Below are 70,524 nucleotides of genomic sequence, written 5' to 3'. Positions count from 1 at the left end.
TTCTTGGAAGGAAAGGAACCTTGGCCGCGGGGATGAAGGCTGCTTACCAGCCCTGGGTGGTTTCTGCTGACGAGCTAAGGAGGAATCCGGCTGAGACACATCACCTTTCTGCAGGTACTTGACGTCAAAGGACAACCGCGTCCGCCTCCTAACCCTGGGCTTTGCATCAAAGTCAGATTCACGCCAAGACTTCCTGGGCTTCAAAGTGTCATAAAGGCCCGGGGATTCTGTGGAGATACAGGGCAGGGGCACTCACCTGAGTCCATCTGCATCACTGGCAAAGGGAGGACATTGCTTAAGGCCTAGCTATTTGAAGGGACCCCATGACAACAGGCGGGCCTCACCCACAGCACAGACACAGCTCCAGGAGGCTGGGGGACGGGAGTCAAAACACCGGAGAACACTCCGGACAGCTTGCTGATTGGCAGATGGTGTTCTCCCATTGGGTCTTTGTGCGGGAGGGGAGGCCTTGGTTGGGGACTGGCAGGGAGGGAGTTTGAGACCTGAGCCAGGATATGGAGTAGGACTGGTGAGGAAACTAAATCAACAGGCTGGTGTGAAATCCAGGCAGCATGAGCTTTGAAAGGGGGTCACGGTCACTCTACAGGGGCACAGGCAGGCAACTGCTTTGAGCCTGAGCTGCTGAGGGTCACGCCTGCCCCGGTTTGCTCTGAGTTTGATGCCTAAGTGCCACCGTGAAGCTGAGTGACAGCCAATGAGCCTCACTTGGGTCTGCACTGAAACCTCGTGGAAAGGTGCATCGAGCCCGGTGCTGTGGCATAAAATTGGTGCCTGGATTGGGTGAATCTGGACCTAGGTTTGACACCCGCAGCCAGGACCAGTTGGCCTCGCAGGGACTTCGGCGCCGTGCGACGCCCCAGTCCCTCTCTGCGCCAGATCCACGGATGCCGAGAGTCGACGACAGTTCTGAGCTTGACAGCTCAGCTTGTAGCAGCTCAGGAGGTCCCAGGTTCAAGCCTCCAGATGGCAGCCACCCTATGCAGCGCTCCAGGGTTGGGCCAGCCTTGGCCTCTCACTCACCCACATCCTCGTAGTGATGCTCGAGGTCGCTCATGGCCATGAGAAAATCCAAGATGTTCAGCTGCCTGTCCTCTGCAAGGAAAAGAGCCAGCCAGGTTTGGAGCCTGGATCTCTGCATGAGGGCCCCATCCACCTCCCTCCTGGGAGGTGACACTACACGGCAGAGGGGTAGCTAGCTCTGAAAGTATGGGCTGGGTGGTATACGGGGGCACAAGCAACAGAGTATTTCAGCCAGAGAAACCTAGGGCAGGAGTGTAAGGCAAATGGCTAGACCGGACGTCGGGTGACCAGACAGCAAGTGTGAAAAATCAGGACGGGGGTGGGGGGTAATAGGCACCTGTATAAGACAAAGCCCCAAATATCGGGGCTGTCCCTATAAAATCAGGACATCTGGTCACCCTAACCGGACATGGCACGTTTACCAGATGCCTACCAGCCAGCGGCTCCTAAAAAAGATTGCAGATGAGGTCCAGGAGCCATACCTGGGTGGGGAGCTTTGCCAGTGCTCCAAGTGGTGTGTGGAGAGGGCGCAAGGGGTCACAGACCCTGCCAAAAATATATACTCACAAAAATGAAAACCCGAGCTGGGTGGCTGAGGGATGCCCGTCAGACACTGTTTTTCCACACCTGCTGCTCCCGGATTACAACAGGTCCCCACTCCCCCCATGCTCAATTTTATCAGATCATTTAAGCACTGGACTCTGGCTCCTCCCCAGCCACATCTGCTGGGAGCAGGGAGGGCCAAGATTCTGTCCTTTGGAGGTTACTTCCAGTCCCATCAGCCAAGGGGAAGGGGCATCTCCCTCCCATCCCAGAGCCTCCTACACACAGAGGACTTTACGTATCTGCTTCTTTTCTCGCTTACGCTGGTTTCAGACCAGGGCAGCGCCATGTTTTTCAGTGGAGTCATTTCCAGTTTGCACTGGTGTAAACCAGGTCAGGATTTAGCCCTGTAATGCTGTCTCCTTCCAGCAGCCTCCTAGCAACTCCACGTGCTTTGGGATTCTCTACCTCTGCAATGGGGCTATGAAAGCCACCCTGCCCACGCAGTGCGTGACTGCTCCCTGGAACAGGAACCATGCATGATTCCAGCTGCAGTGTGCATGTCTCACTCACCCCTCCAGCAGGTAGCACCAGGGATCATGAAAGCAGGACCTGTTGAGAGCACTAAGGGAAGATCTTGCTTTGCTACCTGCATGGGGTCAGGAGGCAAAAGGCTCTTCCAGCCCAAGGCAGGATTTGGCCTTAGGCGCTGGCATTTTACTTTAAAGGGATCACACGTTCTTCCACACAGGGACCGTGTCCACGCACCAGCAGGTGAGAGACTCACTGTTCACGTAAACGTGTTTCAATGCCTCCTGCAGCATCTCAAAGCTTAACCCAATGCCCATGCTGCTCAGAGCAGGCTGCAGGTCGTCGACGGCGATCAGGCCCTTCCTCATCTTCCTGAAGGCTTGGTAGGTGTTCTGGAAGGCTGCAGGCAATGCAGGGAACAACAGCAGCTTACTGAGCCCCAGAGAGGTCCAGGAAGATGGTGCAGCAGCAGGACACAACCGCCAGCTGCTCCTCTTCCCGAGGAGCTTGCTGAGCTGCGTCTAGGTTAGAGCGGGTCAGAAATTCTCTGAAGGAAAATGCCGAGCCGTCGAAAGCCAAATGGTTTGGGGATGTGTGTCAATTTTGACATGATTTGATTTAGAAAGAAAATCTGAACACTCTGCTTCCTTCAGGGATGAAGCGGTTTGATTTCCTGCTCTGAAAAGACTTTTTGTTTCCCTTTTTAAATGATATGTAATATGTCCAATTAAATCAAAATCAGAATCAGTACAAAACATTTCTATTTTAGCAAAACAAAACTTTTCGATTGGCCTGAAATGGATTTTTCTTTTCCAGAATTTCATTGCACAGGAAATGTTGAGAATGTTTGTTCTTGTTAAGAACATAAGAATGGCCCTACTGGGTCAGACCAAAGGTCCATCTACCCCAGTCTCCTGTCTTCCAACAGTGGCCAGTGCCAGGTGCCCCAGAGGGAATGCACAGACCAGGAAATCATCAAGTGATCCATCCCCTGTCGCTCATTCCCAGCTTCTGGCAAACAGAGGCTAGGGACACCATTCCTGCCCATCCTGGCTAATAGCCATTGATGGACCTATCCTCCATGAATTTATCTCATTCTTTTTTGAACCCTGTTATAGTCTTGGCCTTCACAACATCCTCTGGCTAGGAGTTCCACAGGTTGACTGTGCGTTCTGTGAAAAAATACTTCCTTTTATTTGTTTTCAGCCTGCTGCCTATTAATTTCATGTGGTGACCCCTAGTTCTTGTGTTATGAGAAGGAGTAAACAACACTTCCTTATCTACTTTCTCTACACAAGTCATGATTTTATAGACCTCAAGCATATCTCCCCTTAGCCGTCTCTTTTCCAAGCTGAAAAGTCCCAGTCTTATTAATCTCTCCTCATACGGAAGCTGTTCCATACCCCTCATCATTTTTCTTGCCCTTTTCTGATCCTTTTCCAATTCCAATATATCTTTTTTGAGATGGGGCAACCATATCAGCACACAGTATTCAAGATGTGGGCGTACCATGGATGTGTATAGAGGCAACATGATATTTTCTATCCTATTATCTATCCCTTTCTTAATGATTCCCAGCATTCTGTTCGCTTTTTTGACTGCTGCTGCTCATAGATTCATAGATATTAAGGTCAGAAGAGACCATTATGATTATCTAGTCTGACCTCCTGCACAATGCAGGCCACAGAATCTCACCCACCCATTCCTGCGATAAACCTCTCACCTATGTCTGAGCTATTAAAGTCCTCAAATCAGGGTTTAAAGACTTCAAGGAGCGGAGAATCCTTCAGCAAGTGACCCATGCCCCATGCTACAGAGGAAGGCAAAAAACTTCCAAGGCCTCTTCCAATCTGCCCTGGAGGAAAATTCCTTCCTGACCCCAAATATAGCGATCAGCTGAACCCAGAGCATATGGGCAAGATTCACCAGCCAGATACCCAGGAAAGAATTCTCTGTAGTAACTCAGATCCCACCCCATCCAACATCCCATCACAGGCCATTGGCCTATTTACCATGAATATTTAAATATCAATTAATTGCCAAAATCACGTTATCCCATCATACCATCTCCTCCATAAACTTATCGAATTTAATCTTAAAGCCAGATAGGTCTTTTGCCCCCACTGCTTCCCTTGGAAGGCTATTCCAAAACTTCACTCCTCTGATGGTTAGAAACCTTCGTCTAATTTCAAGTCTAAACTTCCCAATGGCCAGTTTATATCCATTTGTTCTTGTGTCCACATTGGTACTGAGCTTAAATAATTCCTCTGCCTCTCCGGTCTTTATCCCTTTGATAGATTTATAGAGAGCAATCATATCTCCCCTCAACCTTCTTTTGGCTAGGCTAAACAAGCCAAGCTCCTTGAATCTCCTTTCATAAAACAGATTTTCCATTCCTCGGATCATCCTAGTAGCCCTTTTCTGTACCTGTTCCAGTTTGAATTCATCCTTCTTAAACATGGGAGACCAGAACTGCACACAGTATTCCAGGTGAGGTCTCACCAGTGCCTTGTAAAACAGTACTAAAACCTCCTTATCTCTACTGGAAATACCTCGCCTGATGCATCCCAAGACCGCATTAACTTTTTTCACAGCCATATCCCATTGGCGGCTCATAGTCATCCTGTGATCAACCAATACTCCAAGGTCCTTCTTCTCCTCCGTTACTTCTAATTGATGCATCCCCAGCTTATAACTAAAATTCTTGTTATTAATCCCTAAATGCATGACCTTACACTTCTCACTGTTAAATTTCATCTTATTACTATTACTCCAGTTTACAAGGTCATCCAGATCTTCCTGTATGATTTCCCGGTCTCTCTCTAAATTGGCAATACCTCCCAGCTTTGTATCATCCACAGACTTTATTAGCACACTCCCACTTTTTGTGCCGAGGTCAGTAATAAAAAGATTAAATAAGATTGGTCCCAAAAACGATCCCTGAGGAACTCCACTGGTAACCTCCCTCGAGCCTGACAGTTCACCTTTCAGTAGGACCCATTGTAGTCTGCCCTTTAACCAATTCCTTATCCACCTTTCAATTTTCATATTGATCCCCATCTTTTCCAATTTAACTAATAATTCCCCATGTGGCACGGTATCAAACGCCTTACTGAAATCTAGGTAAATTAGATCCACTGCGTTTCCTTTTGTCTAAAAAATCTGTTACTTTCTCAAAGAAGGAGATCAGGTTGGTTTGGCACGATCTACCTTTTGTAAAACCACGTTGCATTTTGTCCCATTTACCACTGACCTCAATGTCCTTAACTACTTTCTCCTTCAAAATTTTTTCCATCCATTGAGTGGATGTTTTCAGAGAAACCATGTTTTCAGAGAACTGTCCAAGATGACTCCAAGATCTCTTTCTTGAGTGGTAACAGCTAATTTAGACCCCATCATTTTATATGTTTGTTCTGTTTCAGAATGGAAACAACATTTCAAAACTGCATTTTCCTGCAAAATAAAAAATCCGGTATCTGCCCAGCTCTGGTCGAGTTACGTACCAGAGTAGTTTATTTTCACATACTGTGCATTTAAATTTCAGTGCAGACTGTTGGAAGGGCCATGTACACACTCATGCGTGCATGAGCACACACATATAATCACAGTGTGTTCTTTCATGGGACCTTCAAGGTGAACTCGAGTTCTTCCTCATTTGGTTCTGTTGGTTTGCAAGTCTCTTTGCTCTTTGTATCTGGAGAAACATCACCCAGGACACTGGCACAGAGACCAGGGTAGAATCCAGCTGGTATCAACTGTATTTTCACCCTAATGAGGTCCGGGCCTTGTGCGGTGTTCAGATTACCCAAGGAAATATAACTAGGTATATTGGGGAAAAAAATCAATGACATTCAGCTAGGTTATTGTGGTGGATGGATGGATAATTACAGAGAAGCAATGCAATGCTCTGTCCCACTGCTTTCTCTCTATCTCTGGCCTCACTGTCTCCTCCTCCTTTCCCCTCACTCACCCTCAGTCTGGGCAAAGGGCGAGGTCTCATCCAAAGCTTCCAGGAAATCGGTGAAGCTTAGGTTCCCATTTGCTGCAACAGAGAAGAGCGGGTCAGAGGGGGAGGGGCTGGGAAAAGCCAGCAAGACACCAAGCGGGACCACTCACCGTCAATGTCAATGGTCTTCAGCACGTTCCGCATCTCAGTGCTGGTCACGAGGATCCCCAGCGTGTGAAGGGTCAGGAGCAGGTCGTTGACGTGAATTCTCCCGTTTCGGATGGTGTTGAAGACAAAGCGGGCCTTCGGCAATCCTAGAGCAGGCAAGCCGGGGGATAGCGGGTCAGGGCATGCGCCCAAGGCTGGGGGCACACGCCCAAGGCAGAGGGCATCTTCCTGCTCTTGGCCAGAATGCAGGCTCTGGAGCTAGCCACAGGGACTCAGAGTCTGCTCCCAGGAGCCTGGCAATGAGAAGGGCAGGCCACGGATCTGCACAAGGCTCGCTCTAGGAACCCTTACCAAGGAGGCTACAACCCAGGCTATCAGCAGAGATCATTAACACCACACTTCGAAATTCCAGACCAGATTCTGGGAACTGATTCCCTCTGGCCTCCCATTTACGCCCAGCAGGTGCACGAGGCCACCAAATCTGACTGGTCACATTTCTCACCCGCTATGTACAGGGTGTGAATGATGGCACGAAGCACGATCCTTCAGGGAGCTGCCTGGGCCCTTGGATACAAAAGTCGGAGCCTCTACTGACTCACTGAGCTAACTTACTGACTATCGTTAGCCACTGAAAGTAGCAGCCTCATAAGCCTCTAGCCACTAGATGGGGACAAAGAGCACACGGTGTTAGCACGGGTCCCACCAGATGCAATGCAGAATCAACTCCTGATCTCATCAGCCAGGGTAAACACAGACTCATGTTACTGATTTCTGTGGACTCAGACCCGAGATTCAAACCAGCCTGCAATGCCAAAAGATTCCCCAGCAGTATGCGAATAGGCTGTTCATACCAGAACCAAGGGGCTCCTTGGAAAAGCCAATGGGGAGGAGCGAGAGGGAAATCTTTACTTCTGAGCGATGATTCAGACTGCTGCAGAGACAAGCAAATACCCTGGGGCCCCATCCTGATGCAGAGTTCACTGCAGAGTCACCGTGAGTTCCCTCCACTCGAGTTCACTCCTCTGGCTTGAGTGACAGTGGCCACACTGACAAATAACATGCACAGAGCGGTTATGGTAGCTGCTGACAAGTTGTGCTAAATCCAGCTGTAGCCTGTCCCCACGATGGGCCAGCCCCAGCAGTCCGCACTCCAGTTAAGGGTCTGTATGTGTGGATCCAAACTAATTCTCAGTGAAGACAAGCCTGCGGCCCTGTGAACAGCCTGAACGAACCCAAGAAAACAGAAAAATGCCATCTCTTTGTTGTCCATAATTTACTTCAATTCAGCCCTTTTAGGAACACAGGAATGGCCAGATTGGGTCAGACCCAAGGCCCAGCTAACCCCGAATCCTGCCCCCCCCAATGGCTAGTGCCAGCTACTTCTGAGGAAGGTATAAGACCCCCTGCAACAGGAAGCTGTGGATACCTGCCCCCAGGTAAAGTCTCCTCCCGACCCCCCAACAGTTAATACCTGCCGCTTGCCTAGGGCCTTCTGGCTTTTCCTCTGACCAGCTCCAAGAGCTTTACAAAGCCTTACATTTGATAGATGGGAAAACTGAGGCACCGAGCAGGGAAGTGACTTGCTCAAGTCACCCAGCAGACCAGGGAATGGAACCCAGGCCTCCATCTCCTAGGCCACCCGGCCTCCGAAGCTAGAGTGAACCATCCCTTCCAAAAAGCGTGGGTTTTTCTTAAAGCATTTACTGTTCCCAATTACCCCACCCCTCAGAAACTCGGACATGATTCAGATCATCTTCCTGAGCACGTCTGAGTGCATGGACAGCCTGTGAACAGGGGACACAGATCTGTTACGATTTAAAATGGTGAACCCCCCCCACCCTCCTGCCCTCTCCACCCCCCACAAAAATTTAGTTTTTCAACAAATACCTGAAAAATTTCACCGCACATGAAAAACCCTGTTCATTTCTGTCGAGCATTTTTTTTGGTGGAAGGGACCAAAGAAATCATTTCCCAGCCAGCTGCAATCGGCCTCTCTGAACTGATTCAATTTCTGGGGTATGAGGGAGTACACATGCGACCCACAAGTCCGGGTTACCTTCAACTCTCTGCACTGCCCAGGGCTCGTCTTCCCCCACCTCCTCATACAGATTCATGTAGAGGTTATTTAAGACTTTACTCCTCCTGTCAAAGAAGCAGACGCACACGGAGTCTCGGTGTTGGCCGGGTCACTGACCGCAAATGGTTCCGGGGATGCAGATCTCAGACCCCCTTGTCACTGTGAAAGGCTCACAGCCTGGTGGGGACAAGCCCAGCATGGGCAGCAGCATCACGCTGAGCCGCCCTGCTCCGTGCTCTGCCGGTGGCGACCGCTGCCAAAGGGGTCTGGCGGGAAGGAGACCGCCAGGAATTCCCGCTCCATGGCGCCCCCCAGACGGCCCCGAACAGGGCCAGGAGCAGGGAGATATGTGGATATCTGTCTGGATGGAGACTCACCAGCTGAGCAGAGAGGCCAGCAAACGGCCGTGGGGTCTCCCTGTCTCTGTCCCCCAGTACCACGGCAGCTGAGCTGGCTGGTTGCTAGACTGCCTTTGAACCACTGGCCCTGGGCAAAAGGCCGCCTGTCATTTCCCCGAGCCACCCCCCCGATCTCGCATGGGACGCTCCGGCTCAGCCCACCCAGCCATTGAACGCTGAGGAACAGGCTGCGGGCCGGCCAGAGACGCTTCGTGCCAGGCACAGAGGGGGAGGGAGTGTCTCCTGCTCCTGGAGGGACGCCGGACGCCTGCCGTTCGGTACCTGGACGCCTGGGAGAAGTGCTGCTTGGGATAGCTGGGCGAGGGGCCCGTGCTCCTCTGTGGCCTAGTCCGGCCGTACCCCTTGTCCGCACTTTTCTTCTTCCTCCTGCTCGCTGCTCTCTGCTTCAGCATCGCCTCAAAGGAGGGGGTGATCTAGGGCCAACAGCAGAGGTTCTGCACCAGTCAGCGGCTCATGCAGAGGCCCCTGGTGTGGAGCAGCTTCCCTGGGGAGTGGCTGGACCTATGACGCCAGCATACAGGGGAAAAGTGCCCTAGACCAGCATAGCTAATGGGCGAATAAGCTAGACCAGCATGGCCCTTTAAGGGGAGTCAAGTCCAGCCTTGCGTTTGGTGGACCGGCTACCCTCCCAGCTGACCCCATCGGCTGGGGGGTTGGCTGGCCCGGTTCCATGATTAGGCCCAGCTGGGAAAGGGTCCTGGACTGCCCTCCCAAATGTGAGAGCGCTCCGTTAGCAGGAGCAGCGGCAGAGAGGCGGCTGGCTCCTCTGGCAGGCCCCGGAGAAGGGTAACGTCCAGGCCAGTGGCCTGGAGGAGGTTCAGGAGAAGGGTAGAATGAACTGAGAGGGGCAAAGGGGAAAAGCCCCAGAGAACCAAGCGTTAGGAGAATAAAACTGGAAATAGACTCTGGGTGTGGCAGGGAGCCCATCATGGGCCATAGGGACAGGCCAGCAGCTTGCACAGTACAACATTCACCAGTATAACTGCATCCACACGAGGGCTTGTGCTGGTATAAGGATATCAATAAAAAAACCAAAACAACCCCACCCGACCTGCCATAGCGATCCCGGTAGAAAACCAGCATGTAGCCTAGGACTGTGGTGACAGGGGAGGTGGGGAGAGTCTAGCAGGGAAGGGAATACAAAGGGGGGAGCAACATGAGCAGGGTGGGACCCCTGAGCACCGTAAGGGAAAATCATTTCTAGCCTTTTGGGGGCCACGTTCACCGTGTAAGCACGCCTGGGAGCACGAATGCCTATCTGTCTGTGCATGGGGCCACATGGGAGCAGAGGTGTCAAATGTGCTCACGGCAGTTTGTGCGTGCATGCCGATGTGAGCTGGGGGGCGTGTCTGTGTGAGCATGCGTGCATCACTGCGTGAACGCGTGTGTGCCCCTGCGTCTCCGTCTGTGTACATGCAGGTGTGTGTTTTTGTGCGTGTGTGCACACGGACCAGCCGTGCTGGTTCTCACCTCAGTTGCTTTTTCTGCCTTTGGTACACACTCCCTGCGTCTCACGTGCCTCGTCAGCGTCGCTGGTACAGAATCTCGCCTGAATTACCGAGAAACCCCAGGGATTAGGGCCAGGGCATTATTTTCTGCCTCTTTGTGTCTCCTTGTCTTTCAGGCCAGCTGCGTTTTACCCAAGAGGACCCCATGCAGGGACGCTAGATCTGGCCTTGTCAAATCTTGGGCAAGTTTGGGTCCCAGCCAAGCTACCAGATCCTGGCTTGGGACTGTCTGTACCATGGGCCGAACCACAACCCAACTCCAAAGAGCCTGAGCTGTGGGAAAACTTCATGAGGGATCCCGCTCTGGACCTGAACATTGCGGCCTGGGCTCAGCGAGCCATTCCCTGACCAGGCCAGGAGAACGTGCGTTCCTCCAGCTGCATCTTCACAGGGGAAGCTGTGGACTGTCATGCAGGCAGAAACCCAAGCCCTCTAACTCACACTGGGGAAAAGCCAACAGGATCACCCTGAGCTAAGTGATGGCCGACTCGGGAGGCCAGACTGATTGAGAGTTGCAGCCGGACAATGTGGGACTCTGGCCTGCTGTGTATGCTCCACGGCGTCGGGCCTGTGGCTGCAGCAGGAGGGACCCATGCATTCGGCTTCGGGGTGCCCTGGTTCCCTCCACGGGTGGCCGGGATAGCTGTGCGGATGCAGTCCCGGCTCGCTGCACATCTCCAGAGAGAACGGCCATCACAGCCCCACAGAGCCAGTGTCAGCCTGCCCGCACACGGGAGACCCGAAGGTGGGTGGGAAGCCCAGTTATCTCTGCTTGGGGCCTCCAGGCCTCAAGGACGGGAAAGCCCCCCTGGCTTCAATGGAAGGAGGGGTCTGGCCATTCCCCTCCCAGGCCTGGAGTTTAACATTAAGGTCCCCGTGCTGGGGGCTCGGCTGCTGACAGCCACACATCTCTGAGGCTGGGTGCAAGAGAAAGGACCCAGCACCAGGCACGACTCCAGGCCCTGGAAGGGATGGACCGAGGCCACAAGGCGCACCGCGCTGCTCCCGCTTACTTTGCTTTCGGGCGAGAGCCTCTGGGCTGCTGCCATGCCTTGGCAGCTGGGGAGAACGGCGGCTCGGCCTTCCCCTTGGCTGCTCCATGGCCGGAGTTCTGCTGCCAAGCCTGCACGACGGAGGAGCGGGGTGGCTGCGGCAGGGTCTGCTGGTCTGGCGGCTCCCAGAGCTCCATCTCCTCCTCGGCCCCTTTAAATCTGAGCAAAGGGGCAAGAACCAAACATCCCCTAACCATGGCCAGCCGCACTCCCACGGCAGCCCGACACACGGCAGCCTCAGTGAGGCCCAGGGTGAAGTGCCTCGATGGGGGATTCCCCAGGCAGCCTCCTCACCCACACACCCAGGGGAGGTCAGCCTGCCCGGAGCTGATTAGGAGCCACCCGAGGGAGACAGGCTGATACAGGAGCCTCTGTATTCATGGACGGACACCTACAAATCTGCATTAGCTGACGGCAGGGCGCGGTCCATTGCTCACAGCTGAGCTGTTCCGACTCCATCCTGTAGGGGCCAGTGGTGGCTCGTGTGCACACATATACATGCGTGTGCCCATCCTGCGCACGCACACGCACACCCCAGTGCATGGGGGGGACCAGATTTCCCGTCCCGTCTGTATTTGCGAGAGTGGGACACACTTTTCCCCCCCATCTCAAATCAGGACAAAATGTCCAAGTCTGATTGCGAAGCAGAAAACCAAGTTGTTGTTTTGTGGTGGGCCGATCAAAGCATTTGGTTTTGATACGTTTGAAATGTTTTGTTCCAATTTTGACCCTTTCTTTTTTTAAAACCTTTCTCTCAGGCTAATCGGCTTCGGTTTCTAAACAAAAAGGGATTGCGAGCCCATTCGCCTCTGGGTTGCAATGTCTCGGGGGCTCTTTGTTCTGCGAGTCAGGCTAACGGGTGCTTGGAGCTCAGTGCAGTCCTGACGCAGGGAGGAGGCTGTTCCCAAAGGGCTCCTCCACCAGCTAGTGCGACAAAGCAGAAGTCAGGCCACTGACAGCCAACCTCTTTGTGAAACGCCATCCCTCAACAATGTTGCAAAGGCCGCCATCCACCTGCCAGAATTCGGTCCCTGAACTGCTGCTAAGTAAAGGCTCCTGCTGGCTGGGTGCTTGAGGTGTAATGGCTCCATCTAGTGGCCAGCTGGAAAAGCCACAGCTCGTACCATAATGCTCTGCACGGGTGGACCCTTAAATCAGCAAGGTGCCGCCTGCATAGATTATGTGGCCTAGGGGATAAAGCTCTGGACTGGCACTCAGGAGACCTGGTTTCCATGCCCAGCTTATAGCTTCTGGGTGATGTTGGGCAATTCACATCCCCACTTTGTGCCTCAGTTTCCCCGTCTGTAAAATGGGGACAATGATACTGCCCCCGTCCTGTGTAAAGCACGTTGAGATTGGCAAATGAAAGGCGCTAGATCGGAGCTAGGGGTTACTGCAATTAGTTTGCATTGCGGTAGCTTCTTGGGGCTTCAACCAAGCCTATAAAGCGATCTTTAAAGTTGAGGAAACTTTTGTTTGGTTTAATTCCTGTGTGGCTTTAGGAGGGGCGTTCTGAAAAGGGTCCTGCAGCTTCAGGAATGACTGTGTGTGGTAATAAACACCCCCGGGGGTGTGACAAGCTGTCCTGACCCAGCTGTTAGTTCGCGGTAAGTCTATGTTCCGTAGCACTTACCCCGGCACGTACAGAGCTGGGACAGGGGTAAGCACACAGCGGTCAGAGTTCTTCATAATGAGCCTGAACCAATTGTAAGGATAACGGGCAACGTTTTCCAAAGAACCTCCCAGCGCCCAGAAGTTCAGCCCCACAGTCTCCCCACTGCATCCCCTGGGGCTCTTCACAGCCCTCTCCCAGCTCCAGGGGGCTGTACCGGGATGTCCCTTCTGGGCTGGGGGAGGCAACTCCAGGGGCTGTTACCCCCAGTTCCCAGGCTGGGTGTTGCAGGGAGGGCAAGGAGCAGAGCTACCATCCTGACCCCATTGCTCACAGGAGGGAGGGGGCCAGGATGCCCTGAGCTGCTGGGCTCCTTAGCTCCTCCCTTCTGCTCCTGTGAAAGCGGCTTCCGGCTGCTGAGGGGAGGGAGATGGGGTGAGAGCTCTGCTGGCAGCAGGCTGTTCAACCCAAGGAAGCAGGCAGGTGGGGCAGGTGGCCAATCAGGGGGCTCATATGTGCTAGAGGGATGGAGCCCCCTGCTATCCCAGCCCTGGGCTCCCCACACCCAGCTCTGCCGGTGCCCCTCAATCTCGACCCGCAGCCCCGTGCTATCCTAGCCCTGGGCTCCCCACACCCAGCTCTGCCGGTGCCCCTCAATCCCGACCCGCAGCCCCCCATTACCCCAGCCTTGGGCTCTCCACACCCAGCTCTGCTGGTGCCCCTCAATCCCGACCTGCAGCCCCCTGCTATTCCAGTCCTGGGCTCCTCACACGCAACTCTGCCGGTGCCCCTCAATCCTGACCCGCAGCCCCCCGTTACTCCAGCCTTGGGCTCCCCCCACCCAGCTCTGCCGGTGCCCCTCACTCCTGACCCGCTGCTCCCAAACTGTTCCAATGCGGAGTCATCACGCACAGCACACCAGGTCCCTCATTCCTGATTGAACTGAGATCCTCAGCTCTCCGTGGGAGAATGGACAAGGCCCTGCTACCCAAATCCACAGGTCCACGTTAAACCTTTAGCGCTAAACTCACCCTGGGTTTACGAGCGAGAACCCAACTTACCTTCCAGGAGCTTCTTTGCCTGGCACTCACACTCCTGAGCAACAGCCTGCCTTAGGTTGGGTGGCTGAAAGCAGAATATTGGAGGGTGGCACTGGCCAGGCGGGGTGAGGGGGCACGGCTGGCACCATGCGGCAGGGCTGGGCGGATGCCCCAAGGCCTACTCACCTGCCACAAGATCATGAAAAGGACATCAGCTTTGGCTCCGTGCAGGGGCCCTGGGGGCTCTGGACCAGGGCAGGGTACAGAGGAGCCTTGTAACATTCCCAGTCCATGCCCCTCGTGAGCGTGAAGGAGATGAACGTGCAGCCCCGAGCTCGCTCCTGGCTCCCTGATGTCACTGTTCCGGCCTGATGTCACAGTGTGCCGGGTGACAGAGAGAAGCTGGAGGGGCCAGGGCCAGGTTGTATTCAGCAGGGCTCTAGGGCTCTGCCTTCTTCTCGCTGGCCGGAGCCTGGGAGCAATGGAGCGCAGCTTCAGGGCTGTCCTAGCTACACCATGGCCCCCAGGGGCCTTTCCAACAGACAAGATCTGTTGGAAGTTGTGGCCACTCCCCCTCGTCCCCATGCTCACCCCAAAACACCCCATACGCCAGGGGCCGGGCTGGGCGCTAGAGCAGAGCCTTGTGTGTCATTCCTGGGGAGACGTCTGGAAGCTGGCCAGCTTTGCATGGCCAGGGTGCCCCAAAGCAGCCGGAGTGGGGCTCGGATCCGGCCTGGAGCTGCCAGGGCAATCATGGCGAATGCTTCCTGGCTCAGCAGCTCCCCACTCAGTCTCCCCCAGCAGGCAATGAGGTATGTGGCAGATCCATCCCCGCACGAGGAGCGAGGCGGGAGGCCCCCGGTAACACGCCAACGAAAGGACCTGGGTGGTGCCCAGAAAGCGTTGAAAGGGGCAGCTCTCCTTTGTGGGACAAGGACAAGGGCTCATCATCAGTGGATGGGTGGGTGTCTGGCCTCCTGGCTATTCCCTCGGCCCCCTTCTGTGAACACACAGGACTCCCAGCTGGCCCAGAATCCTGATTACCCGCCCCCGCCAGTCAAAACATCAGCTGTGACACCAGCAAGCCACATGCCCACTGATCACAGCGGCTGAAGGCTCTGTAGCTACTTCTATGGGCACTGGCAGATTATTGAACTCTGCTGGTGGCATTTCACAAGGTCCCACTCTCTTCCCCTGCAGACGGTATGCAGGGCCGCCCCCGCGCCAGCCAAAATGCTCTCTGCTTTCTTCCCTGGCCTCTGCTCCTTTGGGCTCTCCCCTCCTGGCCGTGAGATGCTGTTTCATAGTCACTGCTGCCTTTTCTGGCTAAGTCTTGGGGGCGTTTATGACACTGGGCCGCTGGAAATGTACAAACGGCTGCAGAAGAAAGTCCTCCACAGCGGAAACACCCCTGGGGAGCACCACCAGTCCCCTGCAGCTGGTTGCTCAAGTCAGTGTTATTATCCCTGCAAATCGTGGCAGGGTCTCACTGCTGCTTCCATGTTGCTAATTCTACATTGCCTGGAGCCGGGTTCAATTTCCTTTCGCCAGCACTGGGGCCTGACTTCTCTCATTGTGCAGAGCCCCAGCTAATCTCCCTGGCAGCACACCCTGGAGGGCATTTCACAGCTCCACCCTGATCTGAGACAGGCCACACAGGAATGCTTGGCTGTGGCATGCAAGACGCTTTGCACCTCTTCTAACCTGTTATCTTCTGGTTTGTGAGGGGATGACACATGCCTCAGGTTTTACTGCCATGGCCCCTAAGGACAATCAGAGCACAATTTTCCTTATCTAAAGTCTCATTTGCAAAACAATAGCGGCCCAATCTCTAGCTAGATTGCTGCCGCTCCTCATTCTCTGCGTGAACCGCCTCCAGCTGTTGCAATTCTCAGGTTTTTCCTTAGTGCCAGTTTTGTAAAGGGACCAGGCAGCTCACCAAAGAGAAATCCACTCACAGGACTGCAGGCTGGGCACTGGCTGCTTTCTTTAACCGCAGCCCAACCAAGTGTGTATGTCTGAATGGGAAACTCCCACTGAGCAAACAGGAGCTAAGGGTAAGGGGGAGGGTAGCCCTATCATGAGCATTCTGCTACATGGACTATGTTTCCGAAGCTGTGCAGTGTTCATTGAGGGTAAGCAGTCTTGCACGTTCCACACATTTGCTATCAGGGAGTGGCCCAGCAGATCCTTGGGTGGAGAAGTTATAACTGTAACTGTCAAAGAGAGCACCTGTGGACCCAGTGGCTGATTGACATACTGCATAGTGTGAGTCCTAGTCCCTGTACTGCTTTGACACAGGCTACAGGTTTGTTTCACCAGCAACTGAGGAGACCAGTAAGCTGTTAACCCCCTGGCTGGGATGCTGCTCACTTTGGGGGTCCCCTGGCTGGTTGATTTACTGACAAGCCTCTGCAGTGTTTGGAAAAACCAGAGAGAGGCTGCCCCTCTTCCCGGCTCTGAAAGGTCCCAGTGACACCCGCCTCCTGGCATGGCCCCACATGGAGACTGGGAACTCACCTCCAACAGAAGAACCCAGGGGAATTGGTTTGCTAAAGCAGAGCTGGGGAAATGTTATGCTGAAACTTTGCACAGAGATTGGTCAGAGTAACACAGCGAGGCAGGCTGTGTAAAGACCAGTAGATTCCCTGCCCGGTAGCTGTTGTTTAACAGGGCTCTGGAAGGATTCCAAATGCGATTCACGACGTACTCTGTGTATATTGTGTGTTTGTGTCCTAAGTCCCTGTGCAGGACTCTTTCTGAAGCCGACTGGGGACTGTTAAGGCCTACGCTCGGGGTGTTCAGACAATTGCCCTGCGGTTTAACTCTGTGGTTTTCTGCCCAGGCCTGAGAAGGCAGAATCCTGGGATAGTGCAAGAAGGGAAACTCAATACATAACGTTGTCTCAACATCTACCCCTGTTTCACTCTTCTCTGCGCTCCACATCCTCTCCATCACAGGCTGCTTGTTGCAGAGAAACCCAGGGTCAATTTGGGTTCAGCCAGACCCTCATTGCCAGAGCTTGGCTTGGTCTGGCACCCGGCGGTGCAGCCTGGGGGCCCCTCTCGGCAGCTGCTGCTGTTTATCCTCCAGAATCTTAGCTTTTAAACGTCAACATTGTTAACGCCGGCATTACTCGTGCAGGAAAGGAGAGGGAGGGTTGCAGATCTCCCCAATCGAGCAGCAGGCTTTCCAAACTGCAGTCTTAAAACCTGCCCAGCATGGCCCTAAGTGGCCACTAGATGTCCCCATCGTTCTGGCCTATAACGTTCAGTCGAGATACCAGTTCCTGAAGGCCAGAGCATGGGCTGACCATCGCAGTGTGGATCTTCCCCAAAGTTTAGAGCATTTGAACCTGGAGTCGCACTCGTTAGAGGGGCCAGAAGCCAGCTGCAGCCTGGCACGGAAGGAGCAGGTGAATCCTCTCCCACCTTGTGCTTCCCTTCTCTTTGCACCCTGGGGCTTTTCGTTCATCCGGCCTGGGTTCAGACAGAGCCTGATCTCTGACTGGGGCTTGCCCAGCCACTAATAAAGAGGCAAGCGGCTGCAGGAAGCAGAGTGCATCAGGGCTCTGACAAAAACAAACAAACCAAACCCCAATTTTTCAGTTCCAAATTTCCTTTAAATTAATTTTAAAAAAAATAATTAAAAATGGCCCCAGTTGTTTTGATTTGGTCGAAACAAAATCATCTTGTGCATCAGTCAGCCTCACCTCAGTCCCTGGAAAAATCATGGAGCAGGTCCTCAAGGAATCAATTCTGAAGCACTTAGGGGAGAGGAAAGTGATCAGGAACAGCCAGCATGGATTCACCAAGGGCAAGTCATGCCTGACTAATCTAATTGCCTTCTATGACGAGATTACTGGTTCTGTGGATGAAGGGAAAGCAGTGGACATGTTGTTCCTTGACTTTAGCAAAGCTTTTGACACCGTCTCCCACAGTATTCTTGCCAACAAGTTAAAGAAGTATGGGCTGGATGAATGGACTATAAGGTGGGTAGAAAACTGGCTAGATTGTCGGGCTCAACGGGTAGTGATCAATGGCTCCATGTCTAGTTGGCAGCTGCTATCAAGTGGAGTGCCCCAAGGGTCGGTCCTGGGGCCGGTTTTGTTCAATATCTTCATAAATGATCTGGAGGATGGTGTGGATTGCACTCTCAGCAAGTTTGCAGATGACACTAAACTGGGAGGAGTGGTAGATACGCTGGAGGGTAGGGATAGGATACAGAGGGACCTAGACAAATTGGAGGATTGGGCCAAAAGAAATCTGATGAGGTTCAACAAGGACAAGTGCAGAGTCCTGCACTTAGGACGGAAGAATCCAATGCACCGCTACAGACTAGGGACCGAATGGCTAGGCAGCAGTTCTGCAGAAAAGGACCTAGGGGTGACAGTGGACAAGAAGCTGGATATGAGTCAGCAGTGTGCCCTTGTTGCCAAGAAGGCCAATAGCATTTTGGGATGTATAAGTAGGGGCATTGCCAGCAGATCGAGGGATGTGATCATTCCCCTCTATTCGACACTGGTGAGGCCTCCTCTGGAGTACTGTGTCCAGTTTTGGGCCCCACACTACAAGAAGGATGTGGAAAAATTGGAAAGAGTCCAGTGGAGGGCAACAAAAATGATTAGGGGACTGGAACACATGAGTTATGAGGAGAGGCTGAGGGAACTGGGGATGTTTAGTCTACAGAAGAGAAGAATGAGGGGGGATTTGATAGCTGCTTTCAACTACCTGAAAAGTGGTTCCAAAGACGATGGCTCTAGACTGTTCTCAATGGTAGCAGATGACAGAACGAGGAGTAATGGTCTCAAGTTGCAGTGGGGGAGATTTACGTTGGATATTAGGAAAAACTTTTTCACTAGGAGGGTGGTGAAACACTGGAATGCGTTACCTAGGGAGGTGGTGAAATCTCCTTCCTTAGAAGTTTTTAAGGTCAGGCTTGACAAAGCCCTGGCTGGGATGATTTAATTGGGGATCGGTCCTGCTCTGAGCAGGGGGTTGGACTAGATGACCTCCTGAGGTCCCTTCTAACCCTGATATTCTATGATTCTATGATTCTAATGCAAACCCATTCCCCTCCCACTTTCCAATTTGCTGAAACTGTCAGCAGCCACCCGCAGGAGATACCAGCCATTACCGCTGTCGCCGGGCACTGCCCCCACAGCCTGCAGCCAAAGACCAGACACGCTTGGAAGCCCTTGATAGTGCAAAACTTTTTTATTCGGTGCTGTATGTAAAGTCTGAGGTTGGGCCGATCTCAGTTGCGCCCTGGGCTCGTTTGTGATCAGTTCTGGAGTTCGCGCCATGTAGGAGACAGACCCAAACTCCCCTCCTCTCCCCAGCCCTTGGGATCTTACCCTTGTTCTCAAAGGGGCAGCCAGCTGGCATCAGAGCTCCACCCCCATGCCCCTGCAGGTGCGTCTGGGAGGTCAGGGGGCACCTCGCGACTATCCTGGGTTGACGTCGTCTAGATGCCAAAGGGAGCAGACAGTAGCTAAAGTGGAGCTGGGCATGGGTGCCAGCCATCCCTGCCCTGTGCTGCAGGCTCTGGGCACCTGGGTTGCAGCCGCTCAGGAGGGAAGAGCTGTGGGGTAGCTCCTTGCCCTGGCAGGAGGGGGCAGTGCTGGTGCTTATCCAGGGCAGGGGGCAGCATGTCTGACTCTGCTGCTGCTTGATCTGCAGAGTAGCCACCAAGAACTCGTGGGCAGCGCGGGTTCCAGGCACGGCCCGAAAACAGGCCTTGGCCGCTGTCCTGCAAGGAGGGGAATTTGCTCCCTAGCTCGGGCTTGGAAAGCTGACGACGTTCCCCCTTCCCTTGCCCCACAAAACCACTGGTGGAAGTGACAATCTCACGTATCCTGGCTGGAACATTGCCCAGCTGAGGATCTCAAAGCACTTTAACATTCACTCACAAAGCCCTGCAAGCCACCTGGGAGGTAGGTACGGGCCAGGAGACCCATTTTTGGCAGATGGGGAAACTGAGGCCTGGCATGGCACAGCCAAAGTCATGCAGGGAGCTAGTGGCTGAAGCAGGAGGAGAACCTGGGAGCCCTGAGCCCGCGTCTCTTACGCTAGCCCCTCAGCAGGAAGGTCCCCCCAATCTTTGGCTGCTGTTCCAGAGAGAGAGATAAGAGGTTGTGTCCCAGAGGCCAATTCCCCAGTGTCCCACTTCCTTGCAGTGACACCTGGGGGGAATTTGGCCCCACGCTAGTGGCTGGAGTGCCCCTTATTCGTTTCTTTGCATTACCACTATCTAGCACTTCCCAGCGCTTGATTGCAAAGGAGCATCAGCATCATGGTACAGAGGGGGAAACCGAGGCACGGGGTGGTGGGGACCTGAGTGGCCCTGTGTGACACACCAGGTCTGTTGGCTGCTTGCTGTGGGTTGGAAACCCTGGTGGATCTAGGCTGGGGTGGGGCAGGTCCGGGGAGAGCTGGTGTCACACCCCATTGTGTTCCCCTGTGTCACAGGGGTGAGAACTGACACAGGGGGCTCGGCCCAGCACGCAGCCAACCTGCCCCCGGGGTCAGGGAGCCGCTGGGGCACTGGCAGAGTGGATGCTACAATCATCTGCTTTGTGTACAAACGTGAGGCGGTGCGGGGCGAGGAAGCAGCGCACGGCCTGGCCAGGGCCTTCGTGGGGGTTGCATGGTTTCTACCTTCCTAGGAAGCAGCCGGACCAGAGTCAGGAGCCTGTGACTGCAAAGAGCACTGGGCCAGTGGCCCACTGTGGGAGCAGGTCCGGCGTCCCTCCAGGGCAGCGCTTTCTGCTAGCGGGCCAGGAGGGGAGCAGCACTGCCCAGTCGGGGAGGCGGGTCCTGCACCCAGGCTGGGCTAGTCGTGTGCAGGACGTGCCCCACATGGGGAAGAAGGCCGTTCAGAGCTTTTCCTTCCGGGCTGGAGAAAGGCAGGGAGATGGGCTGAGGCCGCGCTGTTCTCGTCCATCCTCCATCAGACTCAGCCACGAACACTCCCATCTCGAACGGAGCTCCCAGTCCCTGCGGGTCGGCCCGCACGCACGCCGTGGCGAAGCCGACTTCTCCTTGTTCCATGTGCAGAAGGGCAGGCCTCCCCTGGGCACGCCGAGGTAACGATGGGACAGTGGCGTGGCTGGAGAGGCCCAGCCCTGCGATACAGTGAAGTGACACAGACGCCAAGTCCTTGGCCCCAGCCTGAGGGATCATCATTAAATTATACAGACACACCCACACCGGCTCTTCTGTAAACATGAAATGCTCCAGCACTGGAGCGGATCCCAGGGCCGGCGCCGGGGAAGGCGGGCCTCCTTACGAATTCCCGCGGTATGTGATGTTAGTGAAGGTGGAGGTGGCGCCTTTGTATAAGGGGTTGTTGGCCTGTAACAGAAACACAACGGACGTCGCGCCACACAGCCCTGCTCACCAGCAGGCCGCAAAGCACCAAGGGAAGGTAAATAGCATCATCTCTCCTTTATAAATGGGGAAACTGAGGCACAGAGCCATTTGCCCCAGGACACAGAGCGGGTCAGTAGCAGAGCTGGGACTAGAACCCTGGTCTCCAGGGTCCCACTCCAGTGCCCTCACTGCTAGAGCATGCTGGGTAATTTAAGAATTTCGGGGAGCAGAGTTAGGGTCCGTTCTGAGCGTGCCCGGCTGGGGCCTGATTTCCAGATGGGCTCAGCACAATCTGCTCCCATCCTGACACAGCCAGATCTGTGTGCGGAACCCTGGGCAATATCTCTGCCTACCCGGGCGCTGCACTCGGTTGGAAATCTGACCCATAACTTCAGCCCCCTGGTCCCAAGCACTGGTAAGAAAGGGGCTGGGTAATTTCAAATGGAGAGGAGGACACAGGTTCCCTCTCACTCTCTGATGTCTCATTCTAGTGCCTGTGTGCCAACAGACAGGGGCCCAGACTGCAGCAGCCTCTCTCCACCAGTTCAAATCCTCCCTAGGGGTCAGCCAAAGAGAATGCCGAAGCCTCGCCCTCAGGGACATTTCTCCACTTCGCCACCCTGTTCAAACAGGACTGTGTCAGCCTGGAAGGGATCAAGGGCTGCACGCCAGGACTGAGGGGCACTGGCACTGCAGGCTGGCAGAGCTGGGTGTGGGGAGCCCGGGGCTGGGGTAACAGGGGGCTGCGGGTCGGGAGTGAGAGGCAGCGGCAGAGCTGGGTGTGGGGAGCCCGGGGCTGGGGTAGCAGGTCAGCGCTGTGTGCAGTGAGTTTTGCCCAGTGTCTGGCTCTAGCCAAGGAGGACAGTGTCATTGTTATCAGCACCGCTACATTTCAAAGAACGGGGCCTAAGAATGTCATCAGACGCTCATGCCCTGCCGGGGGCCCCTGGAAAGGTGCAGTGCTGCCTCGAACCATGCAGTGGGGGGACAAGGGGGGGGGGAAACCTTCCACAGACCCAGCCGCCCCCCTCCCCCTTTGGTGCTGAATTCCCCGCACTCCATGTGTCTCAGCCTTTCCAGCCGTGCTGGGCCGCTCGCAGGGATGGAAAAGCAGGAGGAGAGTGAGTCAGAAGGACGTGCTGGGGACGAGTGCTCAGGGGACGGGGGAGGCCACTGGGACATTCTCTCCTGCACACGTGCAGCCCTGCTGACTGGCATGTGTCCGGAGGGCAGTGCCCTGTAGCCAGACTTGGGCTCTCCCTCCCCAAGGCTCTTGATCTTCCCCTCCCAGCACCCTTCCTGCAGAGCATCTCCTGGCTTCTCAGGACCTACCCCGGTCCCCTCTGACCCGCCAGGCCCAGACACCCAGGGCATCTGACAGAGGGGGGCGGGGCACAGCAGCCGAACACAGTCACCCCAACACACCGTGACGGAGGGAGAGGAGCAGGCTGCCCACCCGACTCTTACCGTGTCCCATTTCGCCCGTGCCCTCTCTTCCTCGAACCTGGCGAACTCCCGCCGGTCGTGGACGGTGATCAGGAGCTTCCAGATGAACAGGGCGGCCAGGCCGATGAGCAGGATGGCTCCTGCCACCACGAGCAGAACCATCAGGACGTCTGGCCCCTTGGGACAGTCTGGCAAGGGAAGGAGGGAATTAGTGCTCGGCCATTGCCTGCTTAACCCAGCGCATATCCTGCAGCTCCTCCACGCAGCTAAGCAACAGAAGAACGCCTTCGGCCAGCAGCAGTAGCAGATCTCTTATCCTGTGCTACTAGAGGGCTGCATCGCTCGCCCACGCACAGGGCCAGAGCCTCCTGCACTGAAGCACATGAGCATCCCCACTGCGTTATTCTTGGGCCGACAGGTGAGGTTTTCAAAGGGGCCTGAGCACCCAAATCCCCCTGCAATGCACCCTCGCTCCCTTTGGCTCCTTTGAACGCCCCAGCCAACGTGTCAGCAGGGCCAGGGGCAGGGCTCTCTATGCTAGGGTCTACCAGGGCGGAGGGGGGAGAGGAGGACACCGCCTTCAAAGGGCAGAGATTCCCAGTCAAGTGTCGTATGCTGGCTTCACATCACATAGCTAGAAATGCAAGGAACGCGGCATGTGGCAGCGGGGACAGACCTGCAGGTCCCTGAGCCTCCCTGCCCCGACTGTAACGGGGATCCGTGCCCTGGCTCCCGGGGTGCTGGGAGGGCGACCGTGATACAGACTGGGAGGTGCCCTGATGCTCTGAGAACAGGGGCCAGGTCGTACATCAGGCTGGGACCTCCCCTGTCCTCAAGCCAGCTGGTCTCCTCTCGTTAACCTGCTTTCCTCCACACATCTGATGGGCGAATCCTGGGCTCCGGGGCTGGGAGCAGAGTAGCTGGCCTCTAGCACCCACTGACGGGCCGCAGTTCTTGCGGCTTTGCTCATGTTTCGATCTGTCTGAAGCTCCCTCCTCCGCACCCCTCCCCTGCGCTGAGCTGGCTGGCTATGTGCCCTGTGGCATCCGCTAACACCTCTGGGCGTGTCCGTGTCTGACGGAGGAGGGGACACACCCGCTCCCCAGGCTCTGACGCAGCACGCAACCCAAACAAACCTGAGCCACCCTTGCCCTCCTGTCTGCCGGGCCCAGCCCAGCCCTCGGCAGCCTGACTGTAATTACAGCTGGCGGCTGCTTTTCAAGGCCTTCGGGGAAAAGCTTGGGGTTGCTGGTGGCCCCCTACAATGGGATGCGCCAGGGCAGTGGCTGCCTCCTGCTTGCGGATCTGCGTGGGACCTGGTGTTATACCCCTTCTGTACAGGGGACATGCCTCTGTCCATGCCCAGGCTGGGGCCGAAAGAGCCCTGAGGCTCCCCCAGATTACGCTGCAGTGCACAGGGGTCACTGCAAAGCTAGGGAGCCCCAGGCGTTCTCTGGACAGGGCGAGGTCTCTACCGAGCTCGGCTCCCCGACGTGCGCCCATAGTACTGAGCTGTGGAGACAAGGCAGGGCCGTGCAGAGGGGACGTCTGGTCTCTGCAGCCCACGCTGGCTGCAGGGACGTGCTGAGCAAAGCACAGGGAGATGGAGACAGGAAGTCTCTGTGCTGAATGGCGTGAAACAACAAGGAACAATCTAGTCAGGTTCTCACTCAGACCTCTCAGACGGCCAGGCCCCGCGTCCGAGCCGCACCAGTCAGGACAGGCAAACGGCGGCTTTAAATCCTGCTCCCTGGTGTACATTCGGGCAGCCCCCGCGGCTAGTCTGCTCCCCCAGTGCAGGGTGCTCCGGCCTGCTCCTACCATGCCGTTCTCTTGGCCTAAGGCCGGTCAGCCAGGTATCCCCCAGGGGCTGGTCGCACTGGCAGAGAGAGGCCGCAGCAGACCCCAAGGGGGACCAAAGCCTGAGAGGTGCCGAGGCTTTCCACCCGCCCCGGACATCTGGGGAAGCTGCCGGACCTGAACTCATTACACGGGGCCAGTCTGTATGAATAGGGCCTGGAGGAGGAAATGGATCGTGTCCACAGAGGTTCTTTGTTCTGTTCCTCATGTTTCGGTTGCATTTTCTGAACGCAAGGGGATGGGTCTCGCTCTCCCGGCAGCGTGAAGCGTGGAAGCTTACAACTGTGTGACGGAGACCAGAGTCCACCTGGGCTCCAGCTACTTTGGCCCAAAGCCGCTCCTGAGCCGGGGCTGCCAAACACGAGGCAGAATCGTTTCAGTTCATCATATTCAGCCTCAGAAAACAGCCAGGGAAGCATCCGAGAACAGAAGGGCCTGTAGCCCCAGGGCAAGGAAAGGCTATTTGCTACCCACGGGGCAGATGCTGGCATGCAATGTGGGCTAATTGGTTGGTGCTAGTCCCTGAGATTTCCCAACAACGCCCAGCAGCATTAGGACTCTGAGCACGCTCACAGTTAGCATTGGGAAACAACATGTTCTGTCACTTCCCTCGGAGGGGTATAAACACAGACACCCCCCCCCTCTGTTAGGCACTACTGTCATATAAATAAGACTAGAACCGAGCTGTCCTGACCCCCTGGCTCTTGCTTTATTCATTAGAATGCCTGTTGCCTTTAGAAATTAAATCCACATCACCCAGCCATGGGGAGACTTCCTGTGCAGCCCCCATGTGTGCTGGACCCCACCTCCCTGGAGAACCCATTGGGGCCGATCGCCGGTTTGTTGGTGGCATCCTGAATTCAGATCTTGGCCAGTGGGCTGGATCTGGGCCTGTCTCCAACTCTGTCATGAGCCAGGGACCTGCGTCTCCTGGCCAAGGGTGAAGGGGGGGTGTCTCAGAAGTGGATTAGGATAAAAGGCAGATGCAGGACAGAGAAGTAACCAAAAGGGGGAGAGGGCAGCAGGCGGGGAGAGGAGCCCCCAGAAGAGCTGGACAACCAACGGAGCAGCCACCGGGGCACCGGATGCCAACTCCTCCCCAATTCCTGGGTGAATTCCCACTGGCTGCACTGGGTGTTTCTCTAGAGACAGTGAATGGCAGGGGGATGGGTTCAAGGAAGAAAGGGGAGCATGAAACCTACACCCCAGCAGCTCAGGTCCTGTCCCTGCAGTGTGCCATAAACCTCCCACCACCGTATGGAATAGGCCTGGGCTGAAATTCACACCCTGCCTATTATCCCTGGCCAAGCTGCTGTCTACTCCTAGGGCATGTCCAGCCTGTGATCACAGGGCATGAAAGCAGCTTGGGTCCGGAGCTGTACAAACCCGCCCAGCACCCAGGGCTCTGCAGCTGGCGCAGCTTCACTGCTAGCAGGATTCAAACTCGGTCAGCTCAGGCTGCAGTCCCGCCCTGTGATCACAGGCTAGACACCCCGCATGGAGGGGAAGCAGCTGTCCAGGCTGGACAGAGCCAAGGGCAGCTGACCTGCCCTGCAGAGATCCCATCCAGAAGCTGGGCTCCTCAGGGACGCCTGGCTGCGTATCTCCGCTCCCAGTGGCAGGAGCAGGGCCAGCCCGGGGGCTAACCCTCCTGGGCTATCGCTCGCTCCCTGTCTCACCTGGCTCCTCGACATAAAGGATGGATTTCCCGCTGGAGTCCTCATAATACTGGAACCGCACCACACAGTCGTTCTCATCCTTGTAGGTGCAGTTCACCGCGTCTTTACCCGTGTCACCTGCGGGGGGCGAAGGAGAGGCCGTCAGCCCAAACCATGCGCCCCGGGTGGGGTTAACAGATGCTGCCCAGCTGGACAGACAGTGAAGCTGAGGCCAGGCCTGCGAGTTCCCCCGGAGGCTTTGTCTAAACGAGGAAGAAAGTCAAGCCTATGTTGGGCCAGGGTCCAGGCTAAAACAGGAGCTGAACCCTGCCTTGAGATCCCCAAGCCGCACCTCAGCACTGGGGTTATTACCGAGAGCCCTTGACCCGCTGCTCAGAGCGACCACTGCTGCGTGGGCACCAGGATCCCGGCGCTGGCTGGGTGTGTCCAAGCAAGGTGTGAAATCCCAAGGGGCACCCACCATGTCCTGATGCTGCTCTTACGGATGGCAGGGCCCACCTCCCACAGAGCTCAACGGGAGTGGGATGGGGCCCCAGCTCTGTATTCGCTTTCCTGGCCAGCGCCCAGGGAAAGGAGGCTGGGGCTGGGCACGCTGGGAGGGGAGGGGGCGGGGATGATGCTCAGCGGGCAGGGTGCTGAGCTCCGGCTGCATTAGGCAGGTGGCCGAGTGGAGGTCAGGTGCGTCGAACGTTCGCTAGCGACACTCAGTTCGCTGTCCGAGTGCCCAGTTCAGCTCACCTGCCTGCAGGCTTACCAACCAGCTGGCATGCATTTGTACCTCACTGTGCGGGGCGTCTCTATACAGCCCCAGTGAGTCCCCCCAGGAACGAGCAGCCTTTAGCGTCTCGTCTTGCAGGCCCTGCAGCGGGTGGCCTCTGCCTGGGGCATCGGTTTGGATTCTTGCTCCGGTTTCCTGGCTCTGACTCAAAGGGAAAGCTCTGGCTCCCAGAGATCTTGTTGCCAGCCTCCAGCAGTTTACATCTGCTGTTCATTTCTCTGCTGTATGTTGCCTCCCTCCCCGGCACTTGCGGTGACAAACGCTGATGATCCACTGCCCTGCCAGGCGTCCAAGACTCCGGCTGACAGCCCAGCTCCTCCCTTGCTCACCGAGTTCCTGCACTTCCTGGATCTCGTCCCGGCAGGTGCGGCTGCAGGTTTGCTGCTCTGTCAGGGTCCCCCTCTCAAACTTCTTACACTCCACGCACTCCCTGAGGAGGAGGAGAAAAGTGACAAAGGACAGGAACATCAGCGGATGCTACAGTCAGCTCCAGGGCTCCCCGGGAAGCCTTTGGGTTTGGGGCTCAAAAATCAGACTCACAGCTGGGGGCTCCCGCAGGATCCCTGAAGCAGCTCTGCCAAATGGAGAAGGGGAGGGGAGAAGGGTCCCCCCATCTGCTTCACATTGTTCCCCTATCCTATGTCCCTGCTTCCCAGCACCTCCATTCCCAGTGGGGATCCCCTGTGCTCTCCGATGGGGCCTGGCCCCTGACATGGCCACTGGTCTTGACCCTGCCTCCTGCCAAGCCCCTGAGTGCATGGGAGGCTTCCCGCAGGGATCCCAGGGAGGGGGACCCTGATTCTGACTCTCCCACAGAGGAGCGACCCTTTGCCCTGCATCCACCCTGATTTCACGCTGGAAGATTAGCTGCCTTTTGGCATCAGGGTCTCACAAACCTGCCTCCTCCCCGCCCCAGACTGCAGTCACAGCATCCCACAAAATCTAGAGCTCAGCCTTCTTCTGGGGCAGACGCTTCCCATTGCGGTGCCACCGGGACCCATGCACTGAGCCCACGCCAGCTCCACCTGCTGAGATCCCTGCAGCCCGGAACCCAAGCGAGCACCACCAGGTGTGGGTGTAATGAGCTTGTCTGAGTTGGGTGCCGCCTCGGGCCCTGCCCTGCCTGTCAGCAGCAGTGTTCCCCAGGCCAGGTCTAACCCCCTGGAATTACAGCAGCGCACTCTGGCCCCCAGCCCCACTCACTTCTTGATGGTGCAAGCATCAGGGCAGGTGGGGCACTTCTCGCAGGTGTCCCCGTAGGAGCCGGCCTGGGTGCACTCGCATTTCCCGCACTGGCAGAGGCCGTGCCCGCTGCACACCAGACCGTTGCCGGACATGCAGGTGTCGGTGCGGGTGGTGCAGTTGCAGTAGTCCCCCATCCAGTCCGAGTCGCACAGGCAGTCCCCACAGCTGCACTGCCCGTGGCCTGCGGGCGAACGCAAGGGCATCAGGAGTGACTGCAGGCCGCCCACCTAGGTTTCCCCCCCAGCAGCTTTGCCACCTTATCCTGGCCTGCAGCACCCCATGCTAGTCCTGACTTGGGCAGCCACACCTGTTGACGTCCCCTAACGTTGCGATGCGTCTGTTAGCCTGGCCCTTTGTAAAACAGACCACCCCACTGGGATCTGAACTCTGCAGCTCATTGCAAAGCTGCTTGGGACTCTGCCCCAGTCTGGTTCCCCTGGGATGGCGAGAGGCAGCGGTCAGGGAGCACTGAGTTTGGGCCACGGGGGTTTTCTCTGTCAGTTTGGAATGAGCCTAGAAAGCGAAAGAGACACTTGGTTGGAAATCTTGACTCTTGCTCATTTCCTCCCCTGACCCCTAAGTCCTAGGGCCTCTCCTTGGGTAGGGCTGCTCCGGAAACAGACCCAGGTTCTCTGAACTGGGACTCGTGCTGCAAAACGGAGACCCAGGTTCAAATCCTCTCCAAGCCTGGGGCTGTGTGGCTCATGGGGTTTGGTTCTGGCCCCAAAAATCCCAGCAAACCTAGCTGGAGTGTTGGATCCACAGCAAAGCCAGCACAAGCCCCCCCGGCCCCGGCCCTCATTGGAACCCTGGGAAATTCTGCTGGTCGCTGCGGTTGGGAGCAGGACCGCAGCCCCTCAGTTAGGCTTTCCTTGGGAAAACTGTCCAGGGCTGCAGTTTCTGCTCAGCCCCGGGTGCAGCGTCGCTGCTGGACAGACTGAATGTGTTACTTTTTAGATAATGGGAAACTAGGGATGAGTCAGAGGAAAACTGGCCAGAAAGGTGTCAGGAGAGCTACGTGCAGGGAGCCCCAGGCTGGAAGAGCAGTGGGTCCTGTGGGTCAGGAAGGAGGGAGGACGGTTAAGCTGCGGGGGTGCAGACGTAGCCCGACAGGTGCCTGGGAGCTGGCACAAGGCATCCGGGAGAAGGACGTCGGTATAAACTTTCCTCTCGCCCCCATTTTAATTTCACAACAAGCACCAAGAAAGTGGGGAAGGTGGAGCAGTGTGAGATACGGATCAGCCCCACCCATGAGCCTTTCAGCTGATCTCATTAACTTCTCGGCCCCTACTAGAGTGACTCCGGATTGACTCCAGATTCACAGCAGTGTGACTAAGAGCAGGCCCTCCATAGGCTGCCTCCGCCCACTATGGGGCTTTTACACTGCTACCCTCTCCCCCGAATGACAGACCCCTGTCTGGGTGATAAACCGCCCACTCACCTCCTTCCTCCCCATGGCTTGTTTGTTTGTTGGGTGTCATCAATTTGTCATCGTCCTGATAACCAGCTTGGCCCCCTGTCTCTGATAACCAGCTTAGCCCCCTGTCTCAGGCCAAACATCCGGAGCCATCGCATTGCACAACAAGCAGGGAAGAGTGTGACGAACTGGCCCAGAGTGAATACAGTGCGGGGGGCGGGGAGCCAGTCCTTCCAGCTGAGCACACTTATTGCTGTGAGTCACCGGGACACTCTCCCATTGCCCTGGAAGATCTGGAGGGCTCACTAGGGAAAAACAGGCCTGCCCCTCCCACCTGCATTGCAATAACTGCGGATAAGGAGGCCTGGAAGGGAAGGGGGGTTAGGCAATGCTGTGGTCAGAGCAGAAAGCAACAGAGGTGCTGGGTGTGCTAGGGACAGGAGCCCAGTGGGGAATCCACCTCGGGGGGGGCTCAGTTCAGCAAGGGGGGTGGGCAAACACTGGGCTGGGAAGGGGCAGAGCCAGCTCTCCTGAGGCACTGTCTCCCCCACGCAGGGTGGTTCAGACACAGACCAGCCCCCAGGGACCTTATGGGAACCCCCAAGGTCTGCGCCCTAGGGCCCGGTGCCTGGGAAGGGGTAAAGCCTCTTGGGGGAATCTGGGGATTTCCCTGAGTGCTGCTGGGTCAAGTGGCTGCCCCCTCTCCTGCCACCTGGGCCCCCTGGGGATGTCATGGGTTTGAACCTGCTGATGGAATGGGCCAAGGCTCCTCTCGGCTGGGCGTGGTCGGGGGCTCTTTCTGGAGTGAGCTGTGTGTGCATCTCCCAGCGTTTAGGGAGCCTGCGCAGAGGGGAGCTGGGCAGGGGCTCGCTGGCCCCCTTTCAGGACATGCTGTTCTGAGTCAGGCTGTCTGCCTACTCCCTCTGTGAACTCTGCTCAGCTTTGCTTGGCTGCTTCCGTGAGAAGCTCCAAGGGAAATAAACAGATGTGGTGTTAACCCAGCTGGCTCAAGAAGGGGGAGCAAGGCGACTGGGGCCAGCCTGCCCTGCTGCAAGGGGTCTCCTCAGGCCTGCCATCCTCCTGCCATCTGCTCAGGTTAAGCCACTGAAATGCAGCCACCTCTGGGGTGGGACCTGGCAGCTGCTACACAGCACTGTACAACAACAGACACCCTGCATCCAACTGCACCTGGAATTTTAGGCAGTCCGTGTGGAATGACACAAGCTGGAGTACAATCAGAGTGAACCCCCCTTTTCCTTAGGGGAGCTGCCGTCGGATCTTGGATGACTCCCGGCATCTTAGACCCAGCACTGGCTCGGTGCCAATACGGATGGGGAGAGCACAGCCGAGGGAACTCCCCACCCCTCCGAGCTCCCCTCAGCAGGCCAGGGCCAGGGGGCTGGTGCTGGGGTGGCGCCACTCACCCGAGCACATCTCGCCCTTGAAGCGGACGCAGGAGAAGTCGTCGCACTCGCAGTACTTGCCGGTCACCTTGCCGAAGTCGCTGGTGTGGCAGACGCACTGGCCGCAGAGGCACTCGCCCCGCTGGCTGCACAGGGGCTGCCCTGCGCCGGGGCTGCAGTTGTCCTGCTGCGCGGGGCTGTACTCCTCCTCGGAGCACTCGCAGCGGGAGCCCAGCCGGCCCTGGTAGCAGCGGCAGACGCCGCACTCGAAGGTGCCGTTGCCCTGGTTGCAGGCGGGGCTGTCGGGCTCGGCGTGCTGCTGGCAGGCACAGTCGCAGTCGAAGTTCACCACCACCGTCAGGCTGTCCTTGAAGCCCACGGGCTTGATAGTGAAGGATTTCTGCCGCTGCTGGGGGCAGCCCCGCACCTTGGCCTCGATGCTGAAGCTCACCTGGGGAGGGAAGCGCCGGGGTTCGATTGAGGCAGGGCTGCTCCAAGCACAGCAGGGGCCACCTGGCTGCAAGGCCTGAGACCCAGAGCCGCCAGTCCCTTCCAGGCATGTTTGACCCGACGCTGCCTGGTGACATGGGGCAGCACAGGCTGGCAGCGAGCCATTCGGAGAGAACCACAGGCTCAGTGTAGCATCCCCTTTTGTATTCGTCCCAGCAGAGCCCTGCCATGGAAGACATTACAAGCCTGTGACCTTCTTCCGCAGGGGCAGAGGCTGGGGAACGCGTCCAGGGCTGGGGCGTGGGATGATCCCAGAGTGCTGGGCCGGCTCCTGACAAAGCCCTGACTTGGATGATTTAGTTGGGGATTGGTCCTTTTTTGAGCAGGGGGTTGGACTAGATGACCTCCTGAGGGCCCTTCCAACCCTGATCTTCTATGACTCTATGATCTCCCTCCCAGCAGGCTGCCAGCTGGCAAGACTCACCGTGTCTCCTATCTTGAGTCCCACGCAGGACTTGAGTCCCTGAATGACCTCGTCGTTGAGGCAGGTGGCGTTGAAGGAGAGGGACAGCTCCTCAGGCAGGTCTCGCACCTCCAGCTCTACCTTGGAGCGGATTTTCTGGAGGGAGGGAGAAACAGCGCACGCCCCGGATTTAGGAAAGGGCATCGAGAGGAGGCAGCCAAGCCCAGGGAGTGGGGAGCTCTCCCCAGTACCCAGCGCAGTTAGATGCAGGCCTGTGGAGAAGCAGAGAGGGCCAGCCGGCTCCATCTCTCAGGAGTCACCAAGAAGCTGTCACATGGTGACAACTTTTCTCAGCTACCGCCCTGGGCTGGATTGGAACCGGTGACCTGCTAGGGAGAGAGGGAGGCTCTCCTAGAGCAGCGAGCTCAGCGCATGTCCCCGGGGTGCACTTGGGGAAAGGCTTGCTAGCCAAAGGTCCTTCCTCTGCCGCCGAGACATCAACCAGAGGGCCGGCCTGTCTGCCAGGAGGAGGGGGAGAGACAGCTGCCAAGGGGAAGGGGACAAGGTGGGAAATGGAATGACCTCACTTCCTCTGTGCATCGCTAAGGCAGATGTTCACAGCTGGATCCAGGGAGCTCGGGGGGTGAGACGGGGTTGCCAAAGTGCAGGTGCCTCTTTAAGGGCTGAGATCCTGTGGAAGCACCCCCCATTTTGCTCTGCTTCTGACACGGGGCTCCTCCCAAGTGAGGAGACCCCAGTAGGAACCCCCCAAAACTGCTGCAGGCAGCGGCCCTGGGAGATGCCCTAGGCTGCCCTGGGTTTGTCAAGGCGCCGTGGGCCATGGAGTCCCCGCTGCTCACACTCACCCCATAGGACTCCAGAATGAGCTGCAGGACGTTGCTGGAGTCTCTGGACAGGGTCCCCACAGTGGTGCCGGGAATCAGCTCGCTGTAGTTCTGGCAAGAAAACACACAGCATCCCGGATGCGCTAGGGAAGGGCAAGAGGGCGATGCCCAGGGCGACCGTGGCATGCCAGGGCTTCAGTACCAAGGCCTGGCACAAAGCTCAGATCACTGGCTTTATAGAGCATCGCTGCTCTCCTGGGGCATCAAGACGGCAATTGCCATGTGGCTCAAAGCTGTGCACCGGGGCAGGGGTGGGTCAAACCTCGTGTTTGCAAACACAGGCAGTGTGAGGCCATGGCCAGAGCTCTGGCCTGGGAGCCAGGAAAGCCGGGCTCTGTTCCCAGCTCAGCTGCTGCCTTGCTGGGTGACTGGCCAGGCCATAAAACCTGAGACCGGAGAGCTGAGGGTCACTAAAGGCCCGGGAAGGGTTGCGAAAGGGTTTCTAGCCACTTGGGAGCAGACTGTGGGCAGACGCAGTGTCTGCTTTCATCAGCCATGGGTGGCTCTAGGCAGCCTGGCCCTGGGGGCTGCCTGCAAATGTCCTAGAGGGTCAGCTTACAGCTCCAGCTGTCCTGTGGGGTGGCCCTGGGTGTGCTGAGCTCTTCAGGTGCTGGGGAGGGGAGGGAGCTGCCATTGGGGGCGGAGCTTCCTAGGCTGTGGGCGGGGCATCCAGGACGCCAGCACGGAGCAGTCACCTTGTAGAGGCCGACCACGGTCTCCGTCACGGCAAAGATCAAGTTGATGTTTTTCTGGGAGAGTTTCTCAGTCATCAGGCCCAGCGAGGGATAGTCCTGGAGGGAGAAACGAGTTGTCAGGCCTTGGGGGCTGGTCCTTCCGCAGGCGCATCAGCTGCTGAGACATCTAATCCCCCACAGCCCTACCGCACAACATGTCTCACCAGGCCCTGCCGGCCCGGCTTGTACTTCCCTCCCTGCCCCGGAGGCCTGTGTGGAGGTGGGAGCTCTGTCTGCCCTCAGCAGCCTGCACCTCCTCTTTCTGCCGTCCCATGCGGGTAGGGATTTCCCAATCCCACAGGCTGTTCCCCCGGGACATGGCTGGGGGAGCCCTGCAATCAGCACACATCCTCCCTTTACTGTCTTACAGAGGTGCACACACATGGACCATGAACATCCACATGTGTACACACAACTACACACACACACTCCTGCATTTACACATAGCTATCTGCGTGCTCTCGTGCGCAAGCCCCCCCCCGCCCCCCACCATCTTATTATTTTGTTTACCTGCCTGCCGAATTCCCCAGGAACTCCCGTCCCATACCCGTGTCCAGGTTTGCACGGAGGACCCAGGAAGGTTTCCCATATTCCATAGGGACCCACTTCCCTCCCCGCCACCCGCAGGCAGGGCCCTGCGTTTACCAGTGTAGTTGAGGCCGAGTAGAGATTATCCTTGCCAATGTGGCACTGCCCGTCATTGGGCTGGACGATCCCCGCCAGCCTCCCGTCCAGAGCGATGTGGGTCTTGGCGTCTGTCGTGAAGACCAGCAGGTGACTAGCATCATTCCTCCAGCCGATCTTCTCCTGCAGCAAAACACAGGAGCGGGTTCCCAGTCTTTTCTATACCTTAGCACAGCTGGACAACCACGGAGGCCATCGTTACTGTTCCTGCCTGAGCTCTGGTAGCTGGAGCTCCCAGGGGTGACCAACCCCATGGGCAAGCCAGCAAGGAAGTATGGGCTACTCCTAAATGTGGGATATGATTAGGAAGGATGCAAATTAATAAGGGGGACACCCTGATGCTTTAGGGCATGAGCAGCACTGACTGCCTTGGGGTCAGGAAGAATTTCCCCTGATGGGCAGGTTATTCCATGGTCCAAGCTGGGACTCCATGCCCCTTCCTCTGAAGCATCTGGCACCGGACCCAGAGACTGTTCTGTTCTGAGCCAGCCTGCCAATTCCTATGTTCAGCGTTCAACCCCCTGCACCTCACACCTGCTCTTGATGCATGTCCCACTGGCCTCACCGCACTGCGAGATGCCCAACCTACAGCATCCCGCCTAGTGACCCTTCTCTGCCCCGGGCCAGAGTGCTTACGTCACAGACGGTCGCTTGGATGATGGCATCGAACCCCCCTTCGGGTGCGTCGCGGTTCCGTGAGACACTCTGCTTGCGCACCTCCTCGTTGAAGCGGGTCACCTCGTCCGTGAGCGTCAGGACGTGTTTGTAGCCGAACATGGGCAGGCAAGTTTGGTGGATCCTGCGGGGAAGCAACCATGGAGAGGAGTACTGTAGCTCCCCAACACAGGGGAAGGTCAAGAGCGTGGACAGCGCAGCGCCCTTGCTGCCTAGCACGCACAGTGTCTTGCAGTGTCCTTACTGGTACGGTGATTTTCAACCAATTCTGTATTCTCCCCCCCCCATTCCATACTGGGACGCTTCTCCCAGCTAGCTGGGACTGCTCCCCTTTAGCAATAGGGGAACAGCAGGGTGTTAGAGACCCCCCCCGGGGACACAGAGCAATCGAGCAGGGCAGCTGGCACAAGGCTGTGGAGGAAACTCCTGCAGGATCTTGGGACCAAACCTAACTGCGCTGCGCTCTGAGTGGAAGGCGCACTCTGCCTTTGTGAATATAAACACAGCACTTGTGATGTATTTAATTTACACAGAAAAATCCCCCTTGGTAGAGGAAAGGAGAAAGATCCAGTGACTGACAGATGCCAGTCACATGGCTTAATAACCTCTGGAAGATGCTCAGATACCACGGCGATGGACACGGATATAAGAACCTGAAGAGAAAAACAACAGCTGAGCTCGTCTGAGAATCAGGCCTCCTTTGTGGGTGGAGAGTGCTTGAAAAGCTGGGCCTGAAAATTTTGGAAAATCTGGCACACACCATCTGCACGTTCGGCATCAACTCCCCATTGAGTGCATGCAGCTCCCTTCGGGGGGTCTAAAACACCAGGATCGCCGCGGTGTAACACAACGCCAGAGACACGGGCCCGTCCCTGTAGGTTTTTAAACACCCATTGGCCGTAACATTTAAAAAATAAATAAATCGCTGCAGGCTTCGTGACACTAAACCTTCATCTTCTTTTTAAATCTTCTGTCATTTAAAAAAGAAAATCAGACACCCCCCCCCCCCCGCCATATATTTTTCCAGTAGGAAATTGGAGAAACAGTGAATTTCTTATACCTAAGTTACATAACTCTAATAAATAGTAATGACACTTTACTCTTTTTTAGCCAGGCTGGATCAGATCCAAAGTCTATCTAGCCCAGGATCCTTCCACAGTGGCCAGAGCCAAATGCTTCAGAGGAAGTGGTAAGAACTGTAAAGTAGCAGATGCGGGATAATCTCTTCCCTACATTAGGTGCCATCTTGGGCCGTAATATAGATTTGCTTCAGCCTTGAAGCACGAGATCTAATATCCCTTCCAAAATGTTGGTGGTTGTTAATTACAACAACTCTGGATCTTCTTGTTATCCATATGAATATCCAGTCCCTTGTTCAGTCTTGTTAGGTTCTTGGCCTCCACAACTTCCTGTGGCAGAGAGTTCCACAGTCTATTAACACATAAGGTGAAAATGTCCTTTTTCCTGTCTTAAATTTCTCCTCTTCTCATTTCGCTGACTGTCCCCTTGTTCTTGTGTTAATTATCTTGCGGTCTCTCTTACTTAGCGCCTTAGCTGCTGTCACTTCTTGAGTCAGCTCCTGTATGCTACTTAAGACGAAGCCAAGACCAGCATCTCCTCTTGTGGGCTGTAGAGCTAGCTTTTCCAAGAAGACATCATTGAAAAGTGTCCAAAAACTGCTATTTCAAACTTTATCCTGTTGTGCTGCTTCACCAGTAATAATAATAACTGACTCTTATCTAGTACTTTTCATCAGTAGAGCTCCAAGTATTTTACAAAGGAGTTCAGTATTATTACCACCTTTTTAGAGATGGGAAACTGAGGCACAGGGAGGGGAAGGCAGGGCCCAAAATAGAGTCCCGGTTTTCTGAGTGTCAGTGCAGTACTCCATCCACTAGGCCACACATCAACACTTCAATAACTCTCTGAGGTTGGCAATTTGGAAGAGTGGATAGAGCACTGGCTCGGGAGTCAGGACTCCTAGATTCTGTTCCTAGAGCCGTTAGTGACTCACTGTGTGGGTTTGCATAGTGCCCAGCACAAGAGAGCCCCATCTTGGCTGTGATCGCTAGATGTTTCTAGACGAAAACAATACGTCACAACAAATACTGTTCTATAAAACAGCAGCTTACTCCTGTAAGGGTGCTTGACAATCTATAGGTGAAAAATGACATTGAAGTGTTTTATCTTCCTCCTTTTGCAGACGGGGACATGAGGGCCAGAAAGATGTAACCTTTTGCCCATGGTCCCACAGCAAAGGAGCAGCAGAACCCAGGAGCTGAACTGTGTGTATGGCTGACTTTTCGGTTCAGTGGCAGAACCAAATAAAAAGAAAAAAGGGTTTCGGTGAACCAAAAATGCTGACAAAATTTCAGTTCAGCTTGAACGAAAAGTTTTGTTTGGTTTGTGTGTGTTTCTTTTTTAAAATAAAATTGAAATAAAATTCGAAACAAAAACCTTTAGATTTTTTCAGAATTCACCCCCCCGACTGAAATAACTTGCCGAATTTGCCACAAAGTCTTGAAGTATTTCAGTCAACCCCAATCTGCGTTTTCTGTTGATAAAATTTTTGCTCAAAAAGCTTCTCCCAGCACTTCCCAGGAGCCCTAGTTCCCTCTCTGCAACTATTAGACACAATGGGCCAGATCCTCAGCAGGCATGAATCAGCGAAGCTCCCTTGATTCACACCAGCTGAGGCTCTGCTGGAATGTCTCCCACTGACATTCTTGTGCCATAAAGCCAATTGGCTTTGTGCACCTATGACCTCGGTGCCCATTTGAAGTCAATGCAAAGACTCCCATTGACTCCAGTGGGGGTTGGCTCAGGCCACCAGGGCTGCTGCTTCCTCTGGGCTGGGACTTACTCGTAGCACGGGTTGTCGATGGCTTCTTGCGGGGAGATGTACATGTACGGCGAGATGGGCTTGTCCACAAAGGCCCCGAAGCCGATCCGCAGGTTGCTGGTCAGCTTGCGCATCTCAGTGGCTAGCTTGGTGCCCAGGCTCTGGATGTTGTGGAGATCGTCCTTCATGGAATTGGACAGGTCCATCAGGTAGTAGATGTCTACTGGGTAGTCCTCCACCTGGCGCACTTGGACGGAGAAGTTCCGGGAGTCATCTGAAAGGGAACACGGCAGCGGGGTTAGGAGCAGGTGTAGGAGATCTCCCATGGATCCCAGTGGGATGGAAGGAGGTTGAGCTGTCCAGAGTGTCGCAGCTCACAGACCCAGATGGAAGCTATGTGTTTGTCTCATTGGACAGGAGTCTTCTGCCCCATGGAGGGTCTCAGCCTGCTCTGGTGAGACAGACAAGGGTAAACACAAATGGGGGTAATACTGCAAAGGGCACAGTGCTTGGGATCAAACAGGAATGAATTCTGGGAAGTCCCATGGCCTGTATTGTACAGGAAACCAGACTAGATTATCGTAATCCCGTCTCATAATCTAAAATATATGCTGGTTTTATCCCATATGGGCAAAAGTGCAAGGAGCTTGCATGCATGGTCTAAGGCTCCCACAAGGATATTGCAAGAGAGTCCTTAGCTAGGCATGATCCTTGCAATCGACCTCAAATAATCTGATCCTTGGGTGATAACATCTATTATGGGCATGAGCAGGGATTGAACTGGGGACGAAAAGCATGTGCCTCTCACTGCGGTGACAGTGACAGTTTCCGTCAGGCATGCGATTCTGAATCTGGATGCAAAACGCGTGTCCGCCATGCGGCTTGACTGGCGCACATGGTGTGTGCAAAGTCATGCTGTTCGGAGGATGGCATTTGGTTCGGGGGCAGACAGAACCATCCCCTGGGCAGAAATGGTTGTGGGGCATGCACTGCAGGTGCAGATAGCATGCCGCTCACTTCTCTCAGCACAGAGCCTCTAGGTCTGAGCTGTGACTCACTCAGATCCTCACTGCTCCAGATAAAGAGCATTAGCCGCTGAGTTATCCCAGGGGTACAGGCAGAATGCAGACGCAGCCTCTCTGACTCTGATGGAAATTTTGATGGGGAACTTTCCTCCCCAGGAGGCATTCAGAAACCCCCAAGGTGAGAGAAAGAACAAACTACACACGACAGATGTTAGTCATGTCACTTAGCCCGTGACTGCGAAGCGCTCAGGTGACTATGGCGAGATACAAACCTGCATAGAATAGACGCAGCCTTTCTCCTTCCCGAGACCTAAACAGACCCTGACTGGACCCCTGCCAGCACTCAGTTCTTGATGGGCTCCTCCCAGCCGTTCAGAACCAGACTTCTGGGCGGTAAGTGAGCAGACGGGTTCATCTTTCCCCGCAAAAGGAGAGGAGACATCGTGTGATGTGCTGATGATTTTCAGGCTGGCAGGGGCGGGTCCCACAGCTCTGTGCCAGGTTTCGGCATGAACTGCTTACCTACAGCAACGGCTCCTCAGCTCCGAACTCCTTCCCTATGGCGGCTAGCACTTGAGTTGAACCTTTCACCCTCAGCTCAGTGCCCCAGGCTGTAGGGAGCCCTCAGACTCTCCTCTTGCCAAAGAAATATTCCTTCTCTCCCACCCTCGTGCACTTCCTGGCTTGGTAAAAGACACCCAGAATGCATCACTTAGCGGCCCCATGGATGGGCTACCAAAGGACCATAAGGAGTTTCCCAAGCATCTTCTCCCTGAAGCGGTGGAATGGGAGGGGTGCCAGGACTTTAGGAAGTTGGGGGTTAATTATAACATGGATAAGAGTATTCACGTTCGGGGACTCAACTCTTTTCCAGATACTGGACCCAAGTCACCTATGGCCTGTTCACCTGTCTCCTCCCTGCTGGGGTTGCCAATTTTGGTTGGATGTATTCCTGGAGGTTTCATCAAATGACATAATCATTAATTAAAGATTCATCTTTAACTCCTGGAGACTCCTGGACAATCCTGGAAGGTTGGCTACCATACTCCCTGCAGATTTTGGTGGAACAGGCGTAGCTTGCCAGCCCCCAAAGAAATAGGATAGGAGACTACTTGGCTGCCCAAAGAGGACTAGAAAAAGGAAGAGGGCGGCCAGGTTCACCTGATGGGAATGGGGATAAAAGGTGGCTGCCCCCCGTACTGGGAAGGTGGCTCGAGGGAGTCCCAGAGGCTGTTGCAGGGAGTAGATCCAATGCGGAGTCGCACGGTGAGAACGGAGGTTTCAAAATGCCCATGTGGATAAGATTCTTAGTCATGGCTCAGAATAGTTCCCAGGTACTCAGAACCCCAGGCCCCACAATAAGCAACATGCAGGACCTCACGGACTTGGCTGCAGTCCAGGGTAAGCAAACCCAGGCCTCCAGAATAGCTTCTCATTAATAAGGGAAGGACCACAGGTACACAGGACACGGCCTGATGAGTCAGGAAACCTGGGCTGTCGTTCCAGTTCTTCCGCTGACCCTGTCGTGTGACCTTGGGCAAGCCCCTTCATGCCTGTTTCCTGGGCTGTCTCTGACGCTGCGTATTACGCGGTCTAGTATAAGGGGGCCCTGAGCTCAGCTGAGGTCTGTGTGGCATGCGAGTTGGTTTCGAAGGCATTTCACCAGGGCTGCAATTAGCATGCTGTATGTATGTTAGATACAGACCCCGTGCGTATGAAACACAAAACACAGCCCTACATTAGGCTGCTCTCCACCACATCAGGAGAGGGGTAACATCTTCTAAAGCACCCTGTTGAATTAGGAGCCTACCAACTTTCAGTTCAATTGACCTGGGCAAGTCACGTCCCTGCTTTATACCTCAGTTTCCCCTTCTGTTAAATGGGGGTAATGATACTGACATCCTTTGTCAAGCGCTTTGAGATGAAAAGTGCCATGCAGGTGCTAGGCTTTATTATGATCATGTCAGTTAGACTTAAGCCCCCAAGCACATAAGTGGCTTTTGAAATTGGGACTTCGGCACCTAGGTCACTGAAGTGCTTTTGAAAATTGTATCCTGTAACTAGTCTGGCATCGAGTCACAGGTCCAGTCTCAAGGCCTTAACAGCTCACCTGGCCTACAGCATATCACCTGGCCTGCAGGGTTAATCCATTGATTAACATTGGGTTCCTGTAACAAAGACACCACCTTCCTGATTGTAAAGCTACAGGATTGGATGTTGCTCTATGTATGTAACCTACACTCACTCGTGTGCTACTCTGTCCCTCTCTCGTGGTGGCTGGGCCATGTACAGAGACTGATGAAGCTACTACCAGCCAAGAGACCTACTTCTGTTAGCCCAGACAGTAGAGGCTCATGGTTTGAGAGCCAGAGGTTTCAGGTTCAACCCCAACAGGGGTTTTTTTGGCTCCTACCTGGCCGCAGGTGCAGTTCAATTTTCTGAGGGCTCATTTGGGTGGTGACGGTCTGTCCAGAGCCGGTGTTACTGAGTGGCTTGTCCTCTAGGATTTCCATGCTGCTGACCGGGTACTCGATGAAATCCTGCGTGCAGCCATTTTGGAGGAGGTTCTTTTTCAGGTCGCAGCGAGGGGTTCCCTGCCCCAAGCCCTGTGGGCAAGAAGGCGGAAATAGAAGCAAAGTCCCAATGCGGCTGACTGCCAGGGATTGGGACTGGGATGCGGCTGACTGGGATTAGGCCAGAAATAGGGGCAGTGGATCAGGCGCTGTTGGGAGTGGGGCTGTGGCTCTGAAACTCCTTAGCACAGAGCCTGGGACGAACCCGGGCTGGATGGCCAGCAGGATGCAATATAGGGGCCTCTCCTCACTGAGGACAGCAGGAGAAGAGGTGGGGAGCCAGTGACAGGATGGGAGCCGTAGCAATACATAGACCCAGAGGTAACCAATCCCCCACTCCAGCTCAGCACCCGTTCAGGCTTGAGTTTCAGAGGTAACCAATAGACCCAGAGGTAACCAATCCCCCACTCCAGCTCAGCACCCGTTCAGGAACGCATTGAAGTGGCTCGAGTTTCAGAGGTGCTCAGCCTGGGGCAGGGCCCTTAGTAAGTGTAACTATTGCCCTGGCCTCTGGCTGGCCCCACAGCCAACAACAGCGTGCTCCTTGTGGGGTGCAAAGGGAGCAGCTCCTTTAGCTCGGGTGGTAAAGGCCAGTGCTTTTAATGCAGAAGATTCCCAGGTTCAAGCCCTACAGGTGCCCAGGGGGCATGCAGGTGTGGAAACCTCCGGCTCCCGTGGGCTTGGGACAATAGCCTTTAGCTGCTGGCAAAGGTTTCCTGAGTGAATTTGACTCTGCTTTGCCCCAGAGCAGACCCAATGTCCATCGAGCCCAGATCCTGTCTCTCTCAGTGGCCAACAACACCAGTTGCTTCTGAGGAAGAAACTCTGTGGGAGGCAGTTACGGGCGAACACACCCCTAGGGAAATTTGTTCCTGAACCCCAGTAATTAGAAGGCCTGGAGCAGGATGGTTTAAAACCCTTGTCACACCAGGGCTAAGATGGAAGGACCCAGGAGGGCTGCTGGCTCAGACCTTTCTCTGCAGACACTTTGCAAACAGCGGCTATGTTTGCTGGGAGAGGGTGAGATGCAGCCCAGGCACTGACAGAAGGTGGGGACTGCGCAGCCAAATGGGATTCTGACCTTTCCATGCCCTGACTTCCCCGAGTCATGGGGGCAGCAGAGTGCAAAAGCCTGGAGCTCTGCCTACGGGAGGGTTTCCAAAGTTGCAGGGAAGTAACAGCCCCACTGCTAGAAATTCATCCCGAATAAGAAGCCAGCTGGTTGTGGGACAGCCTGTCACATTGACGAGGTTAATTCCTGGATGAGGAAACCACAGACTTATCTACTCACTCCAGCCTCCTGCAGGCTGCAGTGCTGTGGAGGAACAGAGCACCAAAAAAGGAGTAAAAGAACCGAAAGAGCAAGAGCTGAAACAGCAAGAGCTGGAGGAGATGCTGTCGACCACCCCGCAGGGACCAGGAACTTAAATGGCAAAGTCACTGTGTATCTCCAGGCCCCGTGGGCATTTCTGAGAAACCTGCCTGGCCCTTTCCCCCGGGGCCAGTTTCTAATCTGCCTAGGGCTGGTGCTGCCAGCTTCCCCGACACGCTGTCTCTGGGGGGAGGTGGTTTCTCAGGTAGGCAAATATGTAATAATTGAACTCCTGCCCTCTGCTGTCCATGAACTGGCTAGAGACAAAGGCCAAGATTTTCAAATTCCACTGGCACCTAAACACCATCAGGGCTCTGTTGTGCTAGGGGTGGTACAACTCTAGAGCATGGGCTTGTCTACACATGGAAATTAATTCCGAATAAGGTGTGGGGGGGTGTGACTTTAAAGCAGATTAACTATCCCTGATTAACGCCAGGTATGGACGCTCTTATTCCAAATTCGCTTAGTCTGCTTCCTGGAGTTAATCCAGAGTAGCTATTCTGGAATAACTCCGCATTGAATAAAGCCTAAGAGCCAATCCCGGCCACAAAGAATTTATGGTCTAAACAGGCAAAGGCTGGGAGAGAGAGGAAGAGGTGAAGTGACTGGCACAAAATAACACAGCAGGTCTGTGGAGAGCCAGGAATAAAACCCAGGTCTCCCAGGTCCCAGTGCAGCACCTCTACCCACTGGGCAGCGCTGCCCCTCTTTCACCCTCCCTTCTGAAAATCAGAGCCTCTTTGATCACCGTGATGCTTGCAGGCATCCCATTATTCCCTCGGCTTGTATATTACATAGAATCATAGATTATCAGGGTTGGAAGGGACCTCAGGAGGTCATCTAGTCCAACCCCCTGCTCAAAGCAGGACCGATCCCCAACTAAATCATCCCAGCCAGGGCTTTGTCAAGCCTGACCTTAAAAACTTCTAAGGAAGGAGATTCCACCACCCCTCCCTACCTTCCCCCAGCCCTTTGCTTTGTCTAGTTGGACTGCTGGCTCTCTGGCTATATCAGACCAGGGCCCTCGCCTCAGCTGGGCCCTGGGGTGGTACCGTAATCCAAACCACAATATATGCAAACACAATGTCTGTTCCTGTATCCTGCCCTCCTACCTCCCTGTGGGTTTATTCCCCTGCTGTGCATTGTCTAAGCCCCAGATGGAGAACTCTCTGGGGCAGCCGCGTTTGTGTTATTTGTCTGGACTGTGCCTAGTCTTACTGAGACAGCGGTCAGTTACAGTCCTCACAGCATTATCCTAAAGCTACTGTGTGTGTCTCTCTCTGCTTCACAGTCATGCTTCTGCTAAGAATCTCCCACAGCGTCCCTCTACCTGGCTTCCTGTTACACATTTAAAGGCATACGACATGGATCCCCCTAAATCCAAAGTCTCTAGTCCATCTGCATCTCCTGATTCCTCCTTCGCGCCAGTGTGTGGCTCCGTTGACGGCTGGGGCGTGATGCTTGGTTTAAACTGGTGTCACAGAGATCGGAATCTGGCCCTGTGTTTCTAGAACAGGCAGAACCAAAACCGGAGCTCTGGGACACCTCAGCGCTGGAGGGTTTCGAATGCCGAATCCAAACCTTCCCGGAGCTGGAGGTGGTTAGAGTCAGCTCGTTACAAAGACAGATTCCAGCTGCGAAGTGGGATCTGAAAGGGCCCAGGAGAAGGGACTATCTTTTGTTTGGATCAAATGAGTGGAAGGATACAAATGGCGTTGTGAGGCAGGCCTCGCTGGCAGTGACTGCACTATTGGCCTCGCTTCCCCCCCAGCAGGGCCGATAGCCACGAAAGGCAGGAGCAGCGAGCTCCCTCCTTTGAGGGCTTCCATTTCTCAGCTCTCCGCTTAGGCTTCCTGCTGTCAGTCACTGGCCAGATGGCATCCGACGCTGCTCCATATTAGCGACTACATGGCCAGCCACGCCAGATGACCGGGGCTGCTGGGCGTTGATAACTTGTTGCCTGGCAGTGGGCTAGGAGTCCTGGGTTCTATTCCTGGCTTTGCCACCGACTTGCTGCGTAACCACAGGCAAGTCACCCGGCCCCTCCCTCTGCCTCCGTTTCCTCATCTGCAAAACAGGGACAGTATTTACCTCCTTCACTGGGTGGCTGAGAGGCCTAGTCACTAACTTTGTACAGTGCTTTTGGGGTGGCTGCCATCTTGGCTGATGGACCGCGGTCCCCAAGAGCTCAACACTGGAGCTCCTACCTCTTGAACCAAAGGTTGCCTGACTGGGGCTGTCCCAGCCTCAGCTCCTCTGCAGAACAGGGATGGAGGGGGAGAGGTAACACTCACTCCCTGGGATGGATCCTTGCTACAGGTGTCTGGGTCCCATGCTGTGTTCCCCATCCTAGCCCGTCAAAACCAGAGCAAGCCACGGGCTAGGGATATTCTGCAGTGACAGTAATGCCGGACTTAATAACATTGCTGGCCAGACAACACACGCTGGGCCCCCACAATTCCTATGGAGTTCACAGGGAATCGTTCAGCACCTGTCAGGATCAGAAGTTTTAGACACACTGCTCGAGAGGGGGTGCTCTTCCCCTGAGACTGCAAGTTAATGCCAAGCAGCCCTCCAACACCCCCTCGGCAGGGCTCAGAAGAACCATCAGCTGATAATTAGCTTTGGCTGCTAACGACCAGGGTTCGTTTTAGACTCATAGACTTTAAGGCCAGAAGGGACCCTCATGATCATCTAGTCTGACCTCGTACACGTTACAGGCCACAGAACCTCACCCGCCCATCCCTGTAAGAGACCCCTAACCTCCGGCAGTTACTGAAGCCCTCACATCATGATTTAAAGACTTCGAGTTACAGAGAATCCACTGTTTACCCTAGTTTAAACCTGCCAGTGACCTGTGTCCAAGAAGAAGATGAACCCCCCACCAGGATCTCTGCCCATCAGACCTGGGGGGAAATTCCTTCCCAATCCCAAATATGGTGATCAGCTGGACTCTGAGCACATGGGCAAGATCCCCCAGCCAGACACCCGGGAAAGAATCTCTATGGTAACTTGGAGCCCCCGTCCAGTGTCCTATCCCCCGGCCATTGGACATATTTGTTGCTAGCAGTCCCAGTTTTGAACTGGCAAGCTAGCAAGGGAGAAATCAACATGCCACTGACGGTCCCCTGGGCTACCAAGCCCTCCCATCCCTGAGTCCTAATAATAAGCAGAGCTGCGTAGAGCCTTCCTTAGGTCTCTGCAGCCTCTGTAGGTCCCGCTGCCAGCCCACAGCTCGGGCACTTTGCTAATGCTTGTGACTAGGTTAGGGACACGGTGCCAGGGGAAAGCAGCTGAATCCAGGCAAGCTAGGCTGCACAGGTCACGCTGTTCTGTAGCTGCATAGCCATGGTGACTGGGTGGGACGTCACAGCCTTCCGTAGTGCTCTGTGCTAATTGAAAGCCACATGTTCTTATGGGCAGGGCCCCAATTTGGGAGCCAGGAGGCTGAAGTGCAAATTCCAACTCAGCTACTGGGTGCACATGGACATATTACTTCTCCTCTCTCTGCTTCAGTTTCCCCAATGAAGATAATGATTCAGACCCACCTTCAGGGATGTCTAGGGTGAAGGTACTAAGGACAACAATTTATTATTCATGCACTCATGGATGATGTTCAGACCTCCATGAAAATAGCATCCACTGCTGAGATCTCCGGGATAACACCGATGGATCATTTCCTCAGCTGTAGCAAATACTTAATGCCTCAGAGGCACCCTCCTTCCCTTATAATGCTCCTAGCCAGCTGTGGAAAGGTGTGTGGGGAGGGAGGTTTCCTCCTTACTCCTACCAGAGACTATGCCCTGAAGCCTGAGGGTCCCCTGGATCGCCACATGCAAAAGTTATGAATGGCCATCAAAATCATCCAGCCCCAGTCTGCAACTCCCCGACCTGCAGCAGCAGATGCCACAGGCTGGATGGGATGCAATGGAAAGCAGCGTTTCCCTCGATTGTTTCCTCATGTATGTCCCTGCCCTGTCATTGCAGTACCCACCCCCTGGTTTTCAGCTGGGTCCCATGCAGGGCCAAGACTGCCTGGATGGAGGGAGGCAGGGTTAGAAAAAACTGCAACATGCGAAATTCTAAATTTCTGCAACTCAAATTCTGCAACAACCAGATGCTTCCTCTGCCCTTAAGGAGACAGTCGCAGGGCTTGGCCCTGCAAATGTTGCTCACGCAGAGGTCTGAACGCAATGGGACTACTCACTATACTCTGTACTACTCAGTGTGAATAATAGAGGCAGAACTGGCCTGGTTTACAGCCAGGCCTGAGTAAGTGTGACTGGGGTCCCCTGTTTAGAATGGAAGCGGCTGGAATGCAAAGAATTCCTGCAGGAAGGAACCAAACAAATAAAGGTGCTGTCCCTTTAAATAAAGTGCGATGAAGTGGGGGGAGGGGGATCTGATTTGCTAAATTAAGAAAATGTGGCCAGATGTGGGCAGCCACACAGTGGAGCGGCTTTGCGCAGCCCAGCACTCTGGGGGCCGGCTGCTGACAGTCAGACGTCTCTTTCCCAAATTGTCACGTCTCTGTAAGTACGGCCCCCCCCAGCGAGTGCGGGGAATATTTCCTTGTTTGGAAATTCTGGCTGGATCCGGGGAAAGAACTCACAGCACGTCAAGCTGCCCCCGCGGCCTGAGAACAAGGGCGGGGAGGGGAAGGCTTGTGCTGGAGCCAGTTAGAAAAGCCCCATTTCCCCAGGCTGCCCCAGAGACAATTAGTGCAGTCCTGCCTGGAGGTTTGGCTGTCACACGCCAGAGAAACTCGGGGTAATCACAGCAAGCCTCTCCCTGAGTTGAGAACAGATCGGCCTTAGTTATCAGATGGGCAAACTAACAATGGCTCCCTTTCCTAGACAGACAGACAGACACACCCACCCCTCAGTGTCTCCCCCTCTCCCAAATTCACACACAGTCAGACACTCAAGCACACAGAGGCGTGGATACAAATCCTGTCACATGCACATGCATTTCAACACACACACACACTAACCCCGAGGACCCGGTCTATGCATAAAATTAGCCTGACCAAGTGGCAGATGCTCAGGGCTGTGAAAAATTTCCCCTGTGGAGATGCGGCTAGATCAACCACCTAATGACCACGCCTGGATTAACCACATGGATGGAAAAACCCCTTCGAGAAACCCCAACCCCCGAGACACCCCCTCACCCCATGTTTCAGAGCCTGGGCTCCAACCCAAACTGGAACGTCTACACTGCTATTTTTAGCCCAGCGGCCTGAGCCCCGCAAGCCTGAGTCAATTGACCGGGGCTCTGAGACTTGGCACCCTAACCGTCAGAGATAGGCTTAAACGCCGAAGCACAAGATTTAATATCCCCGCCAATGTTTTTATCCTCACTCATTGCTCCTTGCCGGATAACATCGTCACGTCAGCCGCCAGCAGCTCCCATTGTGACACTCCTGGGTACAAGTTTAAAAGCATCCAGCACTCAAGGGGCCACGATCTTGTTACAAACGATGGTTGAGCTTACAGAGTAGATAGGGCCAGAAGCACCCTGGACCCAGATGCAACTAACATGCAGCTAAAGGGCTGAATTCATTCACCATTAAGAACAGGGCTAAAGGCAGCAGCAGATAAGCAACGAAAGGCCGGGCAAAGGTATGAACCACACAGGCTGGCTGCATGTTGTCCCCTTACCTCCTGGAAGCACCATGCACACAGCGGGCTCACGGCCAGACACTGCTTGCAGGAATTCACCCCGCGAGTGGTACAGATGTTACCTGAAAGAGAGAGACAGAGACCGATTAACACCTGTGCCAGCCTGGCCTGAAGCAAAGAGGCTCCTTCCAGATGCAAAGCAGGGTCACATTGTTCTTTGCTGATCAGGAAGGCTGGCTGGCGCCCAGCTCTCCTCGCACAAGGAAATGGCAAGTCTCTGAAATTCATTGTTATTGTTGGTATGTCCGAGAGGTCGCAGCCAAGATCAGGGCCCCATTGTGCTAGGGGCTGTACGGACAGTCCCTGCCCCAGAGAGCTTCCAGTCTACATAGACAAAGGGAAGGGGGGGAAGCAGAACCACAGAGAGGGGAAGCAACTTGCCCAGAGTCCGGTAGCAGGACCAGAAGCCACGTCGCCTGCATGCTAGTCTAGTACCATCTCCCCTTGGCCATACTGCCTCTGTCTTCTGTGCCACCCTGCCATGCTCTGATTACAGAGGAGGCCATTTGCCTCTGTGGATGCCCGCAATCCGCGACTATCACACTGACTCTCCGATTGCCATGCCATGGGCCCCCAGTGAAGACAGTGAAGAATGAGAAGCTGCCAAGGAGTCTTGGGCCTGATTTTCAGAAGGGAGTACCTGCAATTCCCAGTGGCTTCAGTTCAGTGATGCTCACCCAGGCCGCCCATCGCACACAGACCCAAGAGGGGCACTGGCTGGTGGGAGCCCTTGGGTTTGGAGGAACAGCCCAGCAAATGCAGAAAAAGGTCCCACTCCTCTGTACTTGGGAAGGTTTCTGCCACCTCTGGTCCTGCCTTCCATGGTGCACGGGTCAATCATAGAATCATAGAATATCAGGGTTGGAAGGGACCTCAGGAGGTCATCTAGTCCAACTCCCTGCTCAAAGCAGGACCAATCCCCAATTAAATCATCCCAGCCAGGGTTTTGTCAAGCCTGACCTTAAAAACTTCTAAGGAAGGAGATTCTACAACCTCCCTAGGTAACGCATTCCAGTGTTTCACCACCCTCCTAGTGAAAAAGTTTTTCCTAATATCCAACCTAAATCTCCTCCACTGCAACTTGAGACCATTACTCCTTGTCCTGTCCTCTTCCACCACTGAGAATAGTCTAGAACCATCCTCTTTGGAACCACCTCTCAGGTAGTTGAAAGAGCTATCAAATCTCCCCCTCATTCTTCTCTTCTGCAGACTAAACAATCCCAGTTCCCTCAGCCTCTCCTCATAAGTCATGTGTTCCAGACCCCTAATCATTTTTGTTGCCCTTCGCTGGACCCTCTCCAATTTATCCACATCCTTCTTGTAGTGTGGGGCCCAAAACTGGACAGAGTACTCCAGATGAGGCCTCACCAGTGTCGAATAGAGGGGAACGATCACGTCCCTCGATCTGCTGGCTATGCCCCTACTTATACATCCCAAAATGCCATTGGCCTTCTTGGCAACAAGGGCACACTGTTGACTCATATCCAACTTCTCGTCCACTGTCACCCCTAGGTCCTTTTCCGCAGAATTGCTGCCGAGCCATTCGGTCCCTAGTCTGCAGCGGTGCATTGGGTTCTTCCGTCCTAAGTGCAGGACCCTGCACTTATCCTTGTTGAACCTCATCAGATTTCTTTTGGCCCAATCCTCCAATTTGTCTAGGTCCCTCTGTATCCGATCCCTGCCCTCCAAAGTATCTACCACTCCTCCTAGTTTAGTATCATCCGCAAATTTGCTGAGAGTGCAATCCACACCATTCTCCAGATCATTTATGAAGATATTGAACAAAACCGGCCCCAGGACCGACACTTGGGGCACTCCGCTTGATACCTACCGGCTGCCAACTAGACATGGAGCCGTTGATCACTACCCGTTGAGCCCGACAATCTAGCCAACTTTCTACCCACCTTATAGTGCATTCATCCAGCCCATACTTCTTTAACTTGCTGACAAGAATACTGTGGGAGACCGTGTCAAAAGCTTTGCTAAAGTCAAGAAACAATACATCCACTGCTTTCCCTTCATCCACAGAACCAGTAATCTCATCATAGAAGGCGATTAGATTAGTCAGGCATGACCTTCCCTTGGTGAATCCATGCTGATTGTTCCTGATCACTTTCCTCTCATGTAAGTGCTTCAGGATTGATTCCTTGAGGACCTGCTCCATGATTTTTCCCGGGACTGAGGTGAGACTGACTGGCCTGTAGTTCCCAGGATCCTCCTTCTTCCCTTTTTTAAAGATGGGCACTACATTAGCCTTTTTCCAGTCATCCGGGACTTCCCCCGTTCGCCATGAGTTTTCAAAGATAATGGCCAATGGCTCTGCAATCACAGCCGCCAATTCCTTTAGCACTCTCGGATGCAACGCGTCCGGCCCCATGAACTTGTGCACATCCAGCTTTTCTAAATAGTCCCTAACCACCTATTTCTCCACAGCGGGCTGGCGACCTACTCCCCATGCTGTGATGCCCAGCACAGCAGTCTGGGAGCTGACCTTGTTCGTGAAGACAGAGGCAAAAAAAGCATTGAGTACATTAGCTTTTTCCACATCCTCTGTCACTAGGTTGCCTCCCTCATTCAGTAAGGGGACCACACTTTCCTTGGCTTTCTTCTTGTTGCCAACATACCTGAAGAAACCCTTCTTGTTACTCTTAACATCTCTTGCTAGCTGCAGCTCCAGGTGTGATTTGGCCCTCCTGATTTCATTCCTACATGCCCGAGCAATATTTTTATACTCTTCCCTGGCCATTTGTCCAATCTTCCACTTCTTGTAAGCTTCTTTTTTATGTTTAAGATCAGCAAGGATTTCACCGTTAAGCCAAGCTGGTCGCCTGCCATATTTACTATTCTTTCGACACATTGGGATGGTTTGTCCCCGTAACCTCAACAGGGATTCCTTGAAATACAGCCAGCTCTCCTGGACTCCTTTCCCCTTCATGTTATTCCCCCAGGGGATCCTACCCATCAGTTCCCTGAGGGAGTCGAAGTCTGCTTTTCTGAAGTCCAGGGTCCGTATTCTGCTGCTTACCTTTCTTCCCTGTGTCAGGATCCTGAACTCAACCAACTCATGATCACTGCCTCCCAGATTACCATCCACTTTTGCTTCCCCCACTAATTCTTCCCGGTTTGTGAGCAGCAGGTCAAGAAAAGCTCCCCCCCAGTTGGCTCCTCTAGCACTTGCACCAGGAAATTGTCCCCTACGCTTTCCAAAAACTTCCTGGATTGTCTATGCACCGCTGTATTGCTCTCCCAGCAGATATCAGGAAGATTAAAGTCACCCATGAGAACCAGGGCGTGCGATCTAGTAGCTTCTGCGAGTTGCTGGAAGAAAGCCTCATCCACCTCATCCCCCTGGTCCCGTGGTCTATAGCAGACTCCCACCACTACATCACCCTTGTTGCTCACACTTCTAAACTTAATCCAGAGACACTCAGGGTTTTCTGCAGTTTCGTACCGGAACTCTGAGCAGTCATACTGCTCCCTTACATACAGTGCTACTCCCCCACCTTTTCTGCCCTGCCTGTCCTTCCTGAACAGGTCCCCTCCGAGAAGGCTGCGGAAAGCAGGCCGTGGCAGTGCACAAAGAAGTCATGGTGGAATGGAGCAGGGAGACGGGAGAAGAGGCGAGTGAACCGAACTGGGCTGGCTCTGCAGAGAACTGGAAGGGATGGAGGCAAAGCAAGTGCACCAAGGTTGTGAGTTGAGGGGAAAACTCCTACCAGCTGAAGGATCTCTGGGGTTCAGTGTAAGCCTGGACCAAGGGGTTTGGTGAGAGCAAAGGAGTCGGGGGGCTTTGTCCTGCAGCGGGCAGGAGGAGGTTTTGGAGAGAGCAGTGAGCTGTGAGAGCAGTGAGAGCAATGAGCTGATGTGGGTGGCTGCCCAAGGAGCAGGTGGGGGAGGATCAGGTTCTGTATCTGCACGCTAACGGGTGTAAAGTGGCCTCGCTACGGTGAAGTCAACGGAGTGGTGCTGACAGAACCCAGCTGGGAATCTGGGCTGATATTTGCACACACATGTGATGCAAGAGGAAGAGAAACAGAAAGATGATGACGACAGGTCTCACTAACTTGAGATAGGGATAGAAACCAGTGAACATGAGAAGTCAGGCTTCCTTGCCCTCCTCCCTCCCCCAATCCCTGCCCCCCAAATGAGTGCCTGTTCCGGGTGCAAGCAGAACTGGCTCCTTCCCAGCTGAGCAGAGGGCCTGGCTACGCTCCAAGGAGTTTAATCCTAAAGTGAACGCACTTGCACATAGATTCAGGAATTCCTTCCCCGCTCTCAGCGGCTTTCCATGCAGCTGGGGGCAGGAATTCCTGAGCATATGCAATATAAAGAACAATGCACAAAGCCTTCTCCGAGGCCAATCCTGGGAACCTAAGAACTGCCACAGCAGCTTCAAATGCTGGCACATCTAGTCCAGGATCCTGCCTCCGGCAGGGTACATCTACACTGCAGAAATAGGTGTGTCCTTCACTCGGCTTCAATTAGCAGTGTGGACACAGCAACCCGGGCTAGCAGAGCAAGTTACAACTGATAGGAGAGCCTGGGGTTGAAGTCGCGCTGCTAACCCAAGTTAGAAGCCATGTCTTCGCTGCTGTTTGAACCCGAGTTAGCGAATCTGGCTTGCAAACACTCCTTTTTTGCAGTGTAGACGCACCTTCCATGACCAGAAGAGAAGGAAGACAAATCCTCCTGGGGCTCCGCCGTGTTGTCTGTCTAGGGGGGACATCAAAGTTTCGAGAGAGCTTTTCTCCTCTGCTCAGCCACAGACTTGGCCTGCTCTGGTGTAGCTGAATCCTTGACAAGCGCTAGCATAGACAGACCAAACTGCCACCAGCTGCCAGTTGAATGGGCCCATCCCAGCCCACTTTCAAGCCTTCTGAGGGGGATTCGGCTCCACGGGCAATAGCCAGCTGGGAGTTCCTGCAGGGACCGGCTGTCACCAGCTGTCAGGGCACTGCGCCAATCAGACCTTATCTCATCAGGGATAGAGGACATGGGGCAGAAAATGCTGGCCACAGCCTATCTATGCTAGGGCTCCCAGCAGTGGAGCCAGACACATGTCAGCAGTGGTCGGAAACTTTCACAAAATTCCCCTGGTGTCGGCAGGACCCTGTGGTTGGGGCCTGTTGGTGTCAGCCTGGCTGCAATGTGGCCAACAACGGTTGTTACCAGCAGGAACGGGTGCTAGTGCAGACAGAGCCAGTGCGTGTAATAAAACTCACTGCTCCAGGGCACCCCCTTGCAATGTCAGGGGGCATCGCAGCAGCTTTGCCTCAGTTTCCCCTGGGTCTTCCAAAACTCCATCCAGCCTCCAATGCCTTCCAAGCTGCTCTGATGACTTAGCCCTCCAACTAAGCCACATTTAGCCCCACCCCTTCCAGTGTACCAGTGTCTCCAGGCCTTAGGTCAGTGGGAGCGACACTTCTATAGTTAGAAGAAAAGGAGTACTTGTGGCACCTTAGAGACTAACCAATTTATTTGAGCATGAGCTTTCGTGAGCTACAGCTCACTTCTATAGTTAGGTCGGTGTAAACTGCCTTGCATCGCCCTAACTCTGTAGCATGTACCTGACCACAGATCTGCCATTTTTCTTCCTCCCCTGTATCAGGGCTCCCACATTCCTTCTTCCCCCTGACTGCAAGGGTCCCCTCCAGCCCTCTCATGAGGATCTATAAAGAGTCCTCTTAGCTTAGCTTCAGGGTCCTCAGGCTCATGAGGACTCCGTCCCCAGACCCTGGCCATCAGAGATCTAACAACTGCCCCTCTCTCCCCTTAGCTCCATCTAGTAGACTCCTCATACAGTCACACCACTACTACGCTCCCTTACCCTGCTCCAGAGGCTTTAAAAATCCCAGGAAAGTGCTTTCCCAATACTCTGAGTATCTTCTGTCACCTTCAAGTATCTAAATTCTCCCCATAGACCCTGCCTTTCCTGGGAACACGCCCTGCATTCGCATATCAGCTGATCAGCTGTTTCTTTAACCTGACCTGCCTTTCCCAACCCATTGTTGTCTGGACTCAATAAAGATCAATGATTATTCAACCCACAGGGACTAGTCAACACTGCAAATGTGAGAACGTCACTGAGCCATGCAGAACTTTGCTGCGAGTAGTGCATTTGCCTCTATTCTGGGGCTTTTTTTATAGCCTCTTCTGCCTCTCATCGGCCAGTAATTCTTGTCATTCCTTTTTAAACTAACCTTGAAATCCCTGATTACTCAGTGGAATCTTTAGAGCAATTTCTCCATATATATATATATATATATATATATATATATGCTTTTTCTCCACTCACTTATTTACTCCCCCTCCCAGCTCAGCTTTTTTCCTTTTAAGGCCCCACTCTGTGGAGGTATGGTGGGGCATGACTAATTGAACAGGGCTTTCAGCTGGCCCCAGGCCTAAAAGGGGCAGGCTGCCAGTCACAGGGTGCTGGGTGATGTTGCTGGCCTGCGATATGCAGGAGGTCAGACTAATCTAGTGGTCCCTTCTGGCCTTAAACTCTATGGTTCTCCAGTGTCACTGCCTTTTCCTGCACCTCAGTTTCCCCATGAAAACACAGAGCTGCACCGTCTTCACTAGGATGCTGAGCATTCGCGTAACTAGTGTCTGTAAAGTGCGTGGGGATCCTTCGTGCAATCGACGGATCGCTGTGGTTACCGCAGCGCACCTGGCTGGCGGCGGGTGTAACGCTGTGACTCTTTGGAAATCCTTTGCTGAAGGGCAGTTGTTGGTTCTGAAGCCTCTCCCTCCTGCATGGCCTGGCATCACCGCCTGGGACTAACAGAATCATAGAATCATAGAATATCAGGATTGGAAGGGACCTCAGGAGGTCATCTAGTCCAACCCCCTGCTCAAAGCAGGACCAATCCCCAATTAAATCATCCCAGCCAGGGCTTTGTCAAGCCTGACCTTAAAAACTTCTAAGGAAGGAGATTCCACCCCCTCCCTAGGTCACGCAAATCATTGCCTCGCAAAGAATCATTGGGTCGCACGGCCACTTGTGCACATGTGCCGAGGCAGCAAAGCACGGGTGATAGCTGTCTCGCTGGGGACTGTGCCGGCAACCTCCAGCGCAAAACACCTGAGCTGCTATGGCGTGAGCCAGACCTGCCCAGCAAGGTCTGTAGCAGCCTCAGGCCCTCTGTGGGTCAGCACAGATGGGGACACACAGCACACACTGCGCAGTGGGTGCCACATGTATGTGTTTTCCTGGAAACGAGGCTCCCATTACCAGAGCCCCTGCGGACTGACTGGTCCCTCTGATTTCAACCCATCCAGGGCTTCTTGGCATCCTGCCTCCACCTGAAGCACCCTTTAATGAGGGCCCCATGGATTTTATCAGTGCAGTGCCCACACCAGCCAGAGAGGGCGCTCTTTAGGTACACGGTAACCCACCTCGGCATGGTTTGTGAGTTCTCTCCCGGCGCCTAGCACAACCAGGCCTGGGGGTCTGACAAAGGCGCTAATACAACACCAACAATACTAACCGGTCGGACTGGCCGCAGGAGCTGATGCTGCCTGTAAATGGGTCCTGTTGTGGGGAAGAAGGGAGCCAGAGGAGGCAGCTGGCTCGGGGGCTGAGGGAGACCCGCTGACTGATGACCTCTCTCCTGTTACTGAGGCCCCGTGATGAGTCAGCTGGGTTTAAAGCACCAGGCCTCCTGCTCCAGCCCCATCGCTTGCCCCACTGCAGTGTATGTTGACAGGACAGAGGCTGGACTGAGAGGCGCCTGTCGCAAAACAAGACGGCCTGACTCCCTGCTCCGGGATGGCCTGGCTCTGTGCACTGCAGCTGCAGACGCGGGGGTGGAAGTACCAGCGTTTGAGTGCTGTAGCTAAGGGGATGGGGGGAGGGGAAGGCAGGAAAATGAAAGCAGAACAGGAAGAGGAACCAGTGAAGCAACAGCGGCTGGTAGGAAATTGCTTAAAATAGCTGGGTGCCCAGACTGATTCTTTGCCCTTGCCTCAGAGCAATCGGAGCAGGAAGGGACACCCTCCCTGGGCTCGCTTGTATGCACGGCTTTTGGCCCTCACTGGGGCAGGACATAATGGGCCTGCCCTTAGCCAGTGCGGGGCACATGGCCAGGCTTCCTGCTCCATCCTAAGCAGCAGCTCACATCAGTCATTTGCACAGGGCAGGGGTGCTGTAGGCAGGCTAATGCCCACTGTAAAACTCAGCCCCCACACTCTTTAGGGACCCATTTTTCCAAAGAGTGATGGGTGCTGGGGGCAGTTTAATGGAAAGGGGTCTGATTCCTCTCCCCGCCCCGAGCCTTGTATCTCCTACCAGGAGAGCCACATCACCCATGTACAGTGAGGGTCTGATTCTGCAGCACTGGCCATTCACTCTGCACTGGTGTCAGTGCCCAGCCCCGGGGGTGAGGAAAAGGGCCATCAACACTGAGCTTTGCCCACATAATCCCTAGCTTTCATACAGCACGTTTCGCCCATAGATCTCAAAGTGCTTTTCAACCATTACCCCTATTATACAGAGGGGGAAATCAAGGCACAGGAAGCAGAAGTAATTTGCCTAACATCACCAGGACTAGAACCTGGCTCTTTTGAGTCCCAGAGCAACACTCCTTCCATAAAACCACCAAAGACCCTTATTAAAGAAGATAATCTCTATTGACCACCCAAATTACACGTCACTAAGTGCCCGTCTATATTGAGGGCATTCATACCAGCGTAGCTACAATGATGTTACAGTCAGCGCCCTGCTGTGTAGATACACAGGTATGGATGGTTACCACCTGTTCTTTCCGTTCTCCTGTCCCCTTCAGTGTCAACTCTCCCCAGCCCTGCCAAGACCCTGCCAAGCTGCAGTCCAGGCACTATGAGCATGGGCACTGGATTTCTTTTGCTCATCAAAGCTGGAAGACAGCCACAAAGGGGCTCAGAGAGCGGCTTAGTGCTAAGGAAATCTCAGGAGAAGCATTAGCTTGGCAGCCCGCGGGAGAAGCACAAAGGGATCCTCAGTTGGCCATTGCGGGCGTTCAGGATTCTGCACCGGGTCCTGCAAACCATTGGAGCTCCTGATAGATACATAAGACACAGAGGGTACCTTTGAAAGCTAAGGGGACTCAGGCCACAGGGGTGGGCAGTGTCTAGCCCCCCTCAGAACAAAACCTGTGAGGCAGCCCTCACATGGCGTCCCGCAGGTTTGAACCAGTGCCACCACAGTCTCGCGGAGGGAGGGGAAGGTGTTCAGGTAGGCTCCCTGACCCCTCTGCAGCCCGAGAATTTCCTCCATTCCTCACTTCTGTCTTCCTAAGAACCACATTTACCCGCTGAGTCATGGGTTGCGGTCACCAGAGCGCAGTACTGAGCCCATGGTGCTTAGTTCTCCTTCAGCAGCCAACCGGCAGAGCGTGCTTCCTATCAGACGGGTTTTCTCCCCTCCGTGTTCGGGGCCTGTTGACAGGTGTGGTCATTAGTCTCACCCTGGGCTAGCTGGGGCTCCTCCCTTGCCCCACACAGCTGTGTTAGGGATAGAGCCCGCCTAGGAATGAGCCAATGTGGGGTCTAAAGCTGGCGCTGCATGACCTTGGGCAAGTCACTTAGGCCGAGTGTGGCAGCACCTGTCATGGATGTGGACCTGAGCTAGAGGCCATCTGTTGGACACAAAGCACTAAATATCCTGGGCTAAAGAACACGGGGACAAATGGCTCCCCATCTGCGTGTTGCAGCCACACTGTGCAGCCGGGACCTGGTGTGGTAAGGTCTCCTCTGGAGGGTCCTGAGCTAGGAACCCCATGGAGCACGTCCAACAGAGGCTGAGCCGGTCGTGCCAGCACTTGGAGCAGAGAGCTCAGCTGTAGCTAAACTCTGAGGCCTCCTGAAATCCACCCCCCCCCCCGCCCCCGGCAAAGTCAAGCACCAGCGATGATGAATCCCAGCTCAGCTGCTTTCCAACCAGCGCCACCACTTAGCCCCCGTCTGCTGCGTTACCGTCCTGGCCACTTCCTTTTGATTCACTGCAGTAGCGAGAAGGGCCGGGGGGTTTTCAGGGCTGGCTACAGGCAGGTGGTGAGGGAGAAGCAGACTCAGCAATGCTGGTCCCAGAGGAATTGTGTTTCTGTATACGGAGTGCCAAGTTTTCTTCCTTGGTGCTGGTGTAACTGGCAGACAGTGGGGTGAAACTGGCACCAGTGAGATCTGAATCAGGGCCCTGGTGCTGTCTCCTTTTGGGCGGGGCTGGTCAAAGAAGCCGGAGGGGGATAGGTGCACAAATCCCATTGACATACAATGAAAGTCAGGTATCTAACTCCTTTAGGCTCCTGTGACCATCTTGGATTCCACACAATTCCAAGCTCCTCTCTGAGGCCTCGATCCATGTCCCCTGTCCTGGGCAGACCCCTGCAGGGCATTGGCACTGCAGAGCCACCTATCTGCCTTCTCCCTGACTGGACGGGGGGCTCTGCTTGTTCATTGGTTCATGGTGCAGTCAGCGCTCTGGCTGCCAGCTGACAAACACAGCGGGCTGAGTCTCCATTGTCCTTGTGTCCTCATTTACACCCGGGCAAAGAGGGCGTAAAACTCTCCCCATACAGGGAGCAGAGAATTCACATCTGGCAGCGTTTTTATCCCCGGGCAGACTGGCTAGCCACTGTCCCGGGCACGGGAGTCAGTATTGTATGCCAGTGTCTGTTACCTGCCCAAGAACATTAGTTGGAGCGGGGGCAGGGGTAAATTAGGTGGGATGCCAGCAGGAGAGAAGGAATCATATCCCCAGGCGGCCGCCTGGTTTTGCTGGGTACTATAGGGGTCATGATGAGCTGGGAGATTGTACCCTGGAGGTTCTGATGAACCATGGTAAGGGTGGAGCAAAGTCTGAGTGGTTTGAGATGTTAATAGACCCCCAGAGATGAGATTGAACACACGCGTTCCCCGACTGCATTACTAGCATAGTGCCCCAGCGCTGAGACAAGACTGCCGCACGGAATACAAAGGGGGGTTCTTTATAGCCTCTGCTGGACACAGACAGCTCCGGTCCTTTCTGGGCCTCTAGCTCCCAGCCTGTGCCGCCCCAGTTTCCGCACACGTGGTCTCCCTGAAGTCCTGGCCCAGCCCAATCCGCACAGAAGAGACTGCTAACTCTGCAACAGGCTATCCGCAAAGGGTAACCCTCCCCCCAGACCCTAACCATTCTCTGCGGCCATGCACCTCGTGTCGCCATCTACCCCAGTGCCAAGCAGGTGGCAAACGCTGCCACTCGGCTCTCTGGGGGCAGGGACTGGCTTCCTGTGCTGTTTGTACAGCACCTACCACAACACATGGAGTAAATAATACGGATGATTCTGGTTCACCCAGTCAGCTCGCTGTGGCCACACTCGACCCAAAGCCTCATTGAAAAACCTGGCCAGCCAGCACATCGGAAAGCACAACCTGTGTCCCCCATCTAGACTTACCCCTAGGCTCCAGCTGTGGCATAACTGACACCAAGGGGGTTTTATTGCTGCCAAATAATTAATGTGCAAGAGTTTTCTCACTGTAAAATCCTCAGTAGAGACAGGCCTGGATAGTTTTATTGCCTGGTAGCCAGGCAAGGCCAGCAGTAAACCCTCAGGGAAAACCAAAGTGCATCCAGCAGCCAGCGCCTGGGCAGTTGTTATCCCATGGTAAAAACACACCTATTTTGTCAGGCGGCGTGGGCAGAAGTCAGAGGTGATGTGTCAGGTGCAGGTCTCACGGACTCACACCCATTCACCATCATGTAACTAAGTCTCAGCTGGTGTGCGACACACACCCAGAGGGCTGGAAGGGGGCAGGCTGCATCACCATAGCCCTGCTCTCTGTGTCTGGCCCTGTGTAGCCCGCATGCACTCAGTCTTCCCCTGGCCCAGGAGTGCTTGACAGGACCTCGCAGTGGGTGGGTCAGGAGCAAGAAACTCAGCACCAGCCCTCTCAGCACTGTCAGGCCTGGTCAGGATGGGGGGTAGCCTCAGGGGAACAGCAGGAAGGGCTGAGATGGGGCGTGGGAATGGCCGAGGAGAGACCCGGCCGAGTCCTCCGCACACGGCTTTGCAGCGCAGGGATTTGGGACCCAGCTCTCGTGTGATGCTGGCTTGTTTCACCAGGAAAAACCCAAACATGGCAAGGCTCTCTGCCACCTCTGCAGGAGGTGCCCTGTGCATGTCCCAATATGCTTCTTTCCTGCACAGAGGCTGGGAATATTCCTGCTAGACAGAGACACACCCAGACATGTAAACCCACGCCCAGACCCCAAACCAATCACAAGGGAAGTGCCGATCCACACTCATGCCGATGGTGCCGTGCCATTGCGCAGCACCACACACCAAACACACCCACACAACACGGTGCAACCACACGTCACTAACCACACACCCCACGCCCAGTCCCCAAACCAATCACAAGGGAAGTGCCGATCCACACTCATGCCGATGGTGCCGCGCCATTGCGCAGCACCACACACCAAACACACCCACACAACACGGTGCAACCACACGTCACTAACCACACACTTCCACACACGCGCCAAGGCTGCAGTCACACACCAACCCACAGTAACACAAATGGTGCAATCACACATCACAAAACACTTCCACACACACGCACCAACACCAACGGTACAACCACACATCACCAAACACACACTTCCACATGCACACTGAGGGTGCAGTCACACACCAAACACACACACACACTGGGACTCACAGATCCTAGAGTTCGGAGATAGAAAGGACTTATGGGGTCCCCAGTCCATTTCAGGGGCCAGGGCAGGTTAGTCCCTGCACACACCTCAGCTAGTTTTAAAAAGCCCAAACAAAGGGGCTCTGGTACCTCTGGCTCTTGCCAACGCCAAGCCTTCAAAACTCAAACGATTGGCTTTAAAAACACGAGATTTTAAAAACACTCAATTCTGGGGTTCTTTTTATTTCTCTTCCGGGCGTGGGGGGCGGGGGGCGTCTTTGGGGTCACCTTTCCCAGCTCTCCCCTGCCGCTGTGAGGCTTTTAAAAGGTGAGTCTCATGCAACCCCTTGAGTGCAGGGGCTTGAAGAAAAGCACCAGGCTACCGCAAGCCTCAGGCTAAAGTCACGAGCCGTTGCAACACCTCGCTGCCTGGGGAGGACACCTCAACCTCCTGTAGCCCAGGGGCTATGCAGACTCCTGGGGCTTTCACCCAAGCAATGGCCCGCTCGGATCTGGAGACCTACCCAACTCCTAGCGCCTCAGTGTGCGGAGCATCGAAACGCACACACCCAATAGGAGCTGAATACGCAGAAACACAGAGTCAGGTACCTACCCACCCCCCAACGCACACCCATCCCCTCCGGCACAATCTATGCATCGCTGGGAGCGGAGCAAACAGAGTTTGCAACCTTCCCCCCCGGGGCAATGCCGGGCACCGGCCACCCCCGTGCCCGAGGGTAACCCAGCGCGACCCCCGGAGCCCGGGGAACCTACCCTGGAGTCCCGCAGCGCACAGCGCCAGCACCAGGGTCCGGAGCGCCGGGCGGAGTCCGCGCATCTTCTCCGAGTCCGGACTTCAGCACTGGGAAGGCGGCGAGAGCTGGAGCCCGGGGCTGGGACGGCCGGAGCTTTTGAGCCACCCGGGGGGATGAATCATGAGGCTGAGGGCCTGAGCCGCACGGTCGTGCTGATCCAGAGCCCGGGCTGCCTGGAGGAAACTCCGCCGTCAGCTTTGAGTCAGCGACTGCCCCCGCCTGTCTGCCTGCAGCGCGGCGCTCCTGCCTCTGCGTCCGTCTCCTCCCAGGGCCTTATAAACCCAGCCTGGCTCCGTGACCGCCGGCCTAGCCCCCGGGCTGCAGCCACTCTGGGGCCAGAGCCTGCTTTTACACCCTGCACCCGCCCCAGGAGCGTCTCCCTGGGTTTCTTTTCTGCCTCTGCTCTAGCTAGAGATAGGGCCTGGATCCAAACCCTTGGAGTCCAAATTCCGGGGGAGGTCAGATCCAAATGCAAAACACCCAACTCTCTTCTGGCTGACGCTGGTGTAAATCAGGAGTAACTCCACTGAAGTTAATGGAGTGATGCTGCTGTCAAGCTGGTGTAAGCGCAGGGGGGTCCGACTCAGGGTCTGAACAGACAGGGGCTTTGAGTTTGGATGCAGCCGTCCCAAAGGTGGAGGAAGTTTAAGATCTGGTTCCGAACTTTGGTCCTGCTTCGCCTCCTATCTGCACCGGTTTTACCTCGTTGACAAAAGTGGAGTCGCTCCAGATTTACACTGATGGGAGAGATGCTTTCTGTCTCAGACCCAGCTCTACTGTGGGGAAGTAGCCAAACTTTGGGGGGGCTTGTCTGATCTGGGGAAATCTCTGACCTTTTGGATCTGCCCAGAGTCCTATCTGTCCTCGGCGCATGGCTGGAAGGGGCCAGTGCCACAAGGAAATGAACCTCTAGTACTACACCCCTGCACAGTCCCAGGGTGCCCTGCCACTCCCCCAGCGGCTCCCTGGCACTGGCAGGTTCAGCCTTCCCTTGGAAGGATGCAGTCTGGGGCCAGTAGGGGCAGGGACAGCGGGTCTCTGCTCCCTCCCCTGCGTTAGGGAGCAGCCCCTGTGCACAGCCCCGGGATGTGCTCCATCACTCACGGTCTGTAACTCAAAGCCGGGTATCTTTCCAGAAGTTACAGTCCTGCTCAGTCAGCGCTGCTGGGCTGGGTGCAGGAGTTACTGGGCGAGATGCTCCGGGCCTGTGCTATGCAGTGGGTGAGACTGGGTGATGCAAGCGATGAATTTGTATAGGACTGCTTGCCCACCCCACCTCTGCCCTGTGGTGTCCTTCCCTGGGGCACCGTTTACCTCTGTCTGTCTGTACCGCACCTAGCACAGGTAGCTAGATGCTACCCTAACAATAACAGGAGGCAGGGTGAAAGAGAAGGACACATCTGTTTTCCTCTTTCTCCAGCCCTTCCCCTTTCCAAGCTGCTGGAGCACTTGAGTGAGGATGAGTTGTCAGGCAGATATGCCTCATGCCAACTCAGCACACGCGTGGCCGGAAAATCAGAGATCTTAGTCCTGCAACCACCTGCTTGCCACAGCCTCCGGAGTGATTTAACACCCGCTCTTTCGAAAAGGAGCCCAAATCGCCACCACAGCTGGGCAAATGGATGGTCTGTGTCTTTATCAGCGTTTTTTATATTTCAGGAGCAGCTACCGACCAATCAGGATCAGGGCCTTGTTGTGCTGGGTGACTGACAAACACACTGACACCCCCCCCACACCCACACCCTCCCCTTAGCATGGGACACTGAAACTGAACTCAGCCCTGGGTCCAAGTGGCTGGGTGTGGGTACTGGAGAAAGAGTCAGAGAACATTTGTAGGTGCAAGGACAGAATTGCTGGTGCACCAGATTAGGGGGGCGGGAACCCCTGATTCTATTTCAGGCTTTGCCACTGCCTGTTATGAGATGTTGGGTAAGTAACTTCACTTTCATCTACCTCTATTTTCGCTCTTCTCCTTTGTCTAGTTGGACAGTAACTTCTTCAGGACAGAGACCGTCTCTCACTGTGTGTCCGTCCAGAACCCAGTATGCTCCAGGCCTGATCGCGACCTTTGGATTCTACTGTAATAAAAACACTTCCATACAAACGTGTGATCAAAAAGTTCAGGTTGCAAAGTCCAGCACTTGACAGGAAATGCCAGAACGAAGGTTGGACTTTCACTGGCCCCCTTTGTGCGTATGGATGCCAACGATGCAATCTTTAATGACCTGATCACATACTATTTTGTTTGCCATTGGACCCTCCCTCACTGGCTCAGTGCACAGAATGGACAGCGCTCACAGAAGAGGCAGGTATTTGACATTTCTTTGTATCCTGCTCATTCAAAGGGCAGCCCAGGTCTTATTTAACGCACCCCCTCCAAAACCGGCACTCAATCCAGAATGATTAATTTCCCCCTGGATGCTTCTGTTGGGCGTTCACCAGAGTACCCGAGTGCTTCGCAGACATTCATGAATTTATCTTCACAACCTCTTCACATGAGGGGCTGCCGCTAGCCTCGTTTTTCTGATGGAGAACCTAAGCCCAGCGAGATTAAGGCCCAAAGTGTCCACTAATTTAGAGCGCCCAACTCAAGAGAACTAGGGCCTGGCAATCTTCACAGGATTTAGCATTTTTACCGTGATATGGTCAGGGCACAGCTCCTTGTGTCTTCTGCTGCAACTGTGAGCGTCCAGCACTTCTGCACCTCAGACACCCCACCTGTCTCAAACTGGGCACCTAGACACCAAGGAATACACCATTAGTGACCACTGGTGAAACGTTTGATTTAAGTGACTCGCCTGGTATCATCCAGGAATGCAGACAGGGATAGAATCCAGTTCTCCAGAGCAGCAGTCAGCTGCCTTAACATGAGACCATCCCTTCCCTTCCTGCAACCCCCTGCCTCCTTCACTACACACTTTCCAGCTTTTGCAACAAGCGAGGCAGGGGTCTTACCGACAACAGTCTCCCTCCCTGCACTGCACTGATTTGTCTCCAGGGCAGCTCCCATCTGTGCACTGAATGAGGCAGGGGTCTGGTGGAGAAATGAGCGTGCAGTCATGTAATTAAAGATGGTGTCCTAATGCCTATGCACAAGGGAGCTGAATTAACCTTGCACATCGTTTTGTGTGTGTAATTTCTTATTTTAAAAAAGCAGAATGCAATCCCCAACAATTCCATCGCGTGGACCCAGATTGGCACCCACATAGGTCAGGTCATCAGCATGGCCACTTGGGCTAACAGAGTAAGCGGTAGCAGTTGTAGGTTGTTCTCCTCTATGAATCATAGAATCATAGAATGTCAGGGTTGGAAGGGACCTCAGGAGGTCATCTAGTCCAACCCCCTACTCAAAGCAGGACCAATCCCCAATTAAATCATCCCAGCCAGGCTTTGTCAAGCCTGACCTTAAAAACTTCTAAGGAAGGAGATTCTACCACCTCCCTAGGTAACGCATTCCAGTGTTTCACCACCCTCCTAGTGAAAAAGTTTTTCCTAATATCCAACCTAAATCTCCCCCACTGCAACTTGAGACCATTACTCCTTGTCCTGTCATCTTCTACCACTGAGAATAATCTAGAACCATCCTCTTTGGAACCACCTCTCAGGTAGTTGAAAGCAGCTATCAAATCCCCCCTCACTCTTCTCTTCTGCAGACTAAACAATCCCAGTTCCCTCAGCCTCTCCTCATAAGTCATGTGTTCCAGACCCCTAATCATTTTTGTTGCCCTTTGCTGGACTCTCCAAATTTTCCACATCCTTCTTGTAGTGTGGGGCCCAAAACTGGACACAGTACTCCAGATGAGGCCTCACCAATGTTGAATAGAGGGGAACGATCACGTCCCTCGATCTGCTGCCTATGCCCCTACTTATACATCCCAAAATGCCATTGGCCTTCTTGGCTACAAGGGCACATTGTTGACTCATATCCAACTTCTCGTCCGCTGTCACCCCTAGGTCCTTTTCCGCAGAACTGCTGCCTAGCCATTCGGTCCCTAGTCTGTAGCGGTGCATTAGATTCTTCTGTCCTAAGTGCAGAACCCTGCACTTATCCTTGTTGAACCTCATCAGATTTCTTTTGGCCCAATCCTCCAATTTGTCTAGGTCCCTCTGTATCCGATCCCTGCCCTCCAGAGTATCTACCACTCCTCCTAGTTTAGTATCATCCGCAAATTTGCTGAGAGTGCAATCCACACCATCCTCCAGATCATTTATGAAGATATTGAACAAAACCGGCCCCAGGACCGACCCTTGGGGCACTCCACTTGATACTGGCTGCCAACTAGACATGGAGCCATTGATCACTACCCGTTGAGCCCGACAATCTAGCCAACTTTCTACCCACCTTATAGTGCATTCATCCAGCCCATACTTCTTTAACTTGCTGACAAGAATACTGTGGGAGACCGTGTCAAAAGCTTTGCTAAAGTCAAGAAACAATACATCCACCGCTTTCCCTTCATCCACAGAACCAGTAATCTCATCATAGAAGGCGATTAGATTAGTCAGGCATGACCTTCCCTTGGTGAATCCATGCTGACTGTTCCTGATCACTTTCCTCTCATGTAAGTGCTTCAGGATTGATTCCTTGAGGACCTGCTCCTTGGTGGAGGATGAGACACATGCTTTGACAGCTAGTTGCTGACAGCAGATGAACAAAGAGAGTCAGGAGGCCTGAGTTCAAGTGCAGGGTCTGGAAGGGAGTGTGGACTAGTTGTTATAGAAACCTTTCTGCCCTGTTCCCCCATGTGATTCCTGCTCCTATCCACCCCCACGTTCTAGCATGCACAGAACTCTGCAACAACTTGGGAGGATGCAAGCTAAGTGCACGGGCAGAGCTACCAAGGGGCCTGGGCCAGCAGGGAAGGGCGGCAGGCCACTAGTGTGAGCAGCCTGTGAGCGACTGACTCTGCCTGGTCTCCTCTCCAGGGCACCGCTTTTCAAAACACGCATCCTGAGCCCTCATTGGTTCCCTCGGCTGCCCCGTGTCCTTTCCATGGTGTTCTGGTGCTGCCCCCTAGTGTCCTCATGTGCACACTGCTGCTGAGCAGATGCAGAAAAAAGTCACTGGGCAAAGTGTCTGGCCTCACACCGACTTTTTGTCCTGTTGATTATAACCCCTTAGTGCTGGTCTTACACGGCATTTCCGGTTAATTCCCTCACTTTAAGCACTAAAAGAAAAGTAGCAGGAATCCTGCAAGTGTCACGGTAACATTTATTACCCGCAATAGTAACACTGTAAAGACTTTAATAGTGTCAGCTGGCTGGTGTTTATGGAGATCGTCTTTAGGCAGAGACACCCCACTGAGGCCTTAAAGACCCCAACTCCCTCTGTTTGAAGAACTGGGGGGTGTCCTGAAAAGGGGAGTTTGGTGTCCTGGCCAATCTTTATTCAGCTTCCCAGTCCCCTCTGAGGTCATAGAATCATAGAAATGTGGGGCTGGAAGGGATCTCGAGAAGTCATCAAGTCCAGCCCCCTGTGCTGAGGCAGGACCAAAAAACCTAGCCCATCCCTGACAGGGATTTGTCCAGCCTGTTCTTAAAAACCTCCAATGACGGGATTACGCAACCTGCCTTGGCGGCCTGTTCCAGAGCTCAACTATCCTGAGAGTTGGAAAGTTTTTCCTAATATCTCACCTAAATCTCCCAGGCTGCAGATTAAACCCATTACTTCTTGCCCTACCTTCAGTGGACATGGAGAACAATGGATCACCGTCCTCTTTGTAACAGTCCTTAACACATTCAAAGACAGTTATCAGGTTCCCCTTCGCTGTCTTCTTTACTCAAGACTCATGCCCAGTTTTTTTAACCTTTCCTTGGAGGTCAGATTTTCTAACCCTTTTATTATTTTTGTTGTTCTTTTCTGGACTCTCTTCAATTTGCCTACATCTTTCCTAGTGTGGCATCCAGAACTGGATGCAGTACTTCAGCTGAGGCCTCACCAGTGCCGAGTAGAGCGGGACAATTACCTTCCGTGTCTTACATATGACACTCCTGTTAACACAGCCCAGAATGATATTAGCTTTTTTTGCAATGTATCACCCTGTTGACTCATGTTCAATTTGTGATCTACTATAGCCCCCAAATCCTTTTCAGCGGGACTACCACCTAGCCACTTGTTACCCATTTTGTAGTTGTCCATTTGATTTTTCCTTCTTAAATGAAGGTTTGCACTTGTTTTTACTAAATTTCATCTTGTTGAATTCAGACCAGTTCTCCAATTTGTCAAGGCTGTTTTGAATTCCAATTCTGTCCTCCAAAGTGCTTGCAACCCCTCCCAGCTTGGTGTCATCTTCAGATTTGATCAGCATGTGCTCCACTCCATCATCCAAATAATTAAATTAAAATATTTAATAGTACCGGACCCAGGACTGACCCCTGTGGGACCCCACTAGATCCACTTCCCAGTCCGACAGCAAAACATTGATAACTAGTCTCTGAGTACAGTCCTTCAACAGGTTGTGCACCCACCTCATAATAACTGAATCTAGACCGCATTTCCATAATTTGCTTATGAGAATGTCATGTGGAACTGTGTCAAAAACTTTATTAAAATCAAGATATATCATGTCTACAGCTTCCCCCCATCTGCTAGGCTAGAAACCTGTCAAAGAAGGAAATTAGGTTGGTTTGGCGTGATTTGTTCTTGACTATTATAATCCTATTATCCTCTAGAGGCTCAAAAAATTGTTTAATAATTTGTTCCAGTATCTTTCCAGGTATCAGTCAGGACTGGTCTATAATTCTCTGGGTCTTCTTTGTTCCCCCTTTTAAAGAGAGGTCCTAGATTTGCCCTTCTCCAGTCCTCTGGGATCTCACCCATCCTCCAGGAGTTCTTGAAGATAACTGCTAATGGGTCCGAGATCACTTCAGCTACTTCCTTATGTACCTAGGGTGAAGTTCATTGGTCCCTGCTGACTTGAATACATCTAACATATCTAAATAGTCTTTAGCCGGTTCTTTCCCTATTTTGGCTTGCATTCCTTCCCCCTTGTTGTTAATATTCATTTTGTTGACTGTCAGGTCATCATTAACCTTTTTATTGAAGACCGAAGCAAAATAGGCCTTAAACCCCTCAGCCTTCTTGATGTCACCATTTGTTAGCTCTCTTTCCCCATTAAGTAGAGGATCCACACTTTCCTTTATCTTTCTCTTGCTGCTCATGTAGTTATAGAACCTCTTCTTATTGCCTTTATGTCCCTTGCTAGTGTAACTCATTTTGTGCCTTAGCCTTTCTGAGTTTGTCCCTATGTGCTTCTGCTGGGCTTTTGTGCTCCTCCTTAGCAATTCATCCATGTTTCCACTTTTTGTAGGATTCCTTTCTGATTTCCAGGTCATTAAAGAGCTCCGGATAGAGCCATACTGGCCTCTTCATATTCTTCCTATCTTTCCTTCGCTTGGGGATAGTTTGCACTTGTGCCTTTATATTGTCTCCTTGAGAAGCTGCCAGTTCTCCTGAACTCCCTTTTCCCTTAAATTTCCTTCCCATGGGACTTTACTTGCAAGTTCTCTGAGCTTGCTAAAGTCTGTTTTTTGGAAGTCCTTTGGCCTTAGTCTGCTGATTTCACACCTTCCTTTCTGTAGGCTCATGAAATCTATTGTTATCAAATTGCCTTCCACCTTCAGAGTCACTACCGATTCCTCCGGTTGGTCAGAGCCAAGTCTAAAATGGCTGTCCTCCTGGTGACTTCCTCCACTTTCTGAAACACAAAACTGTCCCCGGTATGCTCCGAGAGCTTACTGGGACTTCTGTTTTGCTGTATAACTTTTCCAACAGATGCCTGGGCGGTCAAAGGCTCCCAGCGCTATGAGGACTCATGTTTTGGATCTTTCTGATGTTCGTTCTAGAAATGCCTCATCCCCCTCCTCTTCCTGATTTGGTCATGCTCCATCTTCCTGCCTGAAACCTGCCCTGGACCGGTTTACGATGCTGTGTCCCTATTTGACTAACTGGTGCAGAAATGGCTTTGGGATCCAGCAGCTCTGCACATCTGACAACTGCCCTCTTGGCTGGGACCCCAGGGACTGAACTGGGGACCTCCAGAGCTAAAAAGACTCGTAGGTCCAGGTTCGGCTAAAAAGCCAAGCCACCCCCTCCCCGTCGCCCACTGGGGGCTGTAACAACTCCTGTGGCTCAGCCCAGAGGGGACACGGTGACACACACTCACCAGCTGGCTACACACGAACTTTGCACTGCACTTTGCGATCCTTCAGGAAGGAAGTTTCATTGAGGGCTTGGATTTTAAGGTCAGCAGGGGCCATTGTGCCAGAAACGCTCGGCCAGTGATTCGTGCATCCAGCCAGACAACCTGTGGTTGAACTAGAGCATCTCCATTAGAAAATCAATCCGGCCTTGCTCCGAGGACTCCAGAGACTGTAGCACACCCACGGTGCAGTGGGTGGCTCGGCACGTCCCCTCCTTATGCGGAGTTATTCATGCCGAGGTGTTACGGGGGCATGTGCAGAGTGTGCCTTGGGCAGCGGGATTGGCATCCCTCTGCGTTTCCCTCACC

The 70,524-nt window shown here is 54.2% G+C and overlaps 1 protein-coding gene across 1 annotated transcript; it reads right to left on the bottom strand.

The window, feature by feature from the left end:
* Positions 1-19,138: 19,138 nt before the first annotated feature.
* Positions 19,139-62,252, bottom strand: ITGB3 (integrin subunit beta 3). Its single transcript, XM_077806271.1, has 15 exons — positions 61,974-62,252; positions 48,522-48,604; positions 41,330-41,522; positions 37,913-38,165; positions 35,011-35,173; positions 34,336-34,497; positions 33,652-33,747; positions 32,918-33,007; positions 32,073-32,207; positions 31,160-31,589; positions 28,277-28,499; positions 27,403-27,503; positions 26,296-26,412; positions 22,778-22,944; positions 19,139-21,292 (listed from the first exon to the last, which is right to left on the bottom strand). Exons 1-15 carry the CDS (start codon positions 62,035-62,037, stop codon positions 21,224-21,226), a joined length of 2,346 nt encoding a protein of 781 aa, XP_077662397.1. The 5' UTR covers positions 62,038-62,252; the 3' UTR covers positions 19,139-21,223.
* Between the last annotated feature and the right edge of the window lie 8,272 nt (positions 62,253-70,524).

The sequence above is a fragment of the Eretmochelys imbricata genome, chromosome 27, assembly GCF_965152235.1.
Source record: "Eretmochelys imbricata isolate rEreImb1 chromosome 27, rEreImb1.hap1, whole genome shotgun sequence".
Lineage (NCBI taxonomy): Eukaryota > Metazoa > Chordata > Testudines > Cheloniidae > Eretmochelys > Eretmochelys imbricata.
This window is presented reverse-complemented; position numbering and strand designations above follow the sequence as displayed.

Coding starts and splice junctions, on each gene's coding strand:
- ITGB3 (XM_077806271.1), bottom strand. CDS start 62,037: ATGCGCGGACTCCGCCCGGCGCTCCGGACCCTGGTGCTGGCGCTGTGC. Junction 26,413..27,402: donor CCAGGAAGTGCAGGAACTCG/GTGAGCAAGGGA, acceptor CGCCCCCCGCAG/GTGACACGGGTAAAGACGCG. Junction 22,945..26,295: donor CCTTTATGTCGAGGAGCCAG/GTGAGACAGGGA, acceptor TTCCCTTGCCAG/ACTGTCCCAAGGGGCCAGAC.